Here is a 72,089-nt window from a genome sequence, read left to right as displayed (position 1 = left end):
TCTGCAAGGCAGATGAGTTTTCACTGAGAGCTTTTCATGGCAGAAATACACCCGGAGCGCTTGCCAAACACTGCCGAGGGGCGACCCCGCTTAGAAAAATTTTCTTCTAATTGAAAAACCTTATTTCTAAAATTTTTGATGTTGCTTTGCCCGGGGTTTGAACCCAGGGCATCCGGTGTGGTAGACGGAGCACGCTACCATCACACCACGGTGGCCGCCAAAACTAATTAACTCTGTAAAAATATTGAACATTTACAGATATTAAAACTCTATCCTCACGATTTTCAGTAAATCACGGGGACTTGTGTTCTTAATATACACGTGTAATAACCCTACAGCAAATGTCGTGGAAAATTTTTATGTTTTTACCTCTAGCAACGACACGTTGTACGGCTTAAAGCAATCGGGAAGAAAATGGAATGAGAAGCTAGACGAAATTCTGAAGGAAATGAATTTATCTCGTAATAAAGTTGATCCATGTGCATATACAAGGCACACAGAAGAAGAAAAGGTTATTTTAATAGTTTACGTTGATGATATACTCATTGCATCTTCAAACGAGGACACTTTGAAAGATATTACGGAGGAAATAAGGGACAAATTGAAACTGTTGACAAAGGGCCCGCAGGTTATTTCCTGGGGATGGAAATTGAAAGAAAATTACCAACCGATCCTATAACTATATATCAAAAGAAGCTTATTATTGAATTGTTAGAAGAATACAATATGGTAAATTGTAGAAATGTGTCAACACCATTGGATCCAGGATAAGCTCTAAGAAAATGTACTAGTGAATGTATGGACTGCAAAAAGGTGGATATTATACAGTATCAGTCATTAGTAGGATCACTTATGTATATTGGTTTATGTACTCGATCGGACATCTTACATTCGATGAGTAAATTGGCTCAGTTCAATGCGAATCCTTATATGGAACACTAAATAGCAGCAAAGTATGTTTTAAGGTACGTAAGTAATACAATTGATTTCAAATTTCTCTATAAAAGTACAGGAAAACCTCTTCATGGTTACGCTGATGCTAATTGGGTAAGAAATTCCATCGACAGAAAATCATATACTGGATTTGTTTTTATATTGGCAAATAGTGCAATAAATTTTGAGTAGAAAAAGCAACAAACAGTGGCACTGAGTAGCACAGAATCTGAATATATGGCTATTTCTTCAGCAGCGAAAGGAATTTATACTTAAGAAATCTTCTTTGTCAACTTGGTTTTGAGAATTTAGCGAAGAAAGAAACGAATTTGTATGGTGATAATATTGGCGCGCAGCAATTTGTACGAAGTCCAATATATCATTCACGCAGTAAACATATCGACATTAAGGTTCATCATGTTAGAGATGTGTTTCAGAGTGGAATAATGGATTTAACATATATTCCTTCAAACGAAAATACTGCTGATATTTTAACAAAGTCATTGGGAAAAATTATTCCTCAGATACATTGTGGAAAATTAGAAATGGTCTAAATTTATGTACGTTTTCATTGAAAATATTTTTGTATACTTACTCAAAAACTACTTGTTTATATAATAATGAAAACTAGTATCGCCTGTGGTCGAAATTCGACCAACGTGTATTTTTTTTCAACTCAGTCTATCCATCAAGTGTTGGAAATATAGCAAACTGGTCTAACTTACTTATTTTTTTCTGTAAAGTTTTGACCACTTTGTACTTTTTGATTGTATTTTCTTTAATTTTCTACAAACTTTTCACATGTAATTATAACGTTTTGGTATGGAGCTCCTTAAACAAAAATATAAAAATTATGTAAAATCAAATGAAATTGACATAGACTTATGGTGAAATTACTTGAAATTGAATTGAAAAATAGGTTTTTCCACACCACCCGGAAGATCACCGTTGGCGCGCTACCGAAGTTAGTTTTGGGAGCTCGGTTCCCCAGTACGCCTATATCACCCATATACATATATCGCCCATTTACCTCAATAGTGTCATAATTCAAAAAACACGAACTTTTAGTTAAAAACGAAGAAATTTGCTAAAGGAATTTAGCCTATTTCACGCCACCCGTTTAATTTTGTATAAATACATATCTAATATGTAAGTGTGGGACAAAACAAAATTTTCGAGTAGAATAGAGGATACCTTCACAAAAAATAAAATAAAAATATAAAAAAAATTATGTAATGAGAAAAAGGCAGAGTTTACTAAAAAATGTTTATATAAAGAAAAAAAAAAAAATAAAGTACTTAAATTGCGAAAAGGTGAAGTGAACAAACAGTTCCATATAAAAACGAAATAAGTGCACTTAGACTTTTTTCGGGGTTTTAATATGATCATTGTGGAAATATGAAGATTCTAACGTTCGGAAATTTGTTGGGATTCCCATTGAGATCTATGTACGTAATTAAATTGCATTAAATTTGTAAACACTCCATTTCATGAATATATATGGCCATATCTACTATAAAATATCGTCTGTGAACAATATAATACTAAGATATAACAAAGCAGAATAAATTAGAAGAAAAGAAAAACGAACAAAAACATTGAAATTATTCACGCAAACATATTTACTAAAATAAAATTAATTTCAGAACTTTAAGCGACATAAACAAATTAGGGTTATGGGATCTAATCATCCGATTAATGGATATATAATCCAACAAAGTTAGCCTAATAATAAATATAGTGGGTAATATACTGCCTATGCAATGCGACCGCTATGATGCCGGTTGCCGTTTTGACCCAAAATCAAAAACGGTTTTGGGACGTTTTTTTGTTTCGTTTAATATACAACGTGAAATTTTATATAAAGACTTCTGTGTTTACGTGTAAGTGAAATTTGCCACAAAAAATGGGCCGGTCAAAAATTAATTCTATTTAAGATTTTTTGGTACGCTACAAATTATTTTGGAACAATTTTTTAGGATTTTGGTAGAGGCTATTTTAGGTAAGAGGCAACAATGGCACACCATGTTTTAATCTTTTACCGTGTAGCGCGTACGCTTATGTAGGTTTGTGTCTTAGAGCACTTACATAATTTGTCCAAAGATGGCGCGCTTTTGTGCAAGAAAGTAAATATCCATATTTGGAGAGATTGTTGGATTGACAAAAAACTTTTTCTATTCATTATAAACAAATAGAGTAATATTTGTTAACAAAAATAGGCCTATGCACTGCGGCTGATCTATACCAATCGGTTCATATCACTTTTATATGATTTTACGTATGCTAACCATGCGAATCCGCCTGTAAGCGTATTAATATAGATAGTAGGTAATATACGGCCTAGGCAATACGGCCACTATGATGCCGGTTGCCGTTTTGACCTAAAATCAAAAACGTTTTTGGGACGTTTTTTTCGTTTAATATACAACGTGAAATTTTCCGATTCAGTCAAGTTGCATTTAAATAAAAATAAACTAAGTTGAAATAAAAGAATACATAATAAAATAAAATAAGAAATAAAATAAATAAGCATAAAAGGCAATATAAAAAATTTAATGTTATATTTTTGTAACTTTTTTTTTTTTGTTCAGTATAAGACGTACTTTATCTAAAATGACGATTAAATCTGCAAATGCAAAAACATTTTCGGGCAAATTTGCCATTAATTGTTATAAATAAATTAGTTAGTTTCAACAAAAGCTAAATCATTATTTGCGATTTCATGTTTTTTTGAAAACAACTAAAATAAAAAACAAAGAATCTGTTAAATAAACACGTATGTATTTACGTGTAAGAGAAATTTGCCACAAAAAATGGGCCGGTCAAAAATTAATTCTATTTAAGATTTTTTGGCACGCTACAAATTATTTTGGAACAATTTTTTAGGATTTTGTTTGAGGCTATTATAGGTAAGTGGCATCAATGGGAAACCATGTTTTAATCTTTCACCGTGTAGCGCGTACGCTTATGTAGGTTTGTGTCTTAGAGCACTTACATAATTTGTCCAAAGATAGCGCGCTTTTGTGCAAGAAAGTAAATATCCATATTGAGAGAGATTGTTGGATTTACAAACAACTTTTTCTATTAATTATAAACAAATAGAGTAATAGTTGTTAACAAAAATAAGCCTATACACTGCAGCTGATCTATACGAATCGATTAATATCACTTTTATATGATTTTACGTATACTAACTATGCGAAACCGCCTGTCAATTGTTTGTATGGAAATTTTGTTAGCGTATTAATACATAGAAGATCTTTTGGTTTTTGTTTAAACGGTTATAATGTTGTCAAAATGAATAAAAAAATTCTTTTGCCAGCTTGTTGAATTCATTCGAAACATTCAGTCTATTTATTTCATCCATTACAATAATGACTAGTTTGTCAATTGGTATGATGCTGATGCAGAGACTGGCAATGATATTTTATAGGGCATCACCGTGTTAAAAAAATGTTTCTCCTATCTAAAAATTTTTGTGTAATTAAGTTATTTCAAGATTGACAGCCAGATTTTAAGCCGGCGTCAGATAAACTTTGGATTTTAGAAAGGGTCAATTGGATTTGGAAAACATTGAAAAAGTAAAATTTACTACTTCTGAAATCCAATTAACCCTTTCTAAATCCCCCTGTGGGTTAGGGGTTAGAATATGCCCACGGTAGGTATACCGGTCGTAAAAGGCGACCATAATACCATGGGTACCCAATCCATGAGAAAGGTGATTTTACTCGAAAGGTAGCAGGGTGGACGCGGGTATCACCCTGTGGGACCCTACGCATGGTCCTTATAAAAACTGCTACCGCGGGAGCAGGAGAAGCCAATGTGATCTGATGCACTGCATCGAACGATGCTTTGTACTCAGGCCTCACCTCCTGTCCTGGGATGGCCCCCTTGTGGGAGCATCGCGGTGGCTGTGGTTTCAAATAAGAGTTCACTTTATGACACGCTCTGAGTAGACTTGTTTTCCCTTGGGGCGTGCAAACCCAAGGGAATTCGGTCTCTTGCGTGTCACAGTATACCCAATTTCATTGAGAAACTGACCCTGAGGGGCAAAGGTGAAAGGTTGGTCACATCCCATAATTGTGGCTACCGGAGAAACCGGAGAAAGATAGTGAAAAACGGTGAAAGATGGTGACAGTTGAAACGTATGTCTATCTTCCGCCGAAAAACAATCGATAATTGTACGAGTGGGCCGGTGCTCATCTCGTCTTTTGAGGTGTTTGAGGCTGCTTTAGACTGCGCAGCGAATAGGAGACGTTCGCGGAATGGATGCCCACATCCAAAAATGTGGCAAGATTTGATGCTGTCAAATCACTGCAGTGTGGCCGACTGCTATGCGAAGATGTTGCTGGGGCAGGTACTCGGTACTTACAGGTCTGTGAGCGTAAAAGGTTGGACACATCCCTTTAATTGTGGTAGGAGTGTAATTTGGAGTGAAAAATAGAGCATAATTGTTGCGTAATAGAGTGAAAATTGGAGTGAAATAATAGTAGCAAAAATGGAAGCCTAAATGTAGCACAATATGGCGCGCAATGTCAAGTCAAGGAGTGTGGTCTTAAGCGATGTCGAGAGACATTGCTGAGGCGGGAACTCGGCACTCACAGGTCTGTGTGCGGAAAAGGTTGGTCACACCCCTTCATTTTAATTGTGATGGAGTTTAATACGGAGCATAATTGGTGCCAAGCTCACTCTGTTTGTCAACGTAGTGGGCCTTTAAGCAATATCTAAGCAAAACCAGCTCCGTCGCCAACAATGTTTGCATTGTTGTAACACTGCGGGACAGGAAAGGTTGGTCACATTCCTAAACTGCGACAAAACACAAATCTCGATCTGATTGACTTGTCAATTAGATTCTCGAGATTATAAAATCAATGAAAGAGGGACACTGAGACAAACACGGAAATCGCGGAAACACGGAAAACTAGTTTGAAATAGTAACGAACAGTCAATTGGAGTTAAAAAATCCAATTTACGTTTACTAAAATCCAAGTGACAATTCTAAAATCCAAATGACGTTTTCAAAATTCCAATTTACAATTCTAATTGCAACTGACGCATGGTTTTACCTATATGAAACTACTTATTTTCTTGTTCTTTTCTATATTTTATCTTAAATTTTTTGTCATCTTTTTTCTAATACGATTTCAGTACTGGTGCAAATGTGTGGTCTATATTCTAAAAAACTACCGCTGTAATATAGCGTCATCAAATACTGGACGAACATAAGGTAGTATTATTCCGCACCTGTTCTTCGATAGGGCTCTTAAAGCCACAAGAAAGGTTGGCGCAAGGGCACTAAAATGACAGACGAGGCGATACACGTGCACAGAAAAGGTTCCAAAGTAATAGATAAGTAGGGTATGCGGTAAACTGCGTTGATTCTGGCCTATGCAATAGAAACAGTAGAGTTTAAATTACAGCCGCTTCAGCTTTTGTGTTGGCAGCCAAGCAGATAAACAAAACATTTAATAGTGTGTTGGGGTGTGCACAAACCATCGAAGGTGGGGAGAAGTTTCATCTCTATTGGGTGACTGGGTATAAAGGAATAGATGGAAATGAAAAGCGGATAAGCTTGCTAAAAACGGAGCATCCCTCGAAGATTGTGCCATATATGTCTCATTTTTATTTGGCGATATTAAATCAATGCAATATGTATTCCGGACTTTTATATTTAAGTCTTCTCTTGAGTTTTCTTTCAGTATGGTCTGCGTTATCATTTTCGACCAGTCTCGTTAGTTTATTTTTTCAAGAATTTTCTTGCCAGTACTTTGTACCCCCTTGCTTTGATACCTTCCTTGATTATCGATATCGCCCCCTTTTTTCTGTTAGCTACCTCTTTATTCTCGGCCTTTTAAAGGCATGTACAATCTCCTTACCTATGCTAAACGTTTTTGGAAAAAGGTCTGCTTGGGCAACCAATTCATCGGAATTTTTTGCGCCTCTTTCGGTTGTGCCTCTGTCATGTTTACTTTCACCAATATTAGTTCTATTGGTTTTCTTTACTCTTCTTGCCCTCTGTTTTTTTTTATTTAAGTCTTCCCTATTCCTGGTATTTTTTCTCGTATCCCGTCCAACACCGGAGAAATTATACAAATAATTTTTGCTAAGTTTTTAACACTTTCAATTCGCTTTCCCTTATGATTAGAGCTGCTCAACCCCTATACAGTTATAGCACTTTTGTTTTTGTTTTACTCTGAAGAATAGGCACAGGTGCAAACTCACACCTTGAATATAAAAAAAAAAAATCATAGCACTCTCATATGCCCTCACTGAAATTGCCTGAGTTTCATATGAAAGTGCAAAAAAAGCTTAAACGGCTTTAAATAGCTTCTTGAGCGCCCAGGGTCGCAGCCATTTCACCTACCTATCTACCAAAAAAAAAGCATTTTCATATGAAGCCAAGGTATGATATTAAAATTTACAATAATAAATTGATAACAAAAAATTATTCAAAAATATTGTAGCATTGAGAAACATTATTATTATAAATTTATTTATTAAGGGGATCAACAAAATTCTTTAAACATTTAAAATAATTTTTTTTTTGCGCTTCAATATAAACATTTTTTAACAGCACTCATAGAAAACAAAGGGATGGTCATTTCGTGACCTTAATAACACATGTGTAAGTTTTTCTTAAAGTAACAGAAGTGATAAGTTGGCAAAGGTCGCTGGAAGCGAAGCGTTAGTACCACAAAATTTAATTCAAAAATGTGCTGATATATCGTGATATTTCCTCTTTATATTAAAACTTTCTTGAACACCTTTTGTTTGATGTTATCATTGTATAAACACATCGAAGGGTTCTTCTTTGTCGATATTGTGCATCTGCAGCGTCAACTGCTGAAAATTTATACTTTATTGTGACGAATATTAGTATCACTAAGCGATAGTACCATCACTAAGCCGAGGCTAAGCAGTATGTACGTAAACAAATCATACATCATCTACACACATACATACAAGGCAACGGAGAGATACTCATAAATACATGTAATAATCACCCGAAGTAGTACTCACATATACACACGCATATGCCTATGCGAGAGGCTATAAACTACAAATACACACGCATATAGCTGGTAACCAAGTAGACGATTCTACAAGGAGAAAGGTCTAGCCATTGGGGAAAGTGCGGACAAGGCAACAGAGAGTATAAAAGCAGGGCAAGCTGAACAGCCAGGAATCAGTTTGATTTAAACATGCTATCAGTTGCGAAGTGAAGTTTAATTTTGAAGTATAATTGTACTACTCCCAATGTAGTCTAAAAAGACCATTTTGCAATACAGAATATTGGAGTGATTTATACAACAGTTTAGCCATTCAAACGTTAGCAGAAGGTTGCAAGTAAGCAGAATTTCCCTAAATTCGTTACAATTGGTGTCAGGAGAGGAACTGTTGAATTAATTTCAGATTTGCAGAGTACAACAAGGAAATGCAAAGTGGAGTGAATTGAAGATCCAGCAACTGAAGAAGGAGTTGGAGAACCGTGGATTGAATACAACCGGCAATACACTCGAACTTCAGGCACGACTACGAGAGGCAATGGAATCAGAAGGATTTAACGTGGAAGTGTATATCTTTCATCTTGATGGCGATGAGACAACAAAATTGGAGGAGAAAAATGAAACATCGCAGACAGTTACAAGCACAGACTTGAACATGATATTGGCTGCAATATCTGCACAAACGTCGACAATGGCATCACAAATGGAATCCCAGGAGAACCGTATAACATCTAAGATGGAAAATCAACTTGAAGAACAAGAGACATATATGGCATCCCATCTGGAATAGCAGGAGACACGCATAAAATCGAAGATTGAAGCACAAGAAACGCGTATTCCAGAAATGTCGACACAGATTACATCAAATATGGAAACACAACTCAAAGAACAAGAGACACGCATAACAGTACAACTCGAAGCGCAAAAGCGCGTATATCATCAAAACTCGAAGCGCGTATGGACGAGAAAATAACACAGTTTGAGGAAAAAATCGGGGCGAGGTGGATGCTTTTAGAGGTCGTATACAGGAGTTGCAACTAAATCGTCCAGGTGTTTCAGCAAGCAATACGAAGGTAAAAACTTCTTTTGAGAATTCTGTTCCTTTCCAGGTCTTTAAGCTACAGTTTGAGAAGATCGCAACAGTGAACAACTGGAATACTGAAGATAAAGTTGTTGCACTTTTCGCCGCATTGAAAGGACCAGCTGCCGAAATCTTACAGACTATTCCAGAGTACGAACGGAACAGTTATGAAGCATTGATGGCCGCTGTCGCGAGAAGTTACGGAAGCGAACACAGGAAACAAATCTACCAAATAGAATTGCAAAACCGTTACCAAAAATCTAGCGAGACTTTGCAGGAGTTTGCTTCAAATATTGAAAGATTGGCTCATCTTGCAATTGCGGAAGCACCCGTGGAATACACTGAAGGGGTAAAAATTCAGAGTTTTATAAATGGCATACGGGACGTCGAAACGAAGCGGGCCACATACGCAAACCCAAAGCCAACATTCGCAGAAACGGTATCACATGCATTGACTCAGGAAACTGCCTCACTATTCAGTAAACCAGCATACAAAGCTCATCGTGTGGAAGTGGAAAGGCCAGATTGGGTAGACACAATTTTGAAAGCACTGAAGGGATCACAACACAAAAATGCCGGAGTTATGAAATGTTTCAAGTGCGGCAACCCAGGTCACATTGCACGTCATTGCAGCACCGGTACCAATAGTTCCAACAATGTGGGTGGCAGCAAACGCAGAGCTGCAGGAGATGAGCAATCTCCAAGTCCACACAATCCTTAAACTAAAGCGAGTCAGCCGCAAGGGGCGACAGCTGGCTCTCTCAATTGAATGCCCCATAATATCTGTCTCGAAAATTGGAAGAAGGTCAAACAATCTTACGTCGGAGGACATGTGGATGGAAAGGAACGTTTACTGGCTGTAGATACGGGTGCATCTCATTCCATCATTCGAGCGGATTTAGTCAACAAGAAAATAAGAACATTGCATGGAGCAAGATTGCGTACAGCCACTGGAGAAGACACCACGGTTCTAGGAGAAGTAGCATTTGAAGTCGCAATTGGGAACCTCACGGTGGTACACAATTTTATAGTGGCAGAGGTTGTTGATGAAATCATAATTGGAGTGGACTTCTTAATCGACCAACGCATCAAGATCGATATACACAGCAGGACGATGCGAGATAAGAACATGGATATGCCACTTAATTTCGGCTACGAGAGAGGCTATAGCAGAAAACGAGTGCTGTTGGAAGAGAGTCAGCAAATACCACCAAAATCAGAATCAGTCATCTGGGCAAAGGTTGATGGAGATCGTGGGGCAAATAAATTGTGGGTTGTCGAAGCAACAAACAAATCAGCACCGAATGTACTTGTAGGAAAAGCCCTGGCTATGACAAATCAAGATGGACGTATCCCGGAAAGAGTACTCAATAAGTTAAAGTCACCACTTAAACTGAAGAAAGGAGCTATATTGGGAAGATGCCAAGAGGCTGAAATAGTTACTAGCAGCTTCAGGAAAACTTTTCAACTAGCAAGATTAATCTTTCAAATGACATCACGGAATGGACGGAAGAGCCAGAGGAAAACCATCAAAGGAAAGCAAAACAATTGCTCAGAAAATACGCAAACATATTTGACCAAGATGGTTCCAAACCAGGCCGCACCAACGTTGTGAAACATCAAATTGACACTGGAAATTCGGGGCCGATTCGTCAAGCTCCTCGTAGTGTTCCACTAGCGAAGCGGGAAGTTGTCAGTCAAATCGTACAAGAAATGAGCGACAGCGGCGTTATAGAACCATCAGCTAGTCCATGGAGCTCACCGGTGGTACTTGTGATGAAGAAGGATGGAAAAATGAGGTTTTGCGAGGACTACCGCAAGTTGAACGACATCACGAAAAAGGATAGCTACCCGTTGCCAAGAACTGACGACACTCTGGACTCGCTATCTGGTACAAACTGGTTTTCCACACTGGACTTAAAAAGTGGCTACTGGCAAGTGGAAGTGAAGGAAGATGACAAGGAGAAAATAGCGTTCAGTGTCGGAGATGGTGTTTGGCAGTTTACAGTAATGCCCTTTGGACTATGCAATGCACCAGCTACTTTTGAGAGACTCATGAATCAGGTACTGAAAGGACTACATTGGGAAGCATGCTGGGTGTACCTGGACGACATCATCGTATAGGGAAAGAACTTTTATGAACTTCTTAAGAACTTGGAGGAAGTTTTCCAGAAAATAGCTGGCGCTGGTCTGAAACTAAGTCCCAAAAAGTGTTCACTGTTTAAAAAGGAAGTAAATTATTTGGGTCACAAGGTAACAACAGAGGGCATCTGCACTGCGAATGAAAAGATAGAAGCTGTGAAGGATTGGCCAAGACCACAGAACTGCCATAAATTAAGATGTTTCCTTGGGCTGTGCACATATTACCGCCGGTTTGTACCAAATTTTGCCAGCGTAGCCCATAGCCTCCACGACCTTACAAGAAAAAATAAAGGTTTTGAATGGAAGAAGGAGCAAGAAGTGGCTTTCCAAACATTGAAAGAGTGTTTGTGCACTGTTCCAATGTTGGCATATCCGATTCCAGGATCAACATTTATTCTAGATGCAGATGCGAATGGATATGCTGTAGGAGGCGCTTTGTCACAACTGGTCTATGGACAGGAGACGGTAGTTGCATATTACAGCCGTTTAAATGGAAAAGCAAAGAGGAACTATTGCGTTACACGGAGAGAGCTGTTGGAATTGGTAGAGTGCATTAAACATTTTCACAAGTGCCTCTACGGTCAGCGATTCTGCGTCAGGACAGATCACGCAGCGTTGAAATGTCTCCTGCAGTTCCGTAATCCAGAGGGTCAATTGGCACGGTGGATCGAGCGACTACAAAGCTATGACTTTTCCGTAGAGCATCGGAAAGGTAGTACCCATGGGAATGCCGATGCAATGTTGCGAAGACCATGTAATTGGAATGCAAACACTGTTCGAAAGCTGAGGCTAAGGAAGACATCATATAATTCCGGCTTATGACCATAATGTGTTCGGATGAATGGGACAAGGAACAACTAAGGAAGTGTCAACTAGAAGATACAGATCTGCACATGTTATGCGAGGGCTCGAACGAAACGAAAAACCAAATAAAGAAGAGATGTCAGCAGAGAGTCCTATTGCAAAGTCATATTGGGCACAGTAGAACAGTTTAGAATTTATATCCTGTTGCCTGCATCGCGCATAGGAGAGTGAGGATGGTCAAAGTAAGAGGAAACTGATAGCTGTTCCAAGGAAGAGGATTCCCGACGTTCTCAGTGAGCTACATAACGGTCCAAGTGGACGTCATCTGGGAATTACGAAGACGCTCGAGACGATTAAGCAGAGATTCTTTTGGGCTGGTTGCCGTCAGTCGGCCACTGAGTAGATTGCCAACTGTGAGGTTTGCAGCAGAGCAAAAGGGCCCAAAACCGGAAGTCATGGCCACATGAAGCAATATAACTCAGGTGCACCATTTGAAAGTATCGCTATAGATGTCGCAGGTTCATTTTCTACTAGCAACTGCGGAAACAAATATGTACTGGTGGTTATGGATTATTTCAGCAAATGTCCAGAGGTATACCCAATCCCCAATCAAGAAGCGGAAACAGTAGCAGAAGTGTTCATAAATAATTGTGTTGCAAAGTATGGTGTACCAATGGAGTTACATTCTGACCAAGGGAGACATTTTGAATCAGCAGCGTTCCAAGAAATGTGTAAAACCTTGGGCATTCGAAAAACACGGACAACTACATTATATCCTCAGTCCGATGGTATGGTGGAACGATTCCATAGAACATTGGAGGAGCACTTAAGGAAAGTAGTAGACAAGTTCTACAAAGAGTGGGATACACGCATACCATTATTCTTGATGGCTTACCGATCGGCAGTGCATGAGACAACGGGCCAAACCCCCGCAAAAGTAATTTTTGAAAACGACCATCGACTTCCAGCTGATTTGGAATACGGGATAAATGCCGATGCAGAGAGAAATGCCAAGTAATCCACTGGTGTCTTTGAGGAAGAGATGAGGGAAATACATGATCTTATAAAACAACGAACCAAGATTATGAGTGACAAGATGAAAGCCAGATATGATAAAGCAATTAATTCGGAAGGTTTTCGGGAAGGAGATTTGGGGCTGCTATACAACCCACAACAAAAAAAAGGTTTGTCACCGAAATTGCAGTGTAGTTGGGAAGGCCCATACAAAGTTGCAAAACGGATTAATGATGTAGCTTACTGCATACAAACAATTGGGAAACCACGAACCAAAATGAAAGTGGTTCATTTGGAAATACTGGCAGCGCTTAGATCACGAAATTTGTTTGATCGGGCCGATCCGACTTAGGTTTAGGGCAGTGTGACGAATATTAGTATCACTAAGCGATACTGCCATCACTAAGCCGATACTAAGCAGTATGTACTTAAACAAATCAATCATCATCTACACACATACATACAAGGCAACGGAGAGATACTCATAAACACATGTAATCATCAGCAGAAGTAGTACTCACATATACACACGCATATGCCTATGCGAGAGGGTAAAAACTAAAAATACACACGCATATAGCTGGTAACCAAATAGAAGATTCCACAAGGACAAACGTCTAGACATTTGGAGAAAAGTGCGGACAAGGCAACAGAGAGTATAAAAGCAGAGAAAGCAGAGTAGTCAGGAAACAGTTTGATTCAGTTGCGAATTGAAGTTTAATTGTGAAGTATAATTGTACTACTCCCAACGTAGTCTAATAATGACCATTTTGCAATACAGAGTATAGGAGTATTTTATTCAACAGTTTAGCGATTCGAACGTTAGCAGAAAGTTGCAAATAAGCAGAATTTCCCTAAATTCGTTACAGTATTTTAAACTTTCTTCTCATAGGACTCGCGTTCATTTGGTTAAAAAGCCTGGCTTTGAAAACTACTTTTTCGATGAGATTTATACGTGTGATTCATTTAAAAATGCGTTCCTGCGTTATCAGTGTCCAAGGATATCACAGCCGGATTCGTAACTTTTAATATGTTGTTTTGGGAAAGCTGCAGCTAGGAACAAAAGGTTTTCTTTCAGAAATCTATTTATAATAGGCGCGTTCTATTCTAAGCGAGCAAGAAAAGAACACTCGCTTATTCATCGAATTACATTCAAAGCAATAACACTAAGTGGCTTATTTTATATACTCCTCGTGAAGTCGGCTAATCAATAAGCGAGTTCAGAGGTAGTGTTGAAAATCGAAAAAATTGCTCTATTGTGAATGAAGTCTAAAATACACAAAGGAAATTTTTTTAAATATAAAACTATCGCAGCCAACTTCACTCAAAAAGCGCAAAACAAAAGAAAACAGAAATTTTGCCAACATTTAATTGTACATTAAAATACACCGCAAGCCAAGCTTTTCTTTGGTGGAGATACAATCTTTTGAACAGCTACGTACTTGGAATATATTTGAATTTCATCCTACAGGTGTTAAATTATATCCCGTTTTTGTTTTAGTTGTAGCCGAATGTTGAGTGTGCACGTAGGTGAGTATAAATTAAACTATTGAATTTTAATTCTGTGCTGTTTATATAATAAATCATTTGTTTTTACTTTTTACAGGTTACTTATTGTCTACACGCCGCTTTGGTACCCTCATACAAAAAGCGCAACAAAACAAATATGCAGCTTGTTGGCTATTGGAATGTTCATTTAAAGTAGCTCCTGCTAGAGAAGGCATGTCTTACATATGCCACATACGCGGAACATTATTATGTGGAGCAGAAGTATGGAAGTTGTTTAAAAGCGATTTACATGGCTTGTCGTGTCAGCAGGTTGCGATGAAATATATGTCTGATATAGTATCACAAAGAGTTGCCTGTTGGGACGTGCAGGTGATTGCTTCTTTCAAATGGCCAAAAATTGGGACATGGGCCGCCTCATGCGTTTTCGAGCGCACTTATATTTGCCTGAAGAAAAGTAAGAACACAGTTATCTAAAAAGTTATTATGCAATTCTAACAGCTTATCTGGCTATTAAAGCATCGACTTTGTGCGCAAACAAAAACTGTTTTATAATGAAAAGTTTGCAAATTACGAAAAAGCGAAAGATGTGAAGGGTTCAAGAAAAAGTAGCGCAGAACTATGGGACTTGGTTAACTGGGAACTCTCAACTGCTACATTTACATTAGCAATTAGCATTACTGCCGATGAAGTAACACAATCTTTCAACAAATTTTTGCTAGATGTAATTTCATTTGCAATCATTTTATGAATTTCGTCTTTTAGGCTACAAGAATTGAAGTAGAAAAAGATGTGCTAGATTTGTTGCAAAAATCATTGAAACTCTGTAATTTAGAGCATCCTGGCTCTAGACAGATTCTCTCATTAACAACTATGCACAAGCATTTGCAAACCGCCTTAAGTTTATTACTAAAATCAAAAGTAATTTTCGAATATGCCATAAATATAAATAATGCCAGAGAAAGTAATTCACCAAATGATGAGCTCTGCAAGCATATGGTGCTATTTGAAAATCGTTTACAAAATACTTTAAAAACTTTGATAAAACTATTGCTTAATGGCAAGGATCCGAAAAAATTAGTGGACTTATATAAAAAGATGTCTATGACAACTTTAAAAAGTAAATGTTCAGCAATTGGAGAGGGTATGTCTGTGGAACAATCAGCACAACATTTTTCCGAATTGTTGCAACGCTTAAATGAGTTGGACGAAACCCATAAATACAATGCAAACGAGAAGCTATCTCTGCAACCTACATCTGCAATTCGTACTAAATTCAAAATTGTCCCGAAATTATCACCCTTAAATTTTTACGCTTAGTGCTTTTTTATTTTTAAATTTGGTTTAAGATATATGAGTATTTTTAGAAGAACGGTTCCATTTACTAATTTTTCTATACTTTTGTTGACTTGAAAAATGCCCTAAAGAAAACACCCTGCAACCCTGGAGATTAAGCTATTTAAAGATGTTTTCGTGTAAACATGATATCAGAAAATTTAAAGAAACGTCTTATTTCATAAATTGTTTAAACTATTACTACTTATAAATTTTATTCAAAAACGCTATATATGAGAATTTGTTTTAAAAACGCTCAGAATTTGTTTCGAAAAACCTTATCTGAGCGCGAATGCAATACATTTTCATATGAAACAAATTCTGAGATATGGCGTTTTTGAATAAAATTTATAAGTAGTAGTAGTTCAAACAATTTATGAAATAAGACGTTTTTTAAAATTTTCTGATACCATGTTTACACGACAATAGCGACCGGCGTATTATTACACGTTTTGAGTTTGAACCAATACAAAAAACATTTCGAGATGATTTGAACATTTGTGTATTAATGAGTTTATAAACTATTCGAAATCAGGTAGAGTGGTCATGTAAATATTTTCATTACTTCCACTACTTCAACAGTGTGCTACAGTCCAATTTCAATTACTTTAACTTGCATTTCTGTATATTTTACTAACGAGCCAAATTTATGTTTAATTATTAGAGCAATACTGATTAAGTTTTTTGCACTTTATGGAATTTGTTGGACTGCATACCTTTTTATTAATCTTAGTTTTATTTTCAAAAAAGTTGAATCAAATTTTTAATACTTGCGATAAACCTGTGAAGAGAAAAATAGCAGTGTCAATTTTCATCAAATTTCGTCAATTAAATGCTTCTTTTTTATTTCCGATATTTCAAGAAGAAGCTTGTAAGAACTTTGCAAACCCATCTCAAAAACGTTTTCAAAAATTTGAGAAAAGTTTACCTTTTTATTTGGGGTTCTTAGAACTATTTTGAGTATGCAGTTTTGTAGAGCAATCAATTTTAGTATAACAAAGTACAAGTTTTATTTTTATTTCGCTTTGATTTTTGAGTATTTTGTTGCTGAAAAGCCTCAGATTTTCTTTTATAAAAAAAAAGGTTTCACAATTTCTATAGACGAAAATATCAAACAACTTTCAAAAAAACTCAAAAATCAACGAGGATTTTTAGAGACCTATAGCATGTCCTTTGTTATACTAAAATTGATTTTGCTACAAAATTGTATACCCAAACAAGTAAAGAAGGCTAAGTTCGGGTGTAACCGAACATTACATACTCAGTTGAGAGCTTTGGAGACAAAATAAGGGAAAATCACCATTTAGCAAAATGAACATAGGGTAACCCTGGAATGTGTTTGTATGACATGCGTTTCAAATGGAAGGTATTAAAGAGTATTTTAAAAGGGAGTGAGCCATAGTTCTATAGGTGGACGCCATTTTGGGATATCGCCATAAAGGTGGACCAGGGGTGATACTAGAATGTGTGTTGTACGATATGGGTATAAAATGAAAGGTGTTAATGATTATTTTAAAAGGGAGTGGGCCTTAGTTCTATATGCCTTTTCGAGATATCGCCATAAAGGTGGACCAGGGGTGACTCTAGAATGTGTTTGTACGATATGGGTATCAAATGAAAGGTGTTAATGAGTATTTTAAAAGGGAGTGGGCTTTATTTCTATTGGTTGACGCCTTTTCGAGATATCGCCATAAAGGTGGACCAGGGGTGACTCTAGAATGTGTTTGTACGATATGGGTATCAAATGAAAGGTGTTAATGATTATTTTAAAATGGAGTGGGCCTTAGTTCTATAGGTGGACGCCTTTTCGAGATATCGCCATAAAGGTGGACCAGGGGTGACTAGGATGCGTTTGTACGATATGGGTATCAAAAGAAAGGTGTTAATGATTATTTAAAACGTAGTGGGCCTTAGTTCTATAGGTGGACGCCTTTTGAAGATATCGTCATAAGGGTGGACCAGGGGTGACTCTAGAATGTGTTTGTACGATATGGGTATCAAATTAAAGGTATATGTGAAGGCGTTTTCGAGATATCGACCGAAATGTGGACCAGGGTGACCCAGAACATAATCTGTCGGGTGCCGCTAATTTATTTATATATGTAATACCACGAACAGTATTCCTGCAATGATTCCAAGGGCTTTTGATTTCGCCCTACAGTACTTTTTCATTTTCTTCTACTTAATATGGTAGGTGTTACACCCATTTGACAAAGTTTTTTCTAAAGTTATATTTTGCGTCAATAAACCAATCCAATTACCATGTTTCATCTCTTTTTTCATATTTGGTATAGAAATATGGCATTTTTTTTTAATTTTTCGTAATTTTCGATATCGAAAAAGTGGGCGTGGTCATAGTCGGATTTCGGCAATTTTTTATACCAAGATAAAGTGAGTTCAGATAAGTACGTGAACTAAGTTTAGTAAAGATATATCGATTTTTGCTCAAGTTATTGTGTTAACAGCCGAGCGGAAGGACATAGGGTCGACTGTGTATAAAAACTGGGCGTGGCTTCAACCAATTTCGCCCATTTTCGCAGAGAGCAGTTACCGTCATAGAGTCTATGCCCCTACCGAATTTCACAAGGATTGGTAAATTTTTGTTCGACTTATGGCATTAAAAGTATTCTAGACGAATTAAATGAAAAAGGGCGAAGCCACGCTCATTTTGAAATTTTCTTTTATTTTTGTATTTTATGGTACCATATCATTACTCGGGTTGAATGTTGACATAATTTACTTATATACTGTAAAGATATTAAATTTTTTTGCTAAAATTTGACTTAAAAATATGTTTTTTTTAAAGTGGGCGTGTTCGTCATCCGATTTTGCTAATTTTTATTGAGAACATATATAGTAATAGGAGTAACGTGTGTGCCAAATTTCATCATGATATCTTCAACGACTGCCAAATAACAGCTTGCAAAACTTTTAAATTACCTTCTTTTAAAAGGAGGCGGTGTCACTCCCATTGTCCAAACTTTTACTAATTTTATATTTTGCGTCATAAGGTCAACGCAACTACCAACTTTCATCATGTTATCTTCAACGACTGCCAAATTACAGCTTGCAAAACTTTTAAATTACCTTCTTTTAAAAGTGGGCGGTGCCACGCCCATTGTCCAAAATGTTTCTAATTTTCTATTTTGAGTCATAACGCGCCTACCAAGTTTCATCGCTTTATCCGTCTTTGGTAATGAATTATCGAACTTTTTCGGTTTTTCGAAATTTTCGATATCGAAAAAAGGGCGTGGTTGTATTCCGATTTCGTTCATTTTAAATAGCGATCTGGGATGAGCGCCCAGGAACCTACATACCTCAAAATTTACTCAAGTTATCGTGTTTACGGACGGACGGACGGACATGGCTAAATGAATTTCTTTTTTCGCCCAGATCATTTTGATATATAGAAGTCTATATCTATCTCGATTAGTTTATGCCGTTACGGATTACCGTTATGCGAACAAAGTTAATATACTCTGTGAGCTCTGCTCAGCTGGGTATAAAAATGTATAGAACCATAAATAAGTAGTTCAAAATTGCGGTAAATTTTAGCGTTTTTCGAAAACGCTTTCGATATTGTTTTTCATAGCTTCAGTTAAAAAAAATCATGGAAGTTTAAAAAAATTTAAAACAGATGGCATCTGTAAATTGCTTTATATTTTATGAAATTGAAAAACGAATTAATTTAAAATATTACTAATTATGTGAAATGTGTATACTGTTATGTTACGTTGTTATGAAAGAAAGTGAATAAACGATTGAATTTGAATTTGAAAAATTTACTAAAATGCAAAAAAAAAAGAATATTGGCCTGATACAGAACTACAAAGATGCATCCAATTGGGGTGAGGAATTGAGTGCATTAAACGTGTGCATGCCACAAGCTGCCTATGGTAGTCATACACACACTGTAATACTGATAGATGGACATAATAAACTTCATTTTTATGAAGAAACAATGACTGGGCTCGATCCGGAAGGCGAATGGAGACAAACGCATATTGAAACAAATTTTTTGAGAACAAAAATGCAAACTTATAAATGCAATTAATTTATTAGTTTGATTTAAATGAACTCATTTATACTCAGGTGAAACAAAATTAAAGTATTTTTAATAATAGCGCATAACCATAAAAATGAGCCGTTCCTTTGTAAAATTTCACAAGTATATTTTTGTATGCATCGAATTATTTAGATTGATTTTAAAAATCACGGTAGGTTACTCGATGTAGAGAATTATTCGAATTAGAAAAGAAAACGATGGTTTTATTATAAACTGGACTCATGTCAGTATTATTATTAACAAAAAAACTATAAAAAGAAATCTAATTTTTTGCCAATTACTTAATTAAATTTTTTCGAATACGGTATTAGGAATGCTTGCTTGAATGGAAATACCTATAGCTTAACAAAATTGCAATAAGTTCAATGATTTCGAAAATGTACTTGCGCCAGTTTTAATAAATGGTTCAAATATTGTATCCACACATACTTACGTAGGTGCTAACTAATTCTAATCTCTTATTTAAATAATTATATGTGAGTGCATTTATTACAGTTTAAATTATGGTATTTAATTTTATTTTCTGCTTATCATTTTTGATTTATAACTTATTAGTTTAACAGCAAGATAACTTTAAAATATACAATATAAGTGAGTATTTGTATATAAATTTTTTTTGCGTTGTGCCGTTTTTCATAATTTTATTATTTTTTGTAAGGCTTGGCAACTTTATGTTTAGCACCTTTCAGGGCACCTTTGCGCGCACCATTTTCAATATTTTTGAATGTGCCTGTATATTTTGCTCGTTTTCTGCAAAGAAATATGGAAAGACATATAAATCATAAATCGAACTTCTAAAAGATTATCACATATTTATAGTGTTACTATTCGACTTATTCTGAGTTGGGAATAAACTTTAAAAAATAATAACAAAGCCCAAATATGAATGTAGTCTCGAAACAGTCCTCAAAAGATCCTAAAAACTTACTGAAATTCTCGCGCTATAGTCCGAAAGTCATCCTTAAAACAATTCTTAAATGGGCCCGAAATTACCCTGAAGGAACGAAAATGGGCCAAAACAGTCCTGAAATAGCCTGGAAATGATCCCGAAAATCTTCCCCCAAAAGACCCGAACACCACCCCGCAAACGGTAGCAAAATAGTTCCTAAATTATCCGGAAGTGATCCGTTCCTAGCTTGGAAAGAATCCCGAAATAGCCTAGAAAAGATCTCTGAACTATCCCGAAATGGTTCCAAACACAAGTCTGAAAATTTCTCTATGTCATTTTTACAAAATATTAAACTGAGATTACTCCGAAATTATACGGAATTCGGTCCGAAAGCAATACCGAAACTGGACACAAATTATCGAATAAGAGCCCAAAAATTTCGAACTGATCCCGCAATATTCCCCAGAATGGTCCCGAATACACTCCCGAAATTTTACCGAAAGTTCTAAACTATCCGAAAACAATAGCGAAATGTTTCAGATAAATAGTAAAAATGGTTCCAAAACAATCTCGAAATGTTACGAAGACGACCCGAATGGTGCTGAAAATAGAAGTTACAGTTCCGAAATTATACCGATATGGGCCCAAAAAACTGCGAATTGGTCTCAAAAGAATAGGTCGGAAAAAAACAATTAAGAAATGATTCCAAGAGCTGCGCAATGATCTCAATACAGTCAGGTGATTCCAAGAAGATTCCGGAAATAATCCCTGCATAGCAACGAAACTGCACGACCCATTTCACTGTGTAACCCCATTTAATTTCGTTGTCGTTTTTGTTGTAGTAGTGCTTCGCCCCATCCAATAGGTGCGACCAATCATAAATTGTCATCAATGTCCTCTAACGGAAGTCCAAGGATACTTGCGGTTTCAACAGGTGTGGACCATAATGAAAGGGGTGTTAGGAGCGTTGGTTCCACAATACAATTGAAGAGATGGTTGGTGTCATGTGGGGACACATTACAAGCAGGACATATGTTTTGTATGTCGAGGTTGATTTTGAATGGGTGAGAGTTTAACCTATTACAGTAGCCAGATCGAAGTTGAGCTAGACCCATGCACGTTTCCCTAGAGAGATTGCGTTCCTCCTCTGCTAGTGACCCACTTCGTCATAGCGATTTATTTCAGTAAGAGAATTCAATCTTTTATTTCAAATTCGTTAGCCACTGATTTGGCTTTGCAGTAGATAGTAAATCTTACCTTTTATTTAGCGTATTTCGACTGAGCGGTATATAAACGGATCGAGCTTGCCTTTTTTCTTCATATCGCCTTTAGCTTTCTTTGTTGTATATTCAGTACCCGCATATGCACTACCTGGTGTAGATTTTCGCGATTTGGCTGATTTTGCTGAGTAGCCAGACTACATTGCAAGCACCACCTAATGGACGATGTATACCCTTGCCACCGGCTATATATTTTGAAGTATTCGTTTTACCCGAGCACATATTTATGGCATCTGTTGCTTTACATTTGCGGCTTATAATGGGGTGTTCCTCTTTTGCTAGAGTTGAAAAATTAAAAAAAAGCAGTAATATTTTATAAAATCACAGTACCATACCATCACTGGAGTCAGCATCCATTCCACGTTTAGGGGCTTTCTTAATTGTAGTACCAGCGTCACCATCATCAACGGTTTCGTCGCTTGTGCTGTCACTGACATCGCCACAAGTACAGGTTTATCACTTATAATCAGTCTTCCATCTTCTTCGGGTAAATCTGAATCTGCTAGTATGTCATCAATGCTGCAATGAGATTCAGAATCTTCATCATCGCTCTTATCCTTCTCATTCAACTGTTTTCTATTTTCACGTCGCATTTGCTTCCGTATTTTTTAAGACGTCGATGTGTGTCTTTAACATCGCCTGGTACAAATTTAATTAATTCTTCAGCAGTGAAACTTTTGCAAAGTTTTTTCAACAAATAACCTATTTGTATTCGACAAAAGCGTTTGGTGTCTTTGGCCATAGCTGACATTCATTTAATCTTAAATTGTAAAAAAAGATATGTAATCAAACATGGCAAGCAATCTGGTAAGATACTTACAATTGTCTCCAAATGATTTTCAACCAATGGAGATGGCATTATTTTTATAAATGTTATTAAAAACGCTACAGCTGCTTCGGCTACTCTACGCACTTTTTGTACCAAAATTACTGAAATCTGCTCTATAACAAATAATTTGAATGTAGCACCCCTGGCGCCTTCACGCAACAACGGTAGCAACCAGGAACGTTCTGGCAGCACTTCACCCTTGCTATTTGTTAGTGCTATTATGCGCATAAAATTTTCCGGCCGCATTGATTGTATTGCTGCAATTATGGAGTGCTCAATTTGTACGCGCATTGAGCTTTGAGTATCACGCAATTCACTCTGGTCATCCAAGAGGAGAGATCCAATCTGAAAGATTACTAACCCTTATTTCTTTCTAATTTCTTTAATTAATTAGTAATTTACCAAATAGTTTTCCGAATCACTCACTTCGCTTTTTTTTATTAGTATTTTTTTCTTATTTATTGCCAGTAAATTTTCAAAAATATTTTATTGCAAATATCACGAGATTTACAATGAAAATATAAAAAACCACCAAGATAGGTGTTCAAAACACAACAAATATTGATAATTTACAAAAATGTTTTAATTTCCGCGCTTAAACAAACAAAGAAAACGTCAATAATAAACAACAGATGATTTTGACAGCTGAAATGTTACCAGTGTTGTTAAATACATGCAGGGAAATGGTAACCGAGTTTGGCGTTCTTTTCGTGCTCGCTTAGAACAGAACGCGGCTATTCAAAGCAATAACACTAACTCGCTTATTTTATCTACCCCTCGTGAAGTCGGCTAATTTATAAGCGACTTGAAAGGTAGTGCTGAAAGTAGAAAAAAGGGCTCTATTGTGAATGAAGTCCTAAAACACACCACGGAAATTTTTTGACATATAGAACTATCGCAGCCAACTTCACTCAAAAAGCGCAAAACAAAAAAAAACAGAAATTGTGGAAATATTTAATTTTAAATTAAAATACACCGCAAGCCAAGCATTTCTTTGGTGGAGAAACATTTTTTTTTTGAATTGGTTCAAACTCAAAACGTGTTCTAATACGTCGATCGCTATTGTCGTGTAAACATGGTATCAGAAAATTAAAAAAAAAAGTCTTAGTTTATGGCGGGTTACATTAAGGCTTTACTAGACAACTGCATCAAGCTGCTTCCTAAGGAAAAATATTCACAGATTGTTACTTTATCTCATTATACATTATCTGATTTGCATGTGCCTGCTTGGTATAGACCCAAAAGCGCCTAAATTTGATAACTCTGGTTTTGATTCCGATATGCAATGATGATAACTTCAATTTGAATGATGTACAACATGAGTTGAGTAAAAGTGTTGAACATAGCAGCAATGTAGCAGTCAAACAGATTTGCGATACGCTGAAGGAGTTCAATTTGGATGTAAAGAACGGCAAACGTTAACTACGTACACCATCTCATTACAAGCCGGTACAGAAGGTCGGTGCCGTATGTCCCTGGAGCACATTATTGCGGGTATTCCTTGTTTAGAAATTTTCAATTCAAATGAGGAAAAGTTTATCAAAGAGAGTGAAATGCATGTTAAGGATGTTAAGCAAAGAATATTGCGTATAGCAACGAAATTTAATACGCAGCTTTTTATGTTAATTTAAAGTTGCTCCTGCTACAGAAGGCATGTCTTACATATGCCACATACGCGGCACATTATTATGTGGAGCAGAAGTATGGAAGTTGCTTAAAAGCGATTTACACGGGTTGCCGTTGTCAACAGGTTGTGATGAAATATATGTCTGGTATAGTATCACAAAAGAGTTGCCTGTTGGGACGTGCAGTTGATTGTTTCTTTCAAGTAGCCAAAAATTGGGATAACATCGATAGTTATATCGAACAATTTAATGAAGAGTCTGAAATTGCGCAAAATATGAATAATGAGTTAGTAAAAGTCTTGAATGGAGGTAAAATTTTTTGGAAATTGCTTTGATTGTTCGCTGGTTTTACTTTTTTTCGTTCTTCCGTAGATGATCTCATTGAATTGATTACACCATTGGCTAATGTTGAACATTTGATGATATCCAGCTGTAAATTTTATGACAACGCGATTGAATGTATTATGAATTATGAGATTGCGACAGATGAAGATGCAAAAAGTGAGCTGCTACCCCGCACAGTGGCGCCTTTGAGTTTTTTCTTTGCAAAAATCATAACTTTTGAACCAATGAAGATATTTTAAAAATTTTAAATGCAAATGAAAGCTAATTATTTGAAGTTTTACCGTGTGAAAGCTCAGAATGTCACAGATACAGGGTGCTTCAAAAAAATTACATAGAAATCTTATTTTTCAGTAAAGTAACAAAATTGATTAGTAAATCTCTTTTCATTGTTGTGATAAGAAGTGAGAAACTTATTTTATCTTAACATAGTCATCGTCACTGGAACCATTTCTGAGTTATACGCATCTGTAAGATCTTTTTGTGTTCTTACATACCTCATATATGATATGACTGGATCAGAAGAGATAGCTAACATGTTGAAAAGGTCTTCGTTTTGTCGAACTCGTGATACTTTTCAGGTGTTCATACATCTATATCTTTTGTAGTCCTAATGGTAAGCACTGGTACTGTATTAAATCTTTTCCATGTGCTAAAATTGTATGTACCGTTGGTGTAAGTTTCTTCTCAGGTTACTTTTGATGCAGCAACTCTGTAGTTTTAGATGAATATTCTCCAAATTTGGGTCCATTAACTGGTTCATGGCAGTTTAAAATATTTAAAATTACTCCCAATTTTTCACAATATCTCTATCAACTCCGTTATGCGAGCAGTCTCTTTATCGTTTTCAAAAAATCTGCTTGAGGAGTTACCATCATTTGTATTTCCGTATCCATACTCTGGACAGTCAACTCTAACTGAGTAAATTTTAATCTCTTTATAGAATGCATCCTGAATTATTTTTTTCTCCTGTTTTGTTTCTCCTTACATGTTGTATTGTCGTCGAAAACTTCTCCTTGTTGTGGTAGTGTATAAGCGAGCTTCAAAACAAATTCCATACATATTATCCTAGCATGCAAAGGAGATATTCCATACTCATAATTTAGTTCGTCAGTTATTGAATCATCAAGATTTTCAAGACTCCTTCTCGTATTTAAATAATATCGGGCGGCACAATATAGTTGATGACGGACGTGGATTTTTCCAATATTCTGAAGCTTCATCTTTTAGTCGTAATGGAACAATAGAAGCCATAAACATATAACTATCTGTAATTGTTTCATCGTCTACATTTATTCTTTGTTTATATGCGCTTTGTCCAGATGATCCATCACAGCCCCACTTAGTTATCAATGCTAGGTTAGGTTAGGTTAGGTTAGAGTGGCTGCCTCCGCTGTCCCAGCGGAGACTCACGTAGGCCGTTGTGGCCCGTTGTGCTACCACGCGGGGGCCCCTATTTCCTGTTATCCTACTTTCGAAGAAGAGGAGAGTTTAGACCCCAGTGAGGCTAAACCAGCGCGTTTGCCTAATGAAACGCAAGATATCGTTTGGGTATATAGATTCAAGCTCCGAAAGGCACCCAAAAGAGTGTCTGTGGAGGCATTGGTACCTGGTTTTTGACAGTGCGGGACAGTGACACAGATAGTGCTCAACGCTTTCTATCTCCTCCTCGTCCCTACAGCTGCGGCAGAAGTCATTTGTCTGCAGGCCCATATAGGCACCGTGAGTGCCCATGAGACAGTGAGCTGTAAGAAGGCCCACTAGTGGGCTTATAGAGATACGGTTTAACAATATCACCGATCGCGATCTCTTTTCATCCAGCTTAGGCCAGATTTGCTTGGATATACTACATGTAGGTTCCCTCGCCCATCTGGCGTTTGCCTGATCCGTGAAAAGAGATCGCAGGTGGTATTTGCAAGTGTTTAGAGGAGGGCTGGCCCAAACAGCGGAGGTTGTTGTTTGCAAGTTGGTGCCTTCCCTAGCTAGCTCATCCGCAGCGCAGTTTCCTGAGATGTCACAGTGGCCAGGAACCCATATTATGCTTAGGTTGCAATTTTCAGCTAGTTTGTTGAGGGTTTCTCTGCACTTCAATGCCACAAGCTGCCTATGGTAGTCATACACACACTGTAATACTGATAGATGGACATAATAAACTTCATTTTTATGAAGAAACAATGACTGGGCTCGATCCGGAAGGCGAATGGAGACAAACGCATATTGAAACAAATTTTTTGAGAACAAAAATGCAAACTTATAAATGCAATTAATTTATTAGTTTGATTTAAATGAACTCATTTATACTCAGGTGAAACAAAATTAAAGTATTTTTAATAATAGCGCATAACCATAAAAATGAGCCGTTCCTTTGTAAAATTTCACAAGTATATTTTTGTATGCATCGAATTATTTAGATTGATTTTAAAAATCACGGTAGGTTACTCGATGTAGAGAATTATTCGAATTAGAAAAGAAAACGATGGTTTTATTATAAACTGGACTCATGTCAGTATTATTATTAACAAAAAAACTATAAAAAGAAATCTAATTTTTTGCCAATTACTTAATTAAATTTTTTCGAATACGGTATTAGGAATGCTTGCTTGAATGGAAATACCTATAGCTTAACAAAATTGCAATAAGTTCAATGATTTCGAAAATGTACTTGCGCCAGTTTTAATAAATGGTTCAAATATTGTATCCACACATACTTACGTAGGTGCTAACTAATTCTAATCTCTTATTTAAATAATTATATGTGAGTGCATTTATTACAGTTTAAATTATGGTATTTAATTTTATTTTCTGCTTATCATTTTTGATTTATAACTTATTAGTTTAACAGCAAGATAACTTTAAAATATACAATATAAGTGAGTATTTGTATATAAATTTTTTTTGCGTTGTGCCGTTTTTCATAATTTTATTATTTTTTGTAAGGCTTGGCAACTTTATGTTTAGCACCTTTCAGGGCACCTTTGCGCGCACCATTTTCAATATTTTTGAATGTGCCTGTATATTTTGCTCGTTTTCTGCAAAGAAATATGGAAAGACATATAAATCATAAATCGAACTTCTAAAAGATTATCACATATTTATAGTGTTACTATTCGACTTATTCTGAGTTGGGAATAAACTTTAAAAAATAATAACAAAGCCCAAATATGAATGTAGTCTCGAAACAGTCCTCAAAAGATCCTAAAAACTTACTGAAATTCTCGCGCTATAGTCCGAAAGTCATCCTTAAAACAATTCTTAAATGGGCCCGAAATTACCCTGAAGGAACGAAAATGGGCCAAAACAGTCCTGAAATAGCCTGGAAATGATCCCGAAAATCTTCCCCCAAAAGACCCGAACACCACCCCGCAAACGGTAGCAAAATAGTTCCTAAATTATCCGGAAGTGATCCGTTCCTAGCTTGGAAAGAATCCCGAAATAGCCTAGAAAAGATCTCTGAACTATCCCGAAATGGTTCCAAACACAAGTCTGAAAATTTCTCTATGTCATTTTTACAAAATATTAAACTGAGATTACTCCGAAATTATACGGAATTCGGTCCGAAAGCAATACCGAAACTGGACACAAATTATCGAATAAGAGCCCAAAAATTTCGAACTGATCCCGCAATATTCCCCAGAATGGTCCCGAATACACTCCCGAAATTTTACCGAAAGTTCTAAACTATCCGAAAACAATAGCGAAATGTTTCAGATAAATAGTAAAAATGGTTCCAAAACAATCTCGAAATGTTACGAAGACGACCCGAATGGTGCTGAAAATAGAAGTTACAGTTCCGAAATTATACCGATATGGGCCCAAAAAACTGCGAATTGGTCTCAAAAGAATAGGTCGGAAAAAAACAATTAAGAAATGATTCCAAGAGCTGCGCAATGATCTCAATACAGTCAGGTGATTCCAAGAAGATTCCGGAAATAATCCCTGCATAGCAACGAAACTGCACGACCCATTTCACTGTGTAACCCCATTTAATTTCGTTGTCGTTTTTGTTGTAGTAGTGCTTCGCCCCATCCAATAGGTGCGACCAATCATAAATTGTCATCAATGTCCTCTAACGGAAGTCCAAGGATACTTGCGGTTTCAACAGGTGTGGACCATAATGAAAGGGGTGTTAGGAGCGTTGGTTCCACAATACAATTGAAGAGATGGTTGGTGTCATGTGGGGACACATTACAAGCAGGACATATGTTTTGTATGTCGAGGTTGATTTTGAATGGGTGAGAGTTTAACCTATTACAGTAGCCAGATCGAAGTTGAGCTAGACCCATGCACGTTTCCCTAGAGAGATTGCGTTCCTCCTCTGCTAGTGACCCACTTCGTCATAGCGATTTATTTCAGTAAGAGAATTCAATCTTTTATTTCAAATTCGTTAGCCACTGATTTGGCTTTGCAGTAGATAGTAAATCTTACCTTTTATTTAGCGTATTTCGACTGAGCGGTATATAAACGGATCGAGCTTGCCTTTTTTCTTCATATCGCCTTTAGCTTTCTTTGTTGTATATTCAGTACCCGCATATGCACTACCTGGTGTAGATTTTCGCGATTTGGCTGATTTTGCTGAGTAGCCAGACTACATTGCAAGCACCACCTAATGGACGATGTATACCCTTGCCACCGGCTATATATTTTGAAGTATTCGTTTTACCCGAGCACATATTTATGGCATCTGTTGCTTTACATTTGCGGCTTATAATGGGGTGTTCCTCTTTTGCTAGAGTTGAAAAATTGTTATATTATTAAAAAAAAGCAGTAATATTTTATAAAATCACAGTACCATACCATCACTGGAGTCAGCATCCATTCCACGTTTAGGGGCTTTCTTAATTGTAGTACCAGCGTCACCATCATCAACGGTTTCGTCGCTTGTGCTGTCACTGACATCGCCACAAGTACAGGTTTATCACTTATAATCAGTCTTCCATCTTCTTCGGGTAAATCTGAATCTGCTAGTATGTCATCAATGCTGCAATGAGATTCAGAATCTTCATCATCGCTCTTATCCTTCTCATTCAACTGTTTTCTATTTTCACGTCGCATTTGCTTCCGTATTTTTTAAGACGTCGATGTGTGTCTTTAACATCGCCTGGTACAAATTTAATTAATTCTTCAGCAGTGAAACTTTTGCAAAGTTTTTTCAACAAATAACCTATTTGTATTCGACAAAAGCGTTTGGTGTCTTTGGCCATAGCTGACATTCATTTAATCTTAAATTGTAAAAAAAGATATGTAATCAAACATGGCAAGCAATCTGGTAAGATACTTACAATTGTCTCCAAATGATTTTCAACCAATGGAGATGGCATTATTTTTATAAATGTTATTAAAAACGCTACAGCTGCTTCGGCTACTCTACGCACTTTTTGTACCAAAATTACTGAAATCTGCTCTATAACAAATAATTTGAATGTAGCACCCCTGGCGCCTTCACGCAACAACGGTAGCAACCAGGAACGTTCTGGCAGCACTTCACCCTTGCTATTTGTTAGTGCTATTATGCGCATAAAATTTTCCGGCCGCATTGATTGTATTGCTGCAATTATGGAGTGCTCAATTTGTACGCGCATTGAGCTTTGAGTATCACGCAATTCACTCTGGTCATCCAAGAGGAGAGATCCAATCTGAAAGATTACTAACCCTTATTTCTTTCTAATTTCTTTAATTAATTAGTAATTTACCAAATAGTTTTCCGAATCACTCACTTCGCTTTTTTTTATTAGTATTTTTTTCTTATTTATTGCCAGTAAATTTTCAAAAATATTTTATTGCAAATATCACGAGATTTACAATGAAAATATAAAAAACCACCAAGATAGGTGTTCAAAACACAACAAATATTGATAATTTACAAAAATGTTTTAATTTCCGCGCTTAAACAAACAAAGAAAACGTCAATAATAAACAACAGATGATTTTGACAGCTGAAATGTTACCAGTGTTGTTAAATACATGCAGGGAAATGGTAACCGAGTTTGGCGTTCTTTTCGTGCTCGCTTAGAACAGAACGCGGCTATTCAAAGCAATAACACTAACTCGCTTATTTTATCTACCCCTCGTGAAGTCGGCTAATTTATAAGCGACTTGAAAGGTAGTGCTGAAAGTAGAAAAAACGGCTCTATTGTGAATGAAGTCCTAAAACACACCACGGAAATTTTTTGACATATAGAACTATCGCAGCCAACTTCACTCAAAAAGCGCAAAACAAAAAAAAACAGAAATTGTGGAAATATTTAATTTTAAATTAAAATACACCGCAAGCCAAGCATTTCTTTGGTGGAGAAACATTTTTTTTTTGAATTGGTTCAAACTCAAAACGTGTTCTAATACGTCGATCGCTATTGTCGTGTAAACATGGTATCAGAAAATTAAAAAAAAAAGTCTTAGTTTATGGCGGGTTACATTAAGGCTTTACTAGACAACTGCATCAAGCTGCTTCCTAAGGAAAAATATTCACAGATTGTTACTTTATCTCATTATACATTATCTGATTTGCATGTGCCTGCTTGGTATAGACCCAAAAGCGCCTAAATTTGATAACTCTGGTTTTGATTCCGATATGCAATGATGATAACTTCAATTTGAATGATGTACAACATGAGTTGAGTAAAAGTGTTGAACATAGCAGCAATGTAGCAGTCAAACAGATTTGCGATACGCTGAAGGAGTTCAATTTGGATGTAAAGAACGGCAAACGTTAACTACGTACACCATCTCATTACAAGCCGGTACAGAAGGTCGGTGCCGTATGTCCCTGGAGCACATTATTGCGGGTATTCCTTGTTTAGAAATTTTCAATTCAAATGAGGAAAAGTTTATCAAAGAGAGTGAAATGCATGTTAAGGATGTTAAGCAAAGAATATTGCGTATAGCAACGAAATTTAATACGCAGCTTTTTATGTTAATTTAAAGTTGCTCCTGCTACAGAAGGCATGTCTTACATATGCCACATACGCGGCACATTATTATGTGGAGCAGAAGTATGGAAGTTGCTTAAAAGCGATTTACACGGGTTGCCGTTGTCAACAGGTTGTGATGAAATATATGTCTGGTATAGTATCACAAAAGAGTTGCCTGTTGGGACGTGCAGTTGATTGTTTCTTTCAAGTAGCCAAAAATTGGGATAACATCGATAGTTATATCGAACAATTTAATGAAGAGTCTGAAATTGCGCAAAATATGAATAATGAGTTAGTAAAAGTCTTGAATGGAGGTAAAATTTTTTGGAAATTGCTTTGATTGTTCGCTGGTTTTACTTTTTTTCGTTCTTCCGTAGATGATCTCATTGAATTGATTACACCATTGGCTAATGTTGAACATTTGATGATATCCAGCTGTAAATTTTATGACAACGCGATTGAATGTATTATGAATTATGAGATTGCGACAGATGAAGATGCAAAAAGTGAGCTGCTACCCCGCACAGTGGCGCCTTTGAGTTTTTTCTTTGCAAAAATCATAACTTTTGAACCAATGAAGATATTTTAAAAATTTTAAATGCAAATGAAAGCTAATTATTTGAAGTTTTACCGTGTGAAAGCTCAGAATGTCACAGATACAGGGTGCTTCAAAAAAATTACATAGAAATCTTATTTTTCAGTAAAGTAACAAAATTGATTAGTAAATCTCTTTTCATTGTTGTGATAAGAAGTGAGAAACTTATTTTATCTTAACATAGTCATCGTCACTGGAACCATTTCTGAGTTATACGCATCTGTAAGATCTTTTTGTGTTCTTACATACCTCATATATGATATGACTGGATCAGAAGAGATAGCTAACATGTTGAAAAGGTCTTCGTTTTGTCTAACTCGTGATACTTTTCAGGTGTTCATACATCTATATCTTTTGTAGTCCTAATGGTAAGCACTGGTACTCTATTAAATCTTTTCCATGTGCTAAAATTGTATGTACCGTTGGTGTAAGTTTCTTCTCAGGTTACTTTTGATGCAGCAACTCTGTAGTTTTAGATGCATATTCTCCAAATTTGGGTCCATTAACTGGTTCATGGCAGTTTAAAATATTTAAAATTACTCCCAATTTTTCACAATATCTCTATCAACTCCGTTATGCGAGCAGTCTCTTTATCGTTTTCAAAAAATCTGCTTGAGGAGTTACCATCATTTGTATTTCCGTATCCATACTCTGGACAGTCAACTCTAACTGAGTAAATTTTAATCTCTTTATAGAATGCATCCTGAATTATTTTTTTCTCCTGTTTTGTTTCTCCTTACATGTTGTATTGTCGTCGAAAACTTCTCCTTGTTGTGGTAGTGTATAAGCGAGCTTCAAAACAAATTCCATACATATTATCCTAGCATGCAAAGGAGATATTCCATACTCATAATTTAGTTCGTCAGTTATTGAATCATCAAGATTTTCAAGACTCCTTCTCGTATTTAAATAATATCGGGCGGCACAATATAGTTGATGACGGACGTGGATTTTTCCAATATTCTGAAGCTTCATCTTTTAGTCGTAATGGAACAATAGAAGCCATAAACATATAACTATCTCTAATTGTTTCATCGTCTACATTTATTCTTTGTTTATATGCGCTTTGTCCAGATGATCCATCACAGCCCCACTTAGTTATCAATGCTAGGTTAGGTTAGGTTAGGTTAGAGTGGCTGCCTCCGCTGTCCCAGCGGAGACTCACGTAGGCCGTTGTGGCCCGTTGTGCTACCACGCGGGGGCCCCTATTTCCTGTTATCCTACTTTCGAAGAAGAGGAGAGTTTAGACCCCAGTGAGGCTAAACCAGCGCGTTTGCCTAATGAAACGCAAGATATCGTTTGGGTATATAGATTCAAGCTCCGAAAGGCACCCAAAAGAGTGTCTGTGGAGGCATTGGTACCTGGTTTTTGACAGTGCGGGACAGTGACACAGATAGTGCTCAACGCTTTCTATCTCCTCCTCGTCCCTACAGCTGCGGCAGAAGTCATTTGTCTGCAGGCCCATATAGGCACCGTGAGTGCCCATGAGACAGTGAGCTGTAAGAAGGCCCACTAGTGGGCTTATAGAGATACGGTTTAACAATATCACCGATCGCGATCTCTTTTCATCCAGCTTAGGCCAGATTTGCTTGGATATACTACATGTAGGTTCCCTCGCCCATCTGGCGTTTGCCTGATCCGTGAAAAGAGATCGCAGGTGGTATTTGCAAGTGTTTAGAGGAGGGCTGGCCCAAACAGCGGAGGTTGTTGTTTGCAAGTTGGTGCCTTCCCTAGCTAGCTCATCCGCAGCGCAGTTTCCTGAGATGTCACAGTGGCCAGGAACCCATATTATGCTTAGGTTGCAATTTTCAGCTAGTTTGTTGAGGGTTTCTCTGCACTTCAATGCCACTAGTGATGAGGTGTTACTGCATTGCATTTATGGCAGCTTGGCTGTCAGAGAAAATTGAAATAGAATTGGTTACCTGCAGGTTAGCAAGATAGCAGGCTGCTTCCCAGATAGCTATGAGTTCAGCCTGAAAAACACTGCAGTGATCAGGTAGGCGAAAGCTCTCGCTTAGATTGAGCTTCTCCGAGAATATCCCGCTGCCGACTCTGTTGTTTAGTTTAGAGCCGTCTGTAAAAACGGAGATTTCGTGTTATCCCGGCTCCACGCCATTTGCCAACTCGTCCCTCTCTGGGATTCTTGTGGAAAATTTGTTGTCCCAGCAAGGGGGGATGTTGTATGGTCTAATTTCAAGAAGGTTTCGGGGACTTGCTTCAGGATCCGGGTGTGACCAAACCTGCAATCCCTCCATGGTTCGATAGCGTTGAGCCTTGCCGCGTTGCAGGAGGCACAGTATCTACCATATAGATCAGTTGGGAGAAGGAATAATATGGTTTCAAGAGCTTTGGTGGGAGTGGAGGGAAGGGCACCGCTGGTGAGCATTGCCGCAATCCTCTGCTCTCTCGTTACCTTACTCTTGTTAGATTCGATATCGAGTGCCGTCCACCATACGGTGACGGGGTAGAAGAGTATGGGTCTCACCACTGCCGTATAGATCCAATGGACTATGCGTGGCTGGAGACCCCACCTTTTTCCGATTGCCGACTTACAAGCGTAGAGAGCCATTGTGGCTTTCCTGGATCGTTCCTCCACATTTCGCTTCCAGTCAAGCTTCCTGTCTAGAATAACACCGAGATATTTAACCTCGGTAGAGAGTTTGATTTCCTTCCTGTTTAGGGACGGGAGGGTAAATTCCGGTATACTGCGTTTGCGGGTAAAAAGCACCATCTCAGTTTTTTCACTGCTGATGCTGAGTCCGCATTCCATAGACCATGTGTTTGTTAGATTAAGAGCATTTTGCAAGAGTTCGCCAAGCATCGGAAGGTTCCATAGTAGAGGAGAAAGAACGCCCCCTGGGGGGTTCCTCTGTTGGTATACCTTATTAACGATGAGCTGCCCAGCTCAGAGATAATCATTCTCTTGTTTAGAAGGAGCTCGACGAATTTCACAAGAGGCTCTTCCACCCCTAAAGAACGTAGAGATTTTGTGACCGCTGCTGGGAGAACGTTGTTGAAGGCTCCTTCTATGTCGAGAAAGATACCCAGCGTAAATTCTTTAAAGGCAAGACCCTTATCTATCTTAGTAGTGATAGCATGTAGAGCTATCTTTACGGATTTGCCCTTAGAGTAGGCGTGTTGGTTGATGGAGATTAGTGCCTTATTTGCCGATCGTCTAATGTAGGCGTCCAGCAATCGTTCTAGAACTTTTAGCAGGAAGGAGGTCAGACTTATTGGTCTGAAATCCTTTGGACTGTTGCCCGATATCCTGCCTCCTTTGGGTATGAAGACTACCTTTGCCTTGGTCCATTCCGTGGGGATATAGATCAGGTTGAGGCAAGCCTTGTAGATTTTAGCTAGCAGCGGGCTTATAAGATCGCTTGCAGCTTGCAATTCAGCGGGAAATATTCCATCCGTTCCCGGAGATTTGAAGGGTTTAAAGGACTTCATTGCCCAGACTCTCCTTTTTCGCTTACAATGTGGTCCAGGAGTTGAAATGGCCCTGGGTTAGATTGCGTGTTTAAGATGTATGGTTGAGATCTGCAGCCCGGAAAGTGAGTGCTGATCAGGGTTTCGAGAATTTCCGTACTAGAAGTGACCCATTCTCCGCTCGTTGTGCGAATGCAGCTTGGAGGTATGGGGTTTTTGGAGAGGACCTTTCGTAGGCGATTGGCCTCTGAGACTTCTTCGATGTCATTAGTGAAGTTCTTCCAGGAGTCCCTTTTGGCGTTCTGGATTAACTTTTTAAAAGATTTTAAGCCGTCCTTATAATGGGACCAGATTCCCGTGCGCTTAGCCTCGTTAAAGAGTTTTGTGCTGTTTTTCCTCTGCTCGGAGATTTCTTGGTTCCACCAATAGGGTTTCTTTTTACCCCTCACCTTAACCTACGGGCCGGCTACTGTGAAGGCAGCGTTACAAGATTTGGTGATAAGATCTACTGCTTCTTCTATTTTTGATGATGAGTCTAGCTTACCCAGAGAAGCAAATGTTGTGTCTAAAGGAGGCGCTTCATCAGTTGTTAGCGGTAGGCTCGGCCTACCGTGAGGAGCGTTCTTTAGGAGAGTAGAGGATAGGACTTTTTCATAAAGGTTCCAGTCCGTACGTCTCCTATTCGTGTAAGCCACCCTAGGCGGTGTACGCAAGAGCAGAGTGAAAATGATATACATATGATCAGAGTAGGAGTTTTCGTTGGAAACTCTCCAATTTTTGACAAGGTCAGAGAATGCCCCAGAAACTGGAGTAACATCTAGAACCTTCTTCCTGTTTGAGGTGATGAAAGTTGGTTTGTCTCCAGAGTTGCACATACTTAGATTGTTACTTATAATAGAATCAAAAAGAGACTCACTCCTATTGTGAGATGACGTTGACGTTGACGTGTTTGGACGTGTTTTGTTAGCTTCGTATAAATATTTATATTAATGGACAAAAAAGTTTTTCCTACTGGTTTTAATTTAACAAAGTAATCTTGTGTTAATAAACCACATTAAACAAAACAAAATAAAAGGAAAGATAGTGACTTTATTAACTTTTTACAAGTGGCGGGAGGGAAGGCAAAATGCCGCCTTCTGAGTGTAAAAAAATGCATGGTGAAAATGTTACAAATAGACGATTCTATTCCATGTTCAGGAGGCTGCGGCAGCTTTTTCTGCATTAAATGTAGTAATATGAAAAGACAGGAAATCAAATTGCTGAGTGAAAACGCAAATATTAAGTGGTTTTGTAATCAGTGCACATTATGTGATACAAATACGAAATTTATTGAAATCAAACATTTGATAGAAAATTGCGATCAAAACAAAATCGGAAAGAGAGATATGAAAGACATAATTGAAGAAGCCTTGTTTAATAAGATTCAACAGCTGAAAACTAGTCTGATTACAGATTTCAACTCATTGCTTGAGCATAATGTCGAAATTAAAATTTGCCAAATGAAGAAAGATATATTAACAGAGCTATCCAAAACATTAGAAAATAATAACGAAAAAATAAATACCACTCTACAAAATGACCAATAGCAAAAACAATAACAATAAAGTTACATATGCTGAAGCTGTAGCACAAAAGGAAAATAGAATTGTTATTAAACCAAAAGATAAAGCAAAGAAAAATAAACATACAAAAGAAGCATTAAAAACAGTGATAGAGTCAACCGAATGTCATGTGACGGGAGTGAAAGAAATAAACAACGGAGGGATTGTAGTTAAATGCAAGAATAAAGAGTCATGCGAACTACTGCAGAAGAAAATAGCGGAACAAATTGGAAAAGAGTTCGAGGCAGAGAAAACTAAAGACATGAGAGAAATGAAGAAAATATTTAAAGTGATAGGTTTAACAGAGAGACTAAGCAGTGAGCGCTTAGTAGAATACATTACGAAACAGAATAGTATATGTGAGGGTAAAGAGTTTAAAGTTGTAAAGATTTTTGAGAACTATAGTCGTAGAGAAGAATGTTTTAGCGCACTTGTTGACGTTTGAAAATATTTTGCACCAAAAGAAAATAAATATAGAGTGGGACTCTTGCATTACCATTGAGTACGTAAGAGTATTTAGATGCTTTAAATGTTTAGGTTTTAATCATAAGGCTGTTGAATGCATTAACAAAAAAGCATGTAGTAAATGTGCATGAAATCATGACTTAAAAGATTGCTCATCAAGTATTTTTAAGTGTGTAAATTGTTGTGAGCTTGTACATAAAAAACTATTAGAAGCGGATATACACCATACTGCCTTTAGTCAGGAATGCCCCGCATATAAAAGATATATTGAAAGTAAATCTAGAACAAGAAAGTAGCAATCAAGAAATCAATATCCTATTTGTCTTTATCTTAATATTAATAGTATTTTAGGCAATAAAGAGGAACTCGAAGACTTATTGAAATAAAAAATCCAGCTACAATATTATGTGCTGAGACATGTACCACTGAAATTTCAAATTCAGAGTTAAATATACATACATACTTACAAACTAGTGCGATGCGATTCACATAGTAGACATACTGGCGGTGTGCTGATTTACGTACATAATTCAATTGAATATAACATTAAATTCAACAAAGCAATAGATACAAATCTTTGGTGTATTTTTATTAAATTGAAGCACTTCAACCCAAAATGGCAAATTGGAGTGATTTATCACTCTCCTAGTACAAGTGATGCCGATTTTATTAACTATTTGCGCAACGTCCTCGGTAGTACTTGCGAACTGTCAGATAGCAATATTCTTGTAGGTGATTTTAATATCAATTTGAATAATAGCTCAACTTATAGCATTCAACTAATTGATCTATTTAAATCATATTCAATGAATCAAAAAGTTGATTTTGATACCCGTATAACTGAGACATCTAAAACTAAAATTGATTTACTCTTTTCGAATACTGACGATATAGTATGTGAAAAGTTAGATGAACACCAAATATCAGATCATGAAACCATCCAATTTAAAATTAAAGGCAGTCCTAGGTCAAAAATGAGAAGCCTTAAAAAAATTACTTCTTGGGAGTATTATAATACGGAAGCACTGATTAATCAATTGCGCTTGTGCGATTTTAGCAACTTTAATAGAATTGATTTAGAGTGCAAAGTAGGGCTGGTTAATAGCAATGTTTTAAATGCCATGCGAAACTTAACGTATGAAAAGGTAGTACACTTAAAGTTAATTAGTAAATGGTATGACAATGAGATAGCCAACATGAATAAATATAAATTAGAACTTTATAAACTAGCTCAAATATTCGGAGAATGGGATGAGTATAGACACATAAAAAAAGAATATAAGAAGCTGGTAAAAATTAAAAAAAATTAAGCATATGGAGCATAAGATACAGATGAATAGTAAAGATAGTAAAGCGATGTGGAAATATTTGAAATTCGCAATAAGTAGGGTTAATGAAGACTCTTATTTCAAGAAAATTTTGATAAACGGCACAGCATATATGAATGAATCTGAAATTGCTAACAATCTAAATAAATATTTTGTTGATAGAATTGAGGATATTTGCATTAATATAGAAGAATTTTATACAGAAGTAAATTTTCCTATTCACTTATATGGGATTTTTAAATTTGTAAAAGTTAGTACAGACGACGTCATCAAAATTGTCATGACGTTTAAATCTAAGCGAGGTGATAAAAAGCTGTTATCAGATGGTGTTCTTAAAGACATGATATCATATCTGAGATACCTCTATGCGCAAATCATGAATGAAAGTTTAAGTAGTGGCATAGTTCCGGGTATTTGGAAAACTTCTACCATTGTTCCAATCGAAAAAGTTAATAACACAATAAAAGAAGAGGAGTTACGTCCAATAAATACACTGGCCAGTGATGAAAAGATTTTAGAACTAGTGTAAAAAACCAGTTGGTTCAATACTTGGAAGAAAAAAATATACTCATACCTCAACAATCAGGATTTAGAAAAAAAAAAATTCCTGTGAAACAGCTTTGAATATGGTTTTAGCTGAATGGAAAGAAGAACTTAATAATAACAAGTAAGGAAGGTTAAGTTCGGGTGTAACCGAACATTGCATACTCAGTTGAGAGCTATGGTGACAACATAAGGGAAAATAACCATGTAGGAAAATGAACCGAGGGAAACCCTGGAATTTGTTTGTATGACATGTATATCAAATGAAAGGCATTAAAGAGTATTTTATGAGGGAGTGGGCCAAAGTTTTAGAGGTGGGTGCCATTTAGGGATATAGCCATAAAGGTGGATCAGGGTATAAAATTAAAGGTTTTAATGAGTATTTTAAAAGGTAGTAATCCTTAGTTCCATAGGTGGACGCCGTTTCCAGATATCGCCACAAAGGTGGAACAGGGGTGACCCTAGAATTTGTTTGTACAATATGGGCATCAAACGAATGGTGTTAATGAGTATTTTAAAAGGGAGTGGGCCTTAGTTCTATAGGTGGACGCCGTTTCGAAATATCGCCATAAAGGTGGACCAGGGGTGACTCTAGAATGTTTTTGTACGATATGGGTATCAAATTAAAGGTATTAATGAGGGTTTTAAAAGGGAGTAGTGGTTGTTGTATAGATGGTCGCCTTTTCGAGATATCGCCATAAAGGTGGACCAGGGGTGACTCTAGAATGCGTTTGTACGATATGGGTATCAAATAACAGGTGCTAATGAGTATTTTAAAAGGGAATAATCCTTAGTTCCATAGGTGAACGCCGTTTGGAGATATCGCCATAAAGGTGGACCAGGGGTGACCCTAGAATTTGTTTGTACAATATGGGCATCAAACGAAAGGTTTTAATAAGTATTTTAAAAGGGAGTGGGCCTTAGTTCTATAGGTGGACGCCGTTTCGAAATATCGCGATAAAGGTGGACCAGGGGTGACTCTAGAATGTTTTTGTACGATATGGGTATCAAATTAAAGGTATTAATGAGGGTTTTAAAAGGGAGTGGTGGTTGTTGTTCGAGATATCGCCACAAAGGTGGACCAGGGGTGACTCTAGAATGCGTTTGTACGATATGGGTATCAAATAAAAGGTGCTAATGAGTATTTTAAAAGGGAATAATCCTTAGTTCCATAGGTGGACGCTGTTTGGAGATATCGCCATAAAGGTGGACCAGGGGTGACCCTAGAATTTGTTTGTACAATATGGGCATCAAACGAAAAGTGTTAATAAGTATTTTAAAAGGGAGTGGGCTTTAGTTCTATAGGTGGACGCCTTTTCGAGGTATCGCAATAAAGGTGGACCAGGGGTGACTCTAGACTTTGTTAGTACGATATGGGTATCAAATGAAAGGTGTTAATGGGTATTTTTAAAATGGAGTGGGCCTTCGTTCTATAGGTGTTCGCCTTTTCGAGATATCGCCATAAAGGTGGGCCAGGGGTGACCTTAGAATTTGTTTGTACGATATGGGTATCAAATGAAAGGTGTTAATGAGTATTTTAAAAGGGAGTAGGCCTTAGTTCTATAGGTGGACGCCGTTTCGAAACATCGCCATAAAGGTGGGCCAGGGGTGACTCTAGAATGTGTTTGTACGATATGGGTATCAAATTAAAGGTATTAATGAGGGTTTTAAAAGGGAGTGGTGGTTGTTGTATAGGTGGTCGCATTTTCGAAATATCGCCATAAAGCTGGACCAGGGGTGACTCTAGAATTTGTTTGTGCAATATGGGTATCAAACGAAAGGAGTTAATAAGAATTTTAAAAGGGAGTGGGCCTCAGTTCTATAGGTGGACGGCTTTTCGAGATATCGCTATAAAGGTGGACCAGGGGTGACTCTAGAATGAGTTTGTACGATATGGGTATCAAATTAAACGTATTAATGAGAGTTTTAAAAGAAAGTGGTGGTATTTGTATATGTGAAGGCGATTTCCAGATATCGACCAAAATGTGGACCAGGGTGACCCAGAACATCATCTGTTGGATTCCGCTAATTTATTTATATATGTAATACCTGCCAAGATTTTAAGGGTTTTTTATTTCGCCCTGCAGAACTTTTTCATTTTCTTCTACTTAATATGGTAGGTGTCACAACCATTTTATAAAGTTTTTTCTAAAGTTATATTTCGCTTCAATAAAACAATCCAATTACCTTACCATGTTTCATCCCTTTTTTCGTATTTGGTATAGAATTATGTCATTTTTTTCATTTTTCGTAATTTTCGATATCGAAAAAGTGGGCGTGGTCATAGTCGGATTTCGTTCATTTTTCATACCAAGATAAAGTGAGTTCAAGTAAGCACGTGAACTAAGTTCATTAAAGATATGTCGATTTTTGCTCAAGTTATCGTGTTAAGGGCCATGCGGAAGGACAGACGGACGACTGTGTATAAAAACTGGGCGTGGCATCAACTGATTTTGCCCATTTTTACAGAAAAGAGTTAACGTCATAAAATCTATGCCCCTACCAAATTTCAAAAGGATTGGTTAATTTTTGTTCGACTTATGGCGTTAAAAGTATCCTAGACAAATTAAATGAAAAAGGGCGGAGCCACGCCCATTTTGAAATTTTCTTTTATTTTTGTATTTTGTTACACTATATCATTACTGGAGTTGGATGTTGACATAATTTACTTATATACTGTAAAGATATTAAATTTTTTGTTAAAATTTTACTTTTTTTAAAAGTGGGCGTGGTCCTTCTCCGATTTTGCTAATTTTTATTAGGCGTACATATAGTAATAGGAGTAACGTTCCTGCCAAATTTCATCATGATATATTCAACGACTGCCAAATTACAGCTTGCAAAAGTTTTAAATTACCTTCTTTTAAAAGTGGGCGGTGCCACGCCCATTGTCCAAACTTTTACTAATTTTCTATTCTGCGTCATAAGTTCAACTCATCTACCAAGTTTCGTCGCTTTATCTCTCTTTTGTAATGAATTATCGCAATTTTTCGGTTTTTCGATATTTGCGATATCGAAAAAGTGGGCGTGGTTATAGTCCGATATCGTTCATTTTAAATAGCGATCTGAGATGAGTGCTCAGGAACCCACATACCAAATTTCATCAAGATACCTCAAAATTTACTCAAGTTATCGTGTTAACGGACGGACGGACGGACGGACATGGCTCAATCAAATTTTTTTTCGATCCTGATTATTTTGATATATGGAAGTCTATATCTATCTCGATTCCTTTATATATGTACAACCAACCGTTATCCAATCAAACTTAATATACTCTGTGAGCTCTGCTCAACTAAGTATAAAAAGGCGATAATAGCAGTTTTCATTGATCTTAAAAGAGCCTTCGAAACTATAGATAAAAAAATATTATTAGGAAAATTGGAAGGAATTGGTATTAGAGATGTTGAACTGGATTGGTGTAAAGATTTCTTAACAAATCGCAAACTAAGAACAGTAATTGGTTCGATAATATCAGACGAAGTGGATGTTAAGATTGGCTTACCCCAAGGCTCTGTTCTTGCACCAATTTTATTCAACATTTATATTAATGATATAAATTCTGTTTTGAAATTCAGCTCCATAAAACTTTTCGCTGATGATGCTCTAATTTCTATAAATGGCAAAAATGAAAGTGATATAAGAATCAAGTTACAAAGTGACCTAAACGCACTTTATATCTGGCTGTGTACAAACAGACTTAAAATTAATATAGAAAAAACTAAATACATGCTTATTTCAAGAAAAAACATTGCTAATTTTGAAACTATTACTATAAATAATATTGAAATAGAAAAAGTAAATACGATTAAATATTTGGGTGTTCAGATTGATTGCAAATTAAAATTTGATGCCCATGTTGACTATTCAGTAAGTAAAACAGCAAAAAAATTATGGTTTATTCAAAGAACTTGTAAAAACTTAAGTAATTATTACAAAGTAAAGGTTTATAGATGCATAGTTGAGCCTTACTTTATTTATTGCTCAACAATATTTTTTATTATGAAAGATTCGCAAATTGATAAGTTGCAAAAAATGCAAAATAAAGCAATGCGCTTTATTTTAAGCAAACGTTATGATACTCCTATAAAAGACATGCTTCTAAGTTTAAATTGGATGAGCGTTAAACAACAAATATTCTTTAACACAATGATATTTATGTATAATATAAAGCACGGAATTTTGCCAGAGTATCTCAGAACAGGTAGTACATTTAATTACGAGGTCCATGATATAAATACAAGGCAGAGAAATAATTTTAAATTGCCAAATTATAAAACAGAATCGGAACAAAATAGTCTTTTTTACAAAGGGTTGAAATACTTCAACGAACTACCTGAATATATAAAAAATTGTGATAGAAACTTATTTAGCAGCCGGTTGTATGACTACACCAAATCTAGGCCGATTAAATGATATAGTCGATGAGATTTAAATGCATTAGTGATACATGTGTCATAATTAAAATTTTTTCTTTAATTTAAAAATTTAGATTAAGTACACATGTTAATTAATGCAATCATATTTTTATGTTTTGAACCAGGCTCTTAGAGTCGTGATAAATAAATAAATATAAATATATAATATATATTGTTAATGTCGGTAGAGCCCCAAGCATTGTGATGTGCATTGGCATCGGCCTCAATTATTATCGGGAACCCTTTACTGTGGGCCTCCCGTACCGCTTTGCAGAGCCGGTCCTGCACAGAAGTTGGGCGATCGTGCGATAGATATGCGGACATCAGCCAGATTGTTTGCCCCTGTAGCTCGAGGCTAATACAGGTAAAGTCGTCGTCGCTAAAAAGAGATAGTAAAATAATAATAGAAGACAAGATCTGATTCTACCTGTCACGGCCGGTGTCACCAGCCGGTATTCCTTAGAAAAGAGTCCACAGACCTTGCTGCCAACGACCCAAGGCTCCTGGACTAGAACGACGTCCTCATACGTAGTGCTGAGGCGTAAGATTAGGGCAGCCGAGGCTGCCTTAGAATGGTGCAGGTTTATCTGCAGTATCTGCGCGCCCGTTACGGTTCGTTTGCGGCATCGACGTCCATCCTCTGCTGATCCATATCGTCGGATGCCTCCACTACGATAGTATCGTCGAATTCGGCATCCGACGGGTCGGATTCCTGCAGAAGCTGCTCGTCCATGCCCGTGAAGAACTGGCCCGCAAACTCAGATACCGAGAGTGTATCGCTCTCGGCATCCGGAGTGCTGCGTGCCAGTTCGATATCGGCCCCATGCCCACTCAAGGTGTTGCATGGGTCCGTGAGATTCATTGTGGCGGTTGCGGATTCGCTCGAGGCGGTATCCCTGATCACCAGATCCTCCGGCGCGGTGGCGGTCCCTTCCCCAGTACCATGGGCAGCAGATCCACTCGGGGTGTTTCTGTCTGACCCCTCGCCCTGAGGTACAGGCTCACCCTCGTCCGGTGTTTCCTCCTTCGCACCATCCCGTCGAATTTTCAACGTGATGGAGTAGAAGCCGTAGCTTAATACTCCACCACATTCGTCAAGCCAAGGGAGAGAAGCCTCGTTTATGATGAAACCAACATAACGCTGCTTCGCCCTTGTCTCGCCGACCCGGACTATCCTCCAATCGCTCGAAGGTAGCCCCTGATTCGACTCCGCGATGGTATCCAGGATCTCGCCAGGATCCGCTATGCCGTCTGGGACCCAGGCCCAGGCTCTCGGTCTGTTCGGAATTTCTTCCACACCGACCGCATCCAACCTGGCCCCAGGCCACAGCTGTCCTAGCGAAGCTATGGCGAGTTTGTAGAGCTTGCACGAGCGCTCATCGGGCAGGAAACAAGCTTGACCCTACCCGGGTACCAGCCGGCATCACGGATAGTGGGAGCCGGCCCCGGATGCTTGGTCATGATGTCCTTAAAGATCTTGAGAAGGCAGTTAAGGACATCCTTCCAGTTATCCGGGGTCATGTTCCCATCCGGGTGACCGCGGTTCAAAACCGCCAGCGTAAAGTTGACCTTAGCCGCCTCGCTGAAGGTTTTGGTCAGGGCAGGGGGAGTAGAGGTCGAATGCCGGTGCCTTTTGGGATCGCTCGAGGCATTTCCCATAAACCTTTGTCTCTTAAGTGCCGGCATCTTCGGGTCAGAAGTTAGTTTGGTGGCAGAAGACGAAGGGATGGAATCAATGCTAGCTCCTCTGGCAGTGATTTCAACTTTTCTTCAGTAAAACTTTGAAGGAGTCGTGTAGACGTATGATCCATTTGGTTCTGTAGCTCAATTTCAGCTGGTAATTCGGTTATTTTGGGACTTAGGGGAACTGCTTCTTTCTTGACTTGAGTAATTTTTTTGTATTCAGGTAAAATATCGGCATTACATTGCAATAATGACTTACGCAATATAGTATATTCTTTCTTCGTTAAACCGATATCTATAAACAGCGCCAAAGCTTCTTCGGGAGTGTATTTCCTAGGTTGCGCATTTGGTGGTGTGGGAAAGCTGTTTTGATCCTCGTCAGTCGCACTGGAGTTGCTACCGCAACTGCTTCTTTTATATGAGACTTCACGTTTTCTTCGTCTTTTTTATATTTAATAGCCAGTGCTTCTGAAAGATGAGTCGTGGCCATAGCTTTTGTGGTATCAGACAGCTTCCTTTTCTTTGTGTAGGTAGAACACTCTTCTATGGATTTTGTTGGTCTCCCTCTATTTGGATTGGTTGACGTGCTAGGCGTTTCTTCGTCCAAAAAAGTTTTGTCAGCTAGCCACTTTTCATGCTTACTTAGAAATTTTGAATTGTTACGATAGACGTCCTTCCATTTTCTTTCTATCGTAATGTATTGTAAACCAATTTTTTCTTCCAGGCCTTCCTTTTCTTTAATGCTTTTTTAACTCGCCAATTCTCTCATAATAGCCTCAAAGAAGTCCCGTCTTGACTTTGTAGATTTAAACACCGAAAATAGTTTCGAGTTTTCTAGATACATATTAGAATTGGCTTCGAGTTTATCTGACTAAATTAATCTGTGAACTATATTTAAAAATACTATTCACTTTATTTAAGTAAGCAGAATACTTAGTTCCTTAATCTCCAAAAGACGAATGATAATGTGCATTGTATGATGGATAGCTTTATACCTACTCAAATTATTAAAATGAATTTCAGGTATACAATTCATAACTAAAAAAATATATGTTGTTAACAAGTTCCAATAACAAAAACGACCTTACGGCCGTACTGAATTATATATACCTGCTCAGGCGCGTATTTATGCCCAAGGTTGTTTAACTTGTATGATTTTTAATAATCGGGGATTGCCCATATTGCTTTTTTTTTAACTGTATGAAAACATTTATTTGAAGCAATTTTTTAATTTTATAATTTATTTAATAATTTGGGAAAAATTTAAACAACGTGACATCAGGACGGACAAGGCGACAGCTGTTTCGATTATACCTTGTAAATCTCTTCAAAGCCTTTTTCTCCCGGGAGTGGGAGTCGAACTCGCACCCCTACGATAGTTGAAATGGTTGTAAACGCATTCAGCTACGTCATGCCTGTTGTGAAGTCTTTCCCAATTGCCTTCTTTTTGCATATTTTAATCTTTTACACATTGCATACTTCGTATGCAATTATGTGTTAAAGCTATGCTTGGTACGGCGGTTTTCAAAGAAACTTTGGTTTTGTTGTTGTTTTTCGTTCTATTTATAGAACTACAACGAATTAACCAATTTTGTCTGTTTGTATGATTTTTAATAATCGGGGATTGCCCATATTGCTTTTTTTTTTAAATGTATGAAAACATTTATTTGAAGCAATTTTTTATTTTATAATTTATTTAATAATTTGGGAAAAATTTAAACAACGTGACATCAGGACGGACAAGGCGACAGCTGTTTCGATTATACCTTGTAAATCTCTTCAAAGCCTTTTTCTCCCGGGAGTGGGAGTCGAACTCGCACCCCTACGATAGTTGAAATGGTTGTAAACGCATTCAGCTACGTCATGCCTGTTGTGAAGTCTTTCCCAATTGCCTTCTTTTTGCATATTTTAATCTTTTACACATTGCATACTTCGTATGCAATTATGTGTTAAAGCTATGCTTGGTACGGCGGTTTTCAAAGAAACTTTGGTTTTGTTGCTGTTTTTCGTTCTATTTATAGAACTACAACGAATTAACCAATTTTGTCTGTTTGTATGATTTTTAATAATCGGGGATTGCCCATATTGCTTTTTTTTAAATGTATGAAAACATTTATTTGAAGCAATTTTTTAATTTTATAATTTATTTAATAATTTGGGAAAAATTTAAACAACGTGACATCAGGACGGACAAGGCGACAGCTGTTTCGATTATACCTTGTAAATCTCTTCAAAGCCTTTTTCTCCCGGGAGTGGGAGTCGAACTCGCACCCCTACGATAGTTGAAATGGTTGTAAACGCATTCAGCTACGTCATGCCTGTTGTGAAGTCTTTCCCAATTGCCTTCTTTTTGCATATTTTAATCTTTTACACATTGCATACTTCGTATGCAATTATGTGTTAAAGCTATGCTTGGTACGGCGGTTTTCAAAGAAACTTTGGTTTTGTTGCTGTTTTTCGTTCTATTTATAGAACTACAACGAATTAACCAATTTTGTCTGTTTGTATGATTTTTAATAATCGGGGATTGCCCATATTGCTTTTTTTTTAAATGTATGAAAACATTTATTTGAAGCAATTTTTTAATTTTATATTTATTTAATAATTTGGGAAAAATTTAAACAACGTGACATCAGGACGGACAAGGCGACAGCTGTTTCGATTATACCTTGTAAATCTCTTCAAAGCCTTTTTCTCCCGGGAGTGGGAGTCGAACTCGCACCCCTACGATAGTTGAAATGGTTGTAAACGCATTCAGCTACGTCATGCCTGTTGTGAAGTCTTTCCCAATTGGCTTTTAACTTGTTTGACTTTATTTGATGTAAAAAGTGAAGTTGCAGCTGGACGCAGGTAGACTTTATGAATTTAAGTAACTGAATATTTCACAAATAACTACTGTTAATTTGACGGAGCACATATTTTAACATTTTTTTCCATCAAAGTTTTAAAAAGGGCCTAAAAATAGGCATTTCAGAAAACAGGTATATCCGCCAACTTTTACCAAACAAAAAAAAACAATTTTTTTTTGTTTCAATCCTAAATTAAATTATCTTTAATTGCTATACAAGAAAACGACAACCGGCCGCCTTATTTGCTCACTTAACCATTTTAAATACAACGAAAAAGAAGAAAAATTTCAAATTTTTGCCAATGTTGAAAATTGGTTAATTTTGAGCGGCTCTACCTTGTAAACTATAATTTTCTGTGAAAAAACAGTTGTATATTCTTGAACCCTGGAAAATTCTCTATTAGAAACATGTATTCGATTTAGCGATCGCTTTCATGATTTCTTTGATTTTTGCCATGCTTTAACGGCAGAGGCGCCACTGTGCGCCGTTTGGGAAATGTGCGCAATGAGTTAGGCCTGAAGTACATGTACTGGGCGCAAGGTAAAAAAGAAATTCAAACCGCAAAATAAGACCAAAAAAAATTTTAACCGAGTTTGGCGTTCTTTTCGTGCTCGCTTAGAACAGAACGCGGCTATTCAAAGCAATAACACTAACTGGCTTATTTTATCTACCCCTCGTGAAGTCGGCTAATCAATAAGCGACTTGAAATGTAGTGCTGAAAGTAGAAAAAACGGCTCTATTGTGAATGAAGTCCTAAAACACACCACGGAAATTTTTTGACATATAGAACTATCGCAGCCAACTTCACTCATAAAGCGCAAAACAAAAAAAAAACAGAAATTGTGGAAATATTTAATTTTAAATTAAAATACACCGCAAGCCAAGCATTTCTTTGGTGGAGAAACATTTTTTTTGTATTGGTTCAAACTCAAAACGTGTTCTAATACGTCGACCGCTATTGTCGTGTAAACATGGTATCAGAAAATTAAAAAAAAAACGTCTTAGTTTATGGCGGGTTACATTAAGGCTTTACTAGACAACTGCATCAAGCTGCTTCCTAAGGAAAAATATCCACAGATTGTTACTTCATCTCATTATACATTATCTGATTTGCATGGGCCTGCTGGTATAGACCCAAAAGCGCCTAAATTTGATAACTCTGGTTTTGATTCCGATATGCAATGATGATAACTTCAATTTGAATGATGTTGAGAAAAAGTGTTGAACATAGCAGCAATGTAGCAGTCAAACAGATTTGCGATACGCTGAAGGAGTTCAATTTGGATGTAAAGAACGGCAAACGTTAACTAAGTACACCATCTCATTACAAGCCGGTACAGAAGATCGGTGCCATATGTCCCTGGAGCACATTATTGCGGGTATACTTTGTTTAAAAATTTTCAATTCAAATGAGGAAAAGTTTATCAAAGAGAGTGAAATGCATGTTAAGGATGTTAAGCAAAGAATATTGCGTATAGCAACGAAATTTAATACGCAGCTTTTTATGTTAATTTAAAGTTGCTCCTGCTACAGAAGGCATGTCTTACATATGCCACATACGCGGCACATTATTATGTGGAGCAGAAGTATGGAAGTTGCTTAAAAGCGATTTACATGGGTTGCCGTTGTCAACAGGTTGTGATGAAATATATGTCTGGTATAGTATAACAAAAGAGTTGCCTGTTGGGACGTGCAGTTGATTGTTTCTTTCAAATAGCCAAAAATTGGGATAACATCGATAGTTATATCGAACAATTTAATGAAGAGTCTGAAATTGCGCAAAATATGAATAATGAGTTAGTAAAAGTCTTGAATGGAGGTAAAATTCTTTGGAAATTGCTTTGATTGTTCGCTGCTTTTACTTTTTTTCGTTCTTCCGTAGATGATCTCATTGAATTGATTACACCATTGGCTAATGTTGAACATTTGATGATATCCAGCTGTAAATGTTATGAAAACGCGATTGAATGTATTATGAATTATGAGACTGCGACAGATGAAGATGCAAAAAGTGAGCTGCTACCCCGCACAGTGGCGCCTTTGAGTTTTTTCTTTGCAAAAATCATAAATTTTGAACCAATGAAGATATTTTAAAAATTTGAAGTTTTATCGTGTGAAAGCTCAGAATGTCACAGATACAGGGTGCTTCAAAAAAATTCGTCAAAGTCGAAAATTTGTAGAAAAATTACATAGATATCTTATTTTTCAGTAAAGTAACAAAATTGATTAGTAAATCTCTTTTTCATTGTTGTGATAAGAAGTGAGAAACTTATTTTATCTTAACATAGTCATCGTCACTGGAACAATTTCTGAGCTATACGCATCTGTAAGATCTGTTTGTGTTCTTACATACCTCATAGATGATATGACTGGATCAGAAGAGATAGCTAACATGTTGAAAATGTCTTCGTTTTGTCTAACTCGTGATACTTTTCAGGTGTCCATACATCTATATCTTTTGTAGTCCTAATGGTAAGCACTGGTACTCTATTAAATCTTTTTCATGTGCTAAAATTGTATGTACCGTTGGTGTAAGTTTCTTCTCAGGTTACTTTTGATGCAGCAACTTTGTAGTTTTAGATGCATATTCTCCAAATTTGGGTCCATTATTTGGTTCATGGCAGTTTAAAATATTTAAAATTACTCCCAATTTTTCACAATATCTCTATCAACTCCTGTTATGCGAGCAGTCTCTTTATCGTTTTCAAAAAATCTGCTTGAGGAGTTACCATCATTTGTATTTCCGTATCCATACTTTGGACAGTCAACTCTAACTGACTAAATATTAATCTCTTTATAGAATGCATCCTGAATTATTTTTTCTCCTGTTTTGTTTTTCCTTACATGTTGTATTGTCGTCGAAAACTTCTCCTTGTTGTGGTAGTGTATAAGCCAGCTTCAAAACAAATTCCATACATCTTATCCTAGCATGCAAAGGAGATATTCCATACTCATAATTTAGTTCGTCAGTTATTGAATCATCAAGATTTTCAAGACTCCTTCTCGTATTTAATTAATATCGGGCGGCAAAATATAGTTGATGACGGACGTGGATTTTTCCAATATTCTGAAGCTTCATCTTTTTGTCGTAATGGAACAATAGAAGCCATAAACATATTTATTCTTTGTTTATATGCGCTTTGTCCTGATGATCCATCACAGCCCCACTTAGTTATCAATGCTAGGTTAGGTTAGGTTAGAGTGGCTGCCTCCGCTGTCCGAGCGGAGACTCACGTAGGCCGTTGTGGCCCGTTGTGCTACCACGCGGGGGGCCCCTATTTCCTATTACCCTACTTTCGAAGAAGAGGAGAGTTTAGACCCCAGTGAGGCTAAACCAGCGCGTTTGCCTAATGAAACGCAAGATATCATTTGGGTATATAGATTCAAGCTCCGCAAGGCACCCAAAAGAGTGTCTGTGTAGGCATTGGTACCTGGTTTTTGAAAGTGCGGGACAGTGGCACAGATAGTGCTCAACGCTTTCTATCTCCTCCTCGTCCCTACAGCTGCGGCAGAAGCCATTTGTCTGCAGGTCCATATAGGCACCGTGAGTGCCCATGAGACAGTGACCTGTAAGAAGGCCCACTAGTGGGCTTATAGAGATACGGTTTAACAATATCACCGATCGCGATCTCTTTTCATCCAGCTTAGGCCAGATTTGCTGGGATATACTACATGTAAGTTCCCTCGCCCATCTGGCGTTTGCATGATCCGTGAAAAGAGATCGCAGGTGGTATTTGCAAGTGTTTAGAGGAGGGCTGGCCTAAACAGCGGAGGTTGTTGTTTGCAAGTTGGTGCCTTCCCTAGCTAGCTCATCCGCAGCCAAGTTTCCTGAGATGTCATAGTGGCCAGGAACCCATATTATGCTTAGGTTGCAATTTTCAGCTAGTTTGTTGAGGGTTTCCTGCACTTCAACGCCACTAGTGATGAGGTTTTACTGCATTGCAGGGATTTTATGGCAGCTTGGCTGTCAGAGAAAATTGAAATAGAATTGGTTACCTGCAGGTTAGCAAGATAGCGGGCTGCTTCCCAGATTGCTATGAGTTCAAACTGAAAAACACTGCAGTGATCAGGTAGGCGAAAGCTCTCGCTTAGATTGAGCTTCTCCGAGAATATGCCGCTGCCGACTCTGTTGTTTAGTTTAGAGCCGTTTGCAAAAACGGAGATTTCGTGTGATCCCGGCTCCACGTCGTTTACCCACTCGTTCCTCTCTGGGATTCTTGTGGAAAATTTGTTGTCCAAGCAAGGGGGCGATGTTGTATGGTCTAATTTCAAGAAGGTTTCGGGGACTTGCTTCAGGATCCAGGTGTGACCAAACCTGCAATCCCTCCATGGTCCGATAGCGTTGAGCCTTTCTGCGTTGCAGGAGGCACAGTATCTACCATATAGATCAGTTGGGAGAAGGAATAATTTGGTTTCAAGAGCTTTGGTGCGAGTGGAGGGAAGGGCACCGCTGGTGAGCATTGCCGCAATCCTCTGCACTCTCGTTACCTTACTCTTGTTAGATTCGATATCGAGTGCCGTCCACCATACGGTGACGGCGTAGAAGAGTATGGGTCTCACCACTACCGTATAGATCCAATGGACTATGCGTGGCTGGAGACCCCACCTTTTTCCGATTGCCGACTTACAAGCGTAGAGAGTCATTGTGGCTTTCCTGGATCATTCCTCCACATTTCGCTTCCAGTCAAGCTTCCTGTCTAGAATAACTCCGAGATATTTAACCTCGGTAGAGAGTTTGATTTCCTTCCCGTTTAGGGACGGGAGGGTAAATTCCGGTATACTGCGTTTGCGGGTAAAAAGCACCATCTCAGTTTTTCACTGCAGATGCTGAGTCCGCATTCCATATACCATGTGTTTGTTAGATTAAGAGCATTTTGCAAGAGTTCGCCAAGCACCGGAAGGTGTTTGTCGGTAACTGTCAAGGCTATGTCGTCGGCATGTGCAATGACTTGGCATCCGGTGGGCTGTAGTATAGATAACAGAGCGTTCACCGTCAGGTTCCATAGTAGAGGAGAAAGAACGCCCCCCTGGGGGGTTCCTCTGTTGTATACCTTATTAACGATGAGCTGCCCAACTCAGAGATAATGATTCTCTTGTTTAGAGGGAGCTCGAAGAATTTCACAAGAGGCTCTTCCACCCCTAAAGAACTTAGAGATTTTGTGACCGCTGCTGGGAGAACGTTGTTGAAGGCTCCTTCTATGTCGAGAAAGATACCCAGCGTAAATTCTTTAAAGGCAAGACCCTTCTCTATCTTAGTAGAGATAGCATGTAGAGCTGTCTCTACGGATTTGCCCTTAGAGTAGGCGTGTTGGTTGTTGGAGATTAGTGCCTTATTTGCCGATCGTCTAATGTAGGCGTCCAGCAATCGTTCTAGAACTTTAAGGAGGAATGAAGTCAGACTTATTGGTCTGAAATCCTTTGGATTGTTGCCCGATATCCTGCCTCCTTTGGGTATGAAGACTACCTTTGCCCTGGTCCATTCCGTGGGGATATAGACCAGGTTGAGGAAAGCCTTGTAGATTTTAGCTAGCAGCGGGCTTATAAGATCGCTTGCAGCTTGCAATTCAGCGGGAAATATTCCATCCGTTCCCGGAGATTTGAAGTGTTTAAAGGACTTGATTGCCCAGACAACTCCTTTTTCGCTTACAATGTGGCCCAGGGGTTGAAATGGCCCTGGGTTAGATTGCGTGTTTAAGATGTATGGTTGAGATCTGCAGCCCGGAAAGTGAGTGCTGATCAGGGTTTCGAGAATTTCCGTACTAGAAGTGGCCCATTCTCCGCTCGTTGTGCGAATGCAGCTTGGAGGTATGGGGTTTTTGGAGAGGACCTTTCGTAGGCGATTGGCCTCTGAGACTTCTTCGATGTCATTAGTGAAGTTCTTCCAGGAGTCCCTTTGGGCCTTCTGGATTAACTTCTTAAAAGATTTTAAGGCGTCTTTATAATGGGACCAGATTCCCGTGCGCATAGCATCATTAAAGAGTTTTCTGCTGTTTTTCCTCTGCTCGCAGATTTCTTGGTTCCACCAATAGGGTTTCTTTTTACCCCTCACCTTAATCTCCGGGCAGGCTACTGTGAAGGCAGCGTTACAAGATTTGGTGATAAGATCTACTGCTTCTTCTATTTTTGACGATGAGTCTAGCTCACCGAGAGAAGCAAATGTTGTGTCTAAAGGAGGCGCTTCATCAGTTGTTAGCGGTAGGCTCGGCCTACCGTGAGAAGCGTTCTTTAGGAGAGTAGAGGATAGGACTTTTTCATAAAGGTTCCAGTCCGTATGTCTCCTATTCCTGTAAGCCACCCGAGGCGGTGTACGCAAGAGCAGAGTGAAAATGATATACATATGATCAGAGTAGGAGTTTTCGTTGGAAACTCTCCAATTTTTGACAAGGTCAGAGAATGCCCCAGAAACTAGAGTAACATCTAGAACCTCCTTCCTGTTTGAGGTGATGAAAGTTGGTTTGTCTCCAGAGTTGCATATACTTAGATTGTTACTTATAATAGAATCAAAAAGAGACTCACCCCTACTGTTAATGTCGGTAGAGCCCCAAGCAGTGTGATGTGCATTGGCATCGGCCCCAATTATTATCGGGAACCCTTTACTGTGGGCCTCCCGTACCGCTTTGCAGAGCCGGTCCTGCACAGAAGTTGGGCGATCGTGCGATAGATATGCGGACATCAGCCAAATTGTTTGCCCCTGTAGCTCGAGGATAATACAGGAAAAGTCCTCATCGCTAAAAAGAGATAGTAAAATAAATACTAGATTTTTCTTTACTGATTCTACCTGTCACGGGCGGTGTCACCAGGCGGTAGTCCTTAGAAAAGAGTCCACAGACCTTGCTGCCAACGACCCAAGGCTCCTGGACTAGACGTCCTCATACGTAGTGCTGAGGCGTAAGATTAGGGCGGCCGAGGCTGCCTTAGAATGGTGCAGGTTTATCTGCAGTACCTGCACGCCGTTATGGTTCGTTTGCGGCATCGACGTCCATCCTCTGCTGATCCGCATCGTCGGATGCCTCCACTACGATAGTATCGTCGAATTCGGCATCCGACGGGTCGGATTCCAGCAGAAGCTGCTCGTCCATGCCCGTAAAGATCTGGCCCGCAAACTCAGATACCGAGAGTGTATCGCTCTCGGCATCCGGAGTGCTGCGTGCCAGTTCGATATCGGCCCCATGTCCACTCAAGTTGTTGCATGGGTTCGTGAGATTCATTGTGGCGGTTGCAGATTCGCGCGAGGCCGTATCCCCGATCACCAGATCCTCCGGCGCGGTGGCGGTCCCTTCCCCAGTGCCATGGGCAGCAGATCCACTCGGGGTGTTTCTGTATGACCCCTCGCCCTGAGGTACAGGCTCACCTTCGTCCGGTGTTTCCTCCTTCGCACCATCCCGTCGAATTTTCAACGTGATGGAGTAGAAGCCGTAGCTTAATACTCCACCACATTCGTCAAGCCAAGGGAGAGAAGCCTCGTTTATGATGAAACCAACATAACGCTGCTTCGCCCTTGTCTCGCCGACCCGGACTATCCTCCAATCGCTCGAAGGTAGCCCCTGATTCGACTCCGCGATGGTATCCAGGATTTCGCCAGGATCCGCTATGCCGTCTGGGACCCAGGCCCAGGCTCTCGGTCTGTTCGGAATTTCTTCCACACCGACCGCATCCACCCTGGCCCTAGGCCACAGCTGTCCTAGTGAAGCTATGGCGAGTTTGTAGAGCTTGCACGAGCGCTCATCGGCGCAGGAAACAAGCTTGACCCTACCCGGGTACCAGCCGGCATCACGGATAGTGGGAGCCGGCCCCGGATTCTTGGTAATGATGTCCTTAAAGATCTTGAGAAGGCAGTTAAGGACATCCTTCCAGTTATCCGGGGTCATGTTCCTATCCGGGTGACCGCGGTTCAAAACCGCCAGCGTAAAGTTGACCTTAGCCGCCTCGCTGAAGGTTTTGGTCAGGGCAGGGGGAGTAGAGGTCGAAGGCCGGTGCCTTTTGGGATCGCTCGAGGCATTTCCCATAGACCTTTGTCTCTTAAGTGCCGGCATCTTCGGGTCAGAAGTTAGTTTGGTGGCAGAAAACGAAGGGATGGAATCAATGCTAGCTCCTTTGGCAGTGAGTTCAACTTTTCTTCAGTAAAACTTTGAAGGAGTCGTGTAGACGTATAATCCATTTGGTTCTGTAGCTCAATTTCAGATGATAATTCGGTTATTTTGGGACTTAGAGGAACTGCTTCTTTCTTGGCTTGAGTATTTTTTTTGTATTCAGGTAAAATATCGGCATTACGTTGCAATAATGACTTACGCAATATAATATATTTTTTCTTCGTTAAACCGATATCTATAACGCCAAAGCTTCTTCGGGAGTGTATTTCCTAGGTTGCGCATTTGGTGGTGTGGGAAAGCTGTTTTTGATCCTCGTCAGTCGCACTGGAGTTGCTACCGCAACTGCTTCTTTTATATGAGACTTCACGTTTTCTTCGTCTTTTTTATATTTAATAGCCAGTGCTTCTGAAAGATGAGTCGTGGCCATAGCTTTTGTGGTATCAGACAGCTTCCTTTTCTTTGTGTAGGTAGAACACTCTTCTATGGGTTTTGTTGGTCTCCCTCTATTTGGATTGGTTAACGTGCTAGGCGTTTCTTCGTCCAAAAAAGTTTTGTCAGCTAGCCACTTTTCATGCTTACTTAGAAATTTTGAATTGTTACGATAGACGTCCTTCCATTTTCTTTCTATCATAATGTATTGTAAACCAATTTTTTCCTCCAGGCCTTCCTTTTCTTTAATGCTTTTTTCACTCGCAAATTCTCTCATAATAGCCTCAAAGAAGTCCCGTCTTGACTTTGTAGATTTAAACACCGAAAATAGTTTCGAGTTTTCTAGATACATATTAGAATTGGCTTCGAGTTTATCTGACTAAATATTAATCTCTGAACTATATTTAAAAATACTATTCACTTTATTTAAGTAAGCAGAATACTTAGTTCCTTAATCTTCAAAAGACGAATGATAATGTGCATTGTATGATGGATAGCTTTATACCTACTCAAATTATTAAAATGAATTTCAGGTATACAATTCATAACTAAAAAAATGTATGTTGTTAACAAGTTCCAATAACAAAAACGACCTTACGGCCGTACTGAATTATATATACCTGCTCAGGCGCGTATTTATGCCCAAGTTTGTTTAACTTTATTTGATGTAAAAAGTGAAGTTGCAGCTGGACGCAGGTAGACTTTATGAATTTAGGTAACTGAATATTTCACAAATAACTACTGTTAATTTGACGGAGCACATATTTTAACATTTTTTTTTTTTGCCATCAAAATTTTAAAAAGGGCCTAAAAATAGGCATTTCGATAAACAGGTATATCCGCCAACTTTTAACAAAAAAGAACAATTTTTTTTTGTTTCAATCCTAAATTAAATTATCTTTAATTGCTATACAAGAAAACGACAACCGGCCGCCTTATTTGCTGACAAAACCATTTTAAATACAACGAAAAAGAAGAAAAATTTCAAATTTTTGCCAATGTTGAAAATTGGTTAATTTTGAGCGGCTCTACCATGTAAACTATAATTTTCTGTGAAAAAACAGTTGTATATTCTTGATCCCTGGAAAATTCTCTATTAGAAACATGTATTAGATTTAGCGATCGCTTTCATGATTTCTTTGATTTTTGCCATGCTTTAACGGCAGAGGCGTTTAAACCGAAAAATAAGACCAAAAAGCAAGTGGAAAAGCCAGAATAGCCGATTTATATGAAATTGGCAATGAAATTTTATGACTGCTTGATACGCGGAATTTCGGCTTTCATCGAAGTGCAGGATAATGTCAATTTGGCATTTTTATATTGCAACATGCGCTTTAGAGCGCACATATATTTGCCTGAAGAAAAGTAAGAACACAATTATTTAAAAAGTTATAACGCAATTCTAACAGCTTATCTTGCTATTAAAGCATCGACTTTGTGCGCAAACAAAAACTGTTTTATAATGAGGCGATTGTAAATTACAAAAAAGCGAAAGATGTATTGGGTTCAAGAAAAAGTAGCGCAGAACTATGGGACTTGGTTTATTGGGAACTCTCAACTGCCACATTTACGTTGGCAAAACAATTGCAAGATTTTAGTACTGCCGATGAGGTAACACAATCTTTCAACAAATTTTTTCCTAAATGTAATTTCATTTGCAATCATTTTATGAATTTCGTGTTTTAGGTTACAAAAATTGAATTAGAAAAATAAGTGCTAGATTTGTTGTAAAAATCATTGAAACTCTGTTATTTAGAGCATCCTGGCTCTAGACAGATTCTCTACACTTATCCCTCTAGACTCATACACAAATGGTGAGTTTTCTAAATTATTTAGGGATATTGCAACTAAACCAAATATAAACTTTTTCCAGCATCGCATCATTTCACTACAGTCAGCTACGTAATAGCTGCACTGATAGCTCCATAAGACCGAAAACGACCTTACAATTATGCAAACATTATTATGAACGTGCCGCTGATTTTTAGATAGCTTACGCGAAGCCAGCGATTATTTAGTTCAGCTGGAAAGTATTTCATTGCAAGAATTCTTAACCGAAAGCATATACATAAAAGCTTCCGAAATTGTTAACTTTCCTAAATACTAAATACTAATTTCAGTTTCATCAACAACTATGCAAAAAATCAAGCAATTGTAAACCGCCTTAACTTTGTTACTAAAATCAAAAGTAATTTTCGAATATGCCTTAAATATAAATAATGCCTCAGAAAGTAATACACCAAATGATGAGCTCTGCAAGCATATGGTGCTACTTGAAAGCCGTTTACAAAATACTTTAAAAACTTTGATAAAATAATTGTTGAATGGCAAGGATCCGAAAAAATTAATGGACTTATACAAAAAGATGTATATAACAACTTTAACCTAGATATGCCCATACATTGTACAGGAACTTTTCCATCGTGATTTTGTATTATTTTCCATTGAAATGACAATAAAAAGATGAATTGATAATGATTTAAAAAAAATTTATTTAGAAAGTTGGATTTTAGAGCCGTCCTCTATATAGGACATTGGGCACATGGTATACTATGACATCATTTAAAATATTTCCTGTGATATGTAACAAAACATTTTACATGTAATCCTATATTACATTTTTCGCACCTTGTTGGTTCCTTTTGATGGCAATCGCCACACCTGGTTTGTTTATCCTGTGGAATTACCATATGATCTATTCGATCATACCAAAAATCGTCGATGGAACTTTGTGAAGAATGTCCTTTTTGATAGACATTACCCCTTTTATTTTGGGTGAGCAAAGTTGTCGCAATATTTCTTCTGAAAGATAATTGATCCATTGTTCCATCATTATGTTTATGTATCTACCAGGCATTTTGAACAGCCATATCTACACCATGAGTTGTGAGGGGAAAATATCATTTCTTACCTCCTATGGCAGTGCGGTAAAGACTAATATTTTGGTCTGAACGGTCAACCCCTCCCATGCTCTTATTATAATATTTTACGACACATGGTTGTTCAACTTGTATGTATTTCTTTTCCTTTTGGGAGTAACGTGTGGTCAAATTTGTGGGATTCACTCCGATTGCATTGGAACAAAAAGTCACGATATTATTGTCGAATATTATGTCGCTATCAGCAATTTTGATGAAATCATAACTACCATGAGCACTTTTCTCCATAATCTTAGAATTAGTTAAAGTGCTTCCAGGAATACGATTCTCCCTCATTGTGCGCGTGCCAAAAATCTGTTTATTGGGAAGTTGTTCAAGTAGATAGATTGAAGAAAAAAATTATCGAAATACAAATGAAAATGTTGGTCCTTCCCTTTTGATAGAGTTGTGCTTTTTCGTTCATTTCAGAGATTCGAATCTTTCGTTCTTTTTCTGATGAACGAACAAGTTGTTCTTTTTGTTCATCTGTTCTTTTTTTTCAAGCAAATTTGATCAATGCTGCTCGCACCCGCGAAAAAAGCCAACAAGTATAGATGGGGGTGTGTATGCAGCAATGCTTTGTGTAGGTATATTTAAATGAGTAATGAATAAATAAGGTAATATATGTATATATTCAAGTTTAATAAATGTAATGATAAGTTTCTTATAAAACATGTTTTTCATAAATAGTCCATACATATATTTTTGTAGCAGTGCCACACAAAGATGATCACACATATCTTTAGTGTAAGTGTCATCATCGACATTCGTGCTCACTGTGAATTTCTGCGTATGTATGTATGAATTTACAATGTTCGCGAACGAGAAGAGAGAAAGAATAACATTAGATAAAACGAACTAAAAGAACAAATGAACTAAAAGAACAAAAAGAACAGAAATCGAAGATCTAGTTCACTTGTTCAGTTGAGAGACCCGGTCAATTGAACAAGTTCAGAACGAAATGACCCAACTCTACCTTTTGACTTCAAAACGTCAGCATAATCTAGCACTACAGACGTTTCAACACCAAGGTCCTTATAAATTTCACTGATATTTGTCGAAGCACCTTGATAAGGTTCGAACCAGTTTATATAGCCTTGCCGAGTCGTACCAACCCACAGTTTGTAGCCGTAGCGGATTGGTTTGCCATGGATAGACTGCTTACAGCCGTGTTTTCCTGTATAAGGAACCATGTCTTCATCTACGCTATGATTTTCTTCAGTATAGGCAGCTTCCATAAACTTTTTATTCAAGTGTGTATACAATGGTTTTACTTTGGAAAATTTGTCAGACTGGTCTAAAGAATTGTTATCATTACAATGGATGTTGGAGATTATGAACTCGAATTTGTTTCTTGATATAGCTTCACAAACCAGTTCGTTGCTGCAATCTTTCGAGCGTTCCCAGAACATTCTTCTTCCGGGGATTGGAATGTATCCACTAATAAGCAGTACTCCAATGAAACATTTCATTTCAAATATATCAACCTGGAGTGTTTTATTTCTTTGAGCTGCATACCCATTTGTCTCTATTGTCAATATTTCAAACAACTCATCGTCAAATATTGAGTAAGAAAGAGCAGTTGGTGAATGTTCAGCTAAATCGAGAACTTCATTCAAACTCAGCATCTGCGCTAAAAACGTCTTCCTTCACGTAGTGATATTGTTTTCTTTTTTTAAGATTCGTTTTCTTCGGGAGAAACTTTTTTACTTCAGACAATGGTATGTCATCATCAGAATCCCATTCACTATGCACATTCTATTTCGAAAATACTTCAACGCCGCTTTTCATTTGCGAAGCTGGTAAATTATTTATATCAACATTATCTTCCTCCCCGGAATCCTCGCCGGTAACATCTGCATTTGCATTTGTTGGTGCCAATAGTGCTATGGTATCAAAATCTGTACTATCATCCAACAAAATGGCCAAAGCTTCATGTAGAGAAAATCCCCTAAAAAATGTGTATGTAGTATAATATGTGCCCAATGTCCTACATGTAGAACACCAAATTTTACGCTAATGCAACAACTTCACTATAACACCAACAAAAGTTTTCTATGTACATAACAGTGGACGAATATTTCAAAAGTACGAACTTCGACAAAAAACATAGATTTTTTTTATTTGAATTAGCTAATTTTTACTTACCGTGCAAAGGTAGCGAGAAATTCCGACATTTTGAAAAAAGTACAAATTTGTAAATTAATTTCGCAGAAACGGTAGAGAAAACTAACCAAAACGAACTGTCGCCAGCAAGATAGAGACAAAAGCTAACCAAATGAGAAAATTAGCGGTTCCCGGCAGTCCGTTACTCTTTATGTAAACAACTGAGTAGGTGGACTATATATAGGACGTTGGGCATATCTGGGTTAAAAAGTAAATGTTCAGCAAATAGAGAGAATATGTCTGTGGAACAATCAGCACAACATTTTTCCGAAATTTTGTAACGCTTAAATGAGTTGGAAAAATCCCATAAATGCAATGCAAACGAGAAGCTATAAATCAACTTCATCTTCAATTCGTACTAAATTCAAAATTGTCCCGAAATTGTCACCTTTAAATTTTTACGCTTAGTGCTTTTTTATTTTTAAATTTAAAACCCTATCTGAGCGTGAATTCAATATATTTTAATATGAAACAAATTCTGAGATATGGCGTTTTGGAATAAAATTTATAAATAGTAGTAGTTCAAACAATTTGTGAAATAAGACGTTTTTTAAATTTTCTGATACCAGGTTTAACGACAATAGCGACCGCCATATTAGAACACGTTTTGAGTTTGAACCAATACAGAACACGTTTCGAGATGGTTTGAACATTTGTGTATTAGAGTTTATAAACTATTCGCAATAAGGTAGAGTGCCTCACGTGGTCATGTAAACATTTTCATTACTTCCACTACTTCAACAGTGTGCTACATTCCAATTTCGATTACTTTAACTTACACATCTGTATATTTTACATGCGAGCCAAACTTATGTTTAATTATTAGAGTAATATCGATTAAGTTTTTTGGACTTTATGGAATTTGTTGGACTGAATACCTTTTCTTAATATTAGTTCTATTTTCAAAAAGTTGAATCCAATTTTTAATACTTGCGATAAACATAAACCTGTGAAGAGAAAAATAGCAGTGTCGATTTTCATCAAATTTCGTCAATTAAATACTTCTTTTTTATGTCCGATATTTCAAGAAAAGCTTCTAAGAACTTTGCAAACCCATCTCAAAAACGTTTCCAAAAGTTTGAGAAAATTTTACCTAAATTTGCAGCTTTGTAGCCCAATCAATTTTAGTATAACAAAGTACAAGTTTTACCTTTACTTCGCATTGGTTTTTGAGTATTTTTTACCGAAGTCTTTCAGATTTTGTTTCATAAAAAAATGTTTCACATTTGTATAGAAGAAAATCTCAAACACCATTCAAAAAACCTCAAAATTCAACGAGAATTTTGAGAGACCTATAGCATGTCTTTTGTTATACTAAAATTGATTTTGCTACAAAATTGTATACTCAAAAAATGTATAGAACCATAAATAAGAAGTTCAAAATTTCGGTAAATTTTTGAGGTTTTTCGAAAACGCTTTCGATATTGTTTTTCATAGCTTCAGTTAAAAAAAATCATGGAAGTTTTTTCGTGAAGAATCGGAAATAAAAAAAGTATTTAATTGACGAAATTTACTAAAAATTGACACTGCCATATTTTTGTTCGCAAGTGTAAGTTCATCATTAAAATGCTTGATGGTTATTAATCTTAGAAACGTGTGCATAACACACTACCTTTTATTTTAAATTGCTTTATATGTTAGGAAATTGATGTACAAATTAATTTTAATTTCTACTAGAGGTATGATATGTATAAACGGTTGGTTTTTATGAAACTGGTCGCTTTAAAAAAATTTAAAACATATGGCATCTGTAAATTGCCTTACATTTTATGAAATTGAGGAACGAACTAATTTAAAAAATTACTAAATGTATGAAATGTTTATCCTGTTATGTTATGTTGTTATGAAAGAAAGTGAATAAAACGATTGAAAAGTTGCCTTAAACTTTCAGCTTTGTTTTAGTTAAAACACATTTTAATTAGCTGTTTGTTTTGCTTTACTAAAATTGATTGAGCAACAAAACTGCATACTTAAAAAAATTCTAAGAACCCCAAATAAAATTTCTAGCAAATTACAACAACAAATAAAGAATATATTAGCAATAAAAGCCTACAAATGGAATTAGTAACGAATTTAAAAAATTTACAAAATTGCAAAAAAAAAAAGAAGAATTGGCCTGATACAGAACTACAAAAACGTGTGAGGAGTTGAGTGCAATAAACGTGTACATGCCACAAGCTGCCTATGATAGTCGTACACAAACCGTAATACTGATAGATGAACACAATAAACTACATTCTTATGAAGAAACAATGACTGGGCTCGGTCCGGAAGGCGAATGGAGAAAAACGCATATTGAAAAAAAGTTGTTTTGAGAACAAAGCTATCAATTATTATTTTAAATATACCGATATCATTACATTTGCAAGCTTTCAATACACACTTAACACGTTTCCAATATAATTAATATCAGCTAGATCTTCGATATCCCCAGGATCTTTACGTATGAAAGTACATACTGTTTTTGCGTTTTTGTTTCTTTTTATCAGCCTTATCATGCGTGCCATCTTCGATATCCATATATTCGGGTATGTAAGATACTTACAATTGCCTCCAAATTATTTGCAACAAATGGAGATGGCATTATTTTTATAAATGTTATTAAAAACGTTACAGCTGCTTCGGCTTGTCCCCGCACTTCTTGTACCAAAAATACTAAAATATGTTCCATAATAAATTCTAGCGTGGTAATTGTTAGATTTTTGCCTTGTTGTTGCACAACAGCACGGAAGGCTAATTAGTATTTGTAATAAGCGATCATCGCCCACAAAGCCAACTGTCAGTATATCAATAAAGCCATTCAGCTTACCAGCTTCCTATAGTAGTATTATAAGGTATTTTCTATAATCATGTTGGAATTAAAATCTCATGTAAAACTACCTGATATAAATTAACTAGAAGTGTGATAAGTTCTTCAGATATATTTTCTCTACGGGTTGAGAATTCCTTATAAAAGATCACATTTTCAGGTATTGCTTTCATAATAATTTTATCATTTACAGTTACCGATTTGTGATATTCAATAAGTATTTTCAAGCATCTAATGGAGAGGAGAAAAAATATATTTCCAATAGATGTTTAGACGAAAAAGTAGGTCTTTTTTAAACCAACTCCTAGTGAGATGGTAGGTAGTTAGACTTTGCTGGTTGGTCAATGGATAGACGCAAACTGGATGACTTTTGAAACAAAAAACTAACACACTGGTATCTATGTAGAAAAATTGCTCTTTGCTTTTGTTTTGGACAAATATCAACCTAAAGAAAATTTCCAAGCCTCACCTTAAACGCGCTGCTTTGCATACCGCACAACTTGTTGCAAATGCTCATCCTATCCTCATTAGAAATCAGTTCCGTTAAATCATCAAAAATTGTTGACTCAAATTCAGGATTATTATCAAGTACTTTGCCCAAAGTGTGAGCAATTAATCGTAAGTTTTCAGGATCTGCTGGTTGACGACAGAAGCCTGGGAATAAACCCCACGACTGACAACACAATAACTCTTATGTATGTGAGGTGCATTGTTGTCTTTTGACCATATTGATGCCGTTTATTATTACAATCCAAAGCCAAAGGTAAAATGAATTTTCCGGCCCCATTGATTGTATTGCTGCAAATATGGAGTGCTCAATTTATATGCGCATTGAGCTATGAGTATCACGCTATGTACTCTGGTCATCCAAGAGAAGAGATCCAATCTGAAAGATTACCACACCTTATTTCTTTCTAATTTCTTTAACCAATTAATAATTTTCCAAACCATTTATTTTGCTTTTTTTATCAGTATTTTGCTCTTATTTATTGCCAGTAAGTTTTCAAAAATATTGTATTGCAAATATCACGAGTTTTACAACGAAAATATAAAAAAAGCGCCAAGAAAGGTGTTCAAAACACAACAAATATTGATAATTTACAAAAATTAAATAAAAGCCTTTGGCGCGTGAAATTTCTAAAATGTGAGGCGTACCATAACCTTATCAATAGAAATTTGACACGTCCAACGCTTCTATTTAATTGTCTGATCAACGCCCTAGATTGATGAGGAGTGTGATGACTAGTACCTAGGACATACCTAATTATTTTCCAGCTTTAAGTATTATTATTACTTCATGTAAGTATTGTTTTCAATAAAACCGTTTAACTTAAACATTTTTTACTTATATTTAAGAATTCATGAGCTTAACACCGGCTTATAATAATTTAATTTCAATTATTTTTTTTTTTCTAAGAGAAACTGAAAAGAAAGAAACATTTACTGAATTAAGCATGAAAACAAATACCAGCAGGATGGCCTAGTGGTTAAAGGCTACTGCAGTTTCACCATGTGATTCATGGTTCGAATCCCGGCGAAACCTTTGATAACATTACAAAATTGCCTGATGATGATTACGTTGGCGGTTTTCGAAATGCTCCATCGCAATATGCCAGTAAATGTTTCTTTCTTTTCAGTTTCTCTTAGCAAAAAAATAATAATTGAAATTCAATTATTATAAGCCGGTGTTAAGCTCATGAATTCTTAAATATAAGTATAAACTGAACACACCATTAAACAAACATACATAAATATGTACAACTGAGCCCGAGTTGACAAAGCTTCTCATTCGCAACGAAGAAGAACTTTACAAAAACAAATCTACATGGCACACAAATCAATACAGAGACAGAATGTCTCAATTGTGTTGTTAGTGTAGAAATGAGAAAACCTGAATTAAGCATGAAAACCAATACCAGCAGGATGGCCTAGTGGTTAAATACTACTGCAGTTTCACCATGTGATTCATGGTTCGAATCCCGGTGAAACCTTTGATAACATTACAAAATTGCCTGATGATGATTACGTTGGCGGTTTTCGAAATGGTCCATCGCAATATGCCAGTAAATGTTTCTTTCTTTTCAGTTTCTCTTAGAAAAAAAATTATAATTGAAATTCAACTATTATAAGCCGGTGTTAAGCTCATGAATTCTTAAATATAAGTATAAACTGAACACACCATTAAACAAACATTCTTAAAAATTTTTTTTTAATTATTTTATTTTCAAGTGTTTAGCCTATATTTAATTGCCTATTATTTCTCATTCTATTTAGTTCATTTGGTGACTAATTATTACAAGGACTCTTTCCTGACAATTTGTTACAATCTAAGTCCTCAATACATAATCCTTCCAAAAACTTTACTCGATTCGGCGCCATGTATGTTTGTCCCCCTCGAACTCCAAAGTATTTTCATGTCACTTCTACCGGCCTGTATGTAATATTTGTTCCGAATATGAGCCAAATCGGACCACAAATACGAGTATTTTTAATATCTCGATCCTTGCCGCACCTAGCGGGATTTTTTTTTCATAAAGATATTTCTATTTCTGTATGTAATATGTGTTCCAAATATGAGCCAAATCGGACCACAAACACGATTTTCTTAATATCTCGATCCTTGCGCCACCTAGCGGCGATTTTTTTCATAAGTCGCTTTCTATTCTTCTATAAATTATGTGTTTCAAATGTCAGCAAAATCGGACCACAAATACGATTTTTTTGAATATCTCGATCCTTGCGCCACCTATCGGAGTTTTTTCTTATTACTGCATTGTCATCGGGTTCTGAACTATATTCCAAGTTTCAAGCTTGTAGCTTATCGGGAAGTTATTTAAATTTCAATTACAAAATTCGTGCCGCTCAACCAGCCTGTCAAGTCAAACTAAATAGTTCATAAAAACAAACGAGCCAGTTTATATTTCGATACGTTTTTTTGAGATTCGGCCGTTTTTTTCTTTAATTTTTGTGACAGATAAAAATTTTGTTTTTAGTTTGAAAAATTTGTACATGAAAACACTTTTCTCGTGTTATTTGCATTGTTTCTATTGTTAAACTAGATTTACCCGGCGTACGATGTAACGCCCGAGATCGAATGAATGTTGCGTACTTTTTTCCTTTTTTTTTTGTTGACAATTTAGTTTATTTTGTGTAAATTGAATTGAATTATGTACGCATATTTGGTGAAATTTTCGTTTAAAACATTTTATTATTGTATCTTATTGTAATGCAAGTATTGTATTGTAGTGTATTGTATTTATATAATCACATTAATACAATAAGAAACTGAAATCTTTTAAGAGTACAACAACCAGGTATTACAATTCAATAAAACAAAATATGCCTAAACGTTAATTTAAGTTACTTAAGTATAGAAGAAGTATAGAGAAGTAGTTTAAAATTATTTTAGATAGCCAATTTAAGTATCAATATCAGAAAAGTAGCTGTAGAGAATACGTCTATAGTTGTTTTGGTCTAGAGAGTTTCTCACAGAAAGAAGCAGGGATTAAATTCCAGAGATGCGTGGTGTTGACAAAAAACTGTCTAGTCAAAGGTGTAATTAAAAGTAAGGATAGAGTGCATTAAGCGGAGAGACCTATTAAATGCGATTTCCTTATACAAGTATGCCGGTGTTTTTGTTAGGATCAGGCGAAACAGACAAATGAAACTCCTTGCCTTCTGATAATCAGACAGGTTAAAATAAATAAATAAATGTAAGGCGCGATAACCTCCTCTTGATTTTCCATACAAATTGGTCGGACGGGACCTACATGTTTTATGCCGACTCCGAACGGCATCTGCAAGGCGATGAGTTTTCACTGAGAGCTTTTCATGGCAGAAATACACCCGGAGCGCTTGCCAAACACTGCCGAGGGGCGACCCCGCTTAGAAAAAAAAAAAAGGTTACAGCCCAGAAGTCTAGATCGCCAAGCGGATATATGTTCAAACTTATGTAAGCCATTGATTGTCTCCATTTGTCTCCGATATATCTGATCGATTACTGCAAACTGATACCTGTCAGACAAGTAACTTTACATCAACCTCGAGCGTTAATGCCAAAACCAAAATAATGCTGTAGCTTATGACATAGTAGTGTGTGATATATTGAGTCAAATGCTTTCGAAAAGTCAAGCAGACACAGAAGGGTTAAGTGGCCTTTATCAAATGATACGCGTATGTCATCAAGTATTTTTATCAAAGCTGTTGAACAGCTGTGTTTAGCTCTAAAACCTGACTAGTTTGGCCAAAGTAAGTTGTGTTGGCGTTCCAACTCTAGAGCAAGCAACATAAAGCTAGCCACGGGAAATGCATGGACTATCTAAATTTAATCCTGCAACAGTAAGCGATTGTCCTTCGTTGCATCGATTACATTCGGCATTAATTTCTTAACGTAAAGTCTGGTTCCATTGCACAATTTTGGTGGGTGTAAATTTCCAAGGAGGAGCATGATTGGTGTTTCTAAAGGGTTTAGAAATTCAATTGGATAATTCAAAATTTGATCTTCTTCTGTAATACTATGTTCAAACAGAAAAATAAATTTAGGAAATTTCGATTTGAATTGAGTGCTGTTCATACAACTCGATTTAGCTTGCACAATAGTAATTTGATAGCTGGTTGATTCATCTCTACAGCAAGAACATACCTTTGTTCAGACTGTCAAAATAAACACGCACATTATTAGGCGAATGAAATGGAACGAAAACATAAAATTTTGAAATTTTTGTGTGTTGTAAGAAAATGTGTTTAATGTTTTAGTTTCATTTTGGGTTTGCCATCTTCTTTTGACAACCTCTACTTCAGTGAACTGAAAGACATAAAATCAGCTGATGAGATGAGCCAACCATATAGTTTAGCCATGCGTAACTGACGTTTAAATGTACTCAATAAACACACTTTACAATGTTGCATTTGCAGTTTGAAACAATTTATTACGCAATTTTTTTTAAATTGGCAATTTATTATTACAATTTATTATATGACAAATTGCGTAATAAATTGCCCAAATAGTATAAATTGCCAATTTGGTGTGTGTTTGAACCTAGTATAACTGTGTCGATCGATTTATATTTCGTCACTTCACCAGGAATTTGGTTTTGAATGCGATCATTGATTTTGTTAACATGATCGTTTTTGGGAGCTAAGATTGCTCTTTCGCTTATCCACAAAAAATTTTAATTTAAAATTCTTAATTCTGAAATATGAAAAACCTTCGTCTTGATCGAAGGAACCTATAGCCATGACTTGGTGATGATTGAGGTGTGGGAAATACGTTTCCATAGGGAACACACACACAGAGTTTGATTTTTATAGAAGATGTAGATAGACTGAAGCTAACAAATTTTTTTAACGGTGGCAGATTACTAAACGTCCAAAAGGAATAATAGCCAAAACCAACAACGCAGTCAAACTTTAGGTATTAAAGTAACCAAAATTTGTACGGGAGCCATAGTTCTTAAAAATCCCATTTGTAGGGAAGGTGCCACGCCCCTTTCTTCGTAATTCCACACTTTTCTGAAGGTGTTAAGACTTAACGCCATATCGCTCCTTACCAATTTTCATTATCCTATCATTACTACATCCAGAGATATGCAGTATGATATATTCCATCTGTATGGGAGGTGCCACGCTCCCTTTTTCCTAGTTCCACATTTTCTTAGTACTGAATTTCAATGTTCTGGCATGTATACCTTCAGAGTTGTGCAGTACCAAAGAGTCCATTTGTATGGGAGGTGCCACGCCCCTTTTATATATATTGAAATTATTTTTAGCCTAAAACATTCGTTTTGATCGAAGTGTTTAAGCCGCCTCCAATGATATTTAGACGGCGGCGAAACTCCCATGCGCAGGCGTGCGCAGCGTGTGGAAAGGCGCTTTCACTACCATCGCACACGCTTTAACTACCATCGTCCCCGACACGATCAGTCTTGAACTATTAACGGGCAATCGCGGGCGCGTCCTCATATATACTTCTTTCATATTTTGAATAATTGAATTTTAAACTGTAAGCAGTGAATTGCGTTAAATTGTGTAATTGAAATAAATTTACTATTATTAAATCATTAACAAGATTAAAAAATATTATAACGTTTTTGAAATGATACAAAACTAACGAACACAAAAATCTTTTTATTTAAGAAATCAATAGTGAAGAGAAGAGAGACACAGTGATTTAAAATTGAGTGGAAAAAAGAAAAAATTTACCTACATACATAGAAAAAAAGCATGCAAATATAAACAAAAAAATTTTGTGGGAAAAAGATTGCTAAACGCAAAAAAATCAAGCGAAAACGGTGCAAAACTCCAACCACCCCAAACAGAAAATCGAGCAAATTCAAAAAAAAAAAAAAAATATTGAAAATAAGCTCAGCCAAAAAGGAATACAAAAATAAGTTAAATACATACACTTCTATATTTACAAAAATATTGCTAAAAAAAATTAATTTTTAAAAAAGAAGACAAAATTTTTGTTTGAAAATTGTGGGCGCACTAATCTTAAGTGCCAGGTTGGAAAAAGTTTTGAAATTATCGAAATCACCTTTACCCAGCTAACCATCAGCAACAACACAATAAGAAGCAGTACATACAGGAATCGGTGAGTAGGCAGTCTTTTTATTTTCCATAAAAAAAATTATAGAAAATAATACAACTTTTTTCCGCAAAAGTTATATTATTTTTGTAAACTGCAAAACATATATGTTTATATCCACACATATATATGAATATTGCGGAAATTTTCTTAACGTTGGTTTTACTGCAATTTTTTGCAACCAAAAAATTGGCAGAAAACATTCCGCTATACCAATAGGCAAAATCCGCAATAATATATATGTATGTATGTACAAATTTCAAGGCGTACTCAAACCCACTGTGCAACATCAGCAAAAATTCTTCTACAGCTGAATTTACCCCGTTGTTCGCACAGATCGTTGAACTTGGCGATATAGTTCAACTTCACTACCAAATCATTTTTTCTTGCTTGCCAGCATATAATATTCTTACGTACAT

At 37.1% G+C, this 72,089-nt stretch overlaps 1 pseudogene; it reads left to right on the top strand.

Annotated features, from left to right (window-relative positions):
• Positions 1-23,997: 23,997 nt before the first annotated feature.
• LOC137238670 (uncharacterized) lies at positions 23,998-62,610 on the top strand (annotated as a pseudogene).
• The last annotated feature ends 9,479 nt before the right edge of the window (positions 62,611-72,089 follow it).

Source organism: Eurosta solidaginis, chromosome 1 (assembly GCF_040869045.1).
Source record: "Eurosta solidaginis isolate ZX-2024a chromosome 1, ASM4086904v1, whole genome shotgun sequence".
Classification (NCBI taxonomy): domain Eukaryota; kingdom Metazoa; phylum Arthropoda; class Insecta; order Diptera; family Tephritidae; genus Eurosta; species Eurosta solidaginis.
Note: the sequence above shows the minus strand (reverse complement) of the source record. Positions and strands in the feature narration are given on the sequence as shown.